This window comes from Pyrus communis, chromosome 12 (assembly GCF_041283825.1).
Source record: "Pyrus communis isolate YQ-2024b chromosome 12, ASM4128382v1, whole genome shotgun sequence".
Taxonomy (NCBI): Eukaryota; Viridiplantae; Streptophyta; class Magnoliopsida; order Rosales; family Rosaceae; genus Pyrus; species Pyrus communis.
This window is the reverse complement of record NC_142576.1, coordinates 20,171,403-20,232,433: the sequence shown is the minus strand read 5'-3', so window position 1 is coordinate 20,232,433 and position 61,031 is coordinate 20,171,403. Positions and strand designations below refer to the sequence as shown.

Genomic DNA, 61,031 nt, shown 5'->3' with positions numbered 1-61,031 from the left:
TCTTTCACTCTAAGATGTCATTTAGAAAATCTTTTTGCCTAACCGTATGAGCTGAATTGGTTTTAAACGTTTGTGATATTATCGGAAACCATGAGTTTGTAGTTCATTGGTACTCAATGTATTGGTATTCATTTGGTCAGGAAGTAAGTTGCTCGTGGGATTTCTGGCTCAAAAGCAAGCCGAGACGTACATTTGTGTATAGTATTGATGTTCTCATGTGTATTTTTCTCATGTTTTATGGAGGAACTTATCTTATTTAGGATGAATTTAAGTTCGACTTTGGAGGTTTTGCAAAATTCTTGAAAACCTCAGAGATAGAAAAAATAGCATTCTAGAGCAAAAGCCTTCTGTAATACTAATGGTAGAAATACTCAGTTTAGGAGAATTCATACTGACTTATGTCTCAGATTTATAGAAAAATGTTTGTACACAACCACGAAAAGTTGGTTCCAAAATTTCAACCGTATGCTCATAGGCTTGCTATAGCCCTCTTCGTAGCCATTTTTTGGGGGTTCAGCTCTTCAGTGGTAATAATTGATTCAAATTCAACGACTAGATTTAAGAGCATCTAATGGTAATTTAATTAAATTATCGAGGGGTTATGTTTACCCTTTGAGATGGTATATGAATTATGGTCTGATACTATTCATTTAAAAATAATTTTTTCCTGGCTATAATTCTGGACGAGGTTATGTTTAGCCATTTCGGTTGAAGATGGCCCAAAGCTCCTACATGAGTACAAGAGGCAGTTTTGCTTCAAGACTATTATACTTTCTTGCCCTTTGTTCCATACTTTTCAATGGACTTATAATGAGTTTCTCCCGTTCAACAGTCTTCGTCAAGTAATCGAGAAGTTGGAAATTAACAGTGCAGCCCTCAAACCGTCTAATTTCCACTTCTCCGAGGTAATCATGGGAGCGTTTGGGGGGAGCATCTTTCTTATCGTTTCTTCTGCCCAATATTATTGGATAGAAACTCTAAGTGCACCGGAAAATCCAAAACAAACCAGCAATTCCATCAAGTCTTACAACCCCAAATGGTATTTTAGTTAGTTTGCAAAGGGTTTATATATAGTTGAGTTGGTTAAGAGCATTTACTTCCTGATCCTAAAGTTCCGAGGTCAATTTACTCCTCCCTTGGTGGCACTTGTAGATATATAAAGAATATTGTATTTTTTTTATTAAAAGAAATGAAAAAAGGCATTACTTAGATTCAACACAAATTTAAGCAAGTAAAGAGACGCTGTAATGAAAGAATTTAACTGAAAAAGATTGCAATAATCATCTAAACCAAGTGTCAATTCCAAATGCTTGAGATTTTCAAGCATAGGAAATATACAATTCTCCATGTTCATCTGAAAACCAAATAATAAGGCCTAACTAAACATAATCCCACTAAAACCAAGGAGAACCAAACATAAATGTACTAACCAGTATTCCATCCAGTTTGAGAGTCTCTAGCTGAGAAAACCAACATGGGAGTTGATTGAAGGCAGCCTCTACGAATCCATCATTGTCAACACAAATGGTTACGTCAATAAGTTGCGGTACGTTCCTAAGAAGAAGGTTTATCCGACCTCCGACGTAAAAGAAGGATACAGGATTTGAGTCACAAATATCAACACTCTTGATGTTGGAGCTTGTCGTATCTCTAAAATACTTCAGTATGCTCGACGGATTGACTACTCTTAGATTTAATAAATCATTGGAATAGTACACTGATAATCCTAAACTCTAAATCCTAAACCCTAAACCCTTATGGTTCGTGAACAGAAGAGAGGCGCGATATCCCTGCCCTAAAGCTGTAGACGTCTCCCCACGTGTAGGTTATGAAGGTGCCTACAGCTCCAAAATACAACCCAAAACCTTACAGGATATCTGATCCATTATGCATATCGACAGCAAACGAGATTGCCAAGTAGTGATCAATTGCCCAAGAATTACAAAACAGGGATTGTAAGAATATAAATTGAAGACGATAGAAATGCAAGAAGTGAAGGAGACTGAATAGTTTCAACGTGTTCTTTTTTTTTGGTGTGAGGTTTCTTATTTAAAGAACTCCTCAAAACCCTTCAAAAAGGATTATAACTCTTCAAATAAAACACAACTCTTAGATATTAAAAATAAATAAAATAATAAAATTTGAATTTTTAAAATAAAATAAAATAAAAATATTTAAAATAACCAACATATAATACCTTTGAATTTGGAAATTCGAATTAGAAATAGAAAATCTATTTTAATGAAAACAAAAGATATGACCGTGGAGCCAAAAATAATCAAGAAAATTATGGAAGCGACACGTGAACTTTTGGGTGAAAAGGACAAAACTACCCTTGAGGCCAACCGGGATTCACACGCGCATGCAACAGACAGTAACGGCTCAATCAAGGAAGAGTCAAAGATGATCAAAATGGTATTCGTTCGAATCCCTATCATCACTCCTCATCAAACCTTTATTCAAAAGGTAACTCCCAATTTTCCTATTTAATTTAGGATTAATTGCCGTGTTAATTGCAAGATATTATTTCACATAATATTTTGCAATTATTCACACAATTTCACCATATATGGCCGGCCACTCCCCTATAAATGGCCTTATTGTCCCACCAAAAAGCTAAGTCATTTGCTACCCAAAAACTCCTAAACACATTCTTTTCAGAATTCTAACTTTGGCATTGAAGATTCTTCGGCCAAAGCCCCCCCCCCCCCCCCCCCCCAATTCATCGTGGGCGCGTGAGGCTTTTGGCTTTAATCTTGGTGTTATTATTTTGCAGGTGTATTTTCGTCAAAGGAGAAGACAACAGAAATTTGCATCCACAAATTGGTGCTTTCATTGAGAATCTTGATTCACACGCTCGAAGAAGACTCTTGCATTCAAAGTTTCCTATTTCTCGTTTGTTCGTAAATTTTTCTCTTTTTTATTCCTAGAATTTTTAATTCTTTGAATAGAGGTAAGGGAAAAATACAATGACGAAAAATTCGGAAACCACGATGATGATCCATGTAGCCCCACCATGATGATCCACGATGCTTAATGCGACGGCAAGAGGATGAACTTTGCCACCAAGGAGCACCACCACCATGGTAGTCACAAGGACCACCATGGCACTGGGGAGTGGGCCAGTTTCATGGCCGCAAGCCCACGGTGAGTAGGGAGTAGCTGCACTAGAAGCCCAGGAGGCGACCCAAGCAACCCAAGTCGTAAGGCAGTTAAGCCAGGCCCATCACGAGCTGGCCTAAGCTGCCGCCTCAACAACACAGGCCCAAGGCGCATCGCAGGCTTGAGCTACGCCGACAATCCTCTTGGCTCAGATCCAACGCGCTCCTAGTGTCGCACCATGTCCAAGCGCCCCACATGTGGCCCAGCCCACTTCCGCTGCCCAACTCACTCCCGTGGCCCACCAAACCATCCCAACCAGTCTAAGACCAGTTCAACCATCCCGACTTCAGATTTCTAGACCAACGATTGAATCGGGGGTATTTTAACCCCATTTCTCTGCAGATTTGACATATCCCAACTCAAATCTCACGCCTGGAGTCCATTACACTTCCACTACTCAATGAGACATATACCATCCAAACTCTTCCACCCCAAATGGCGAACAACACTTGTCCTAACAAGTCATAGAGTTAACAAGCTCTCTTGCACAACAGACGACCTTGGTGAATCATCTCTTGTAGGGCACTGAGATGCAGCATGCCCCAAACATGGTATCCCGAAATAGGACAAGGGTAAACGACGAACCTCTTCAGCAGCATCTTGGAAAACAGCACCTCGACCAGCCACAAACCGAGCATTCGGGCAATGTACACTATCGACTGGGCCCCCGAGATAGCCTATACTCTTGTCTTAGCACGTGGATGAGTGTGCACTATTGGTTAGACTCATGAACAAGCATACACTTATGGTTGGGGCCATACTCCGATAAGCGACATAAGCAATCTTTTAGGCGAAGTGTTTATTCGTGGCTTGGCTTGCAATAAGCATACTTCACCTTATATTGGAGTAGGCAGCATGATGGACAAAGAGAAGCAGTCACTCTATATGACTCATGTTTAACTGGCAGCCTACGAGTAATTCGCTTGCTTGTTAGGAATGTACCACATGCACTGCAGCCATGACATAGACGAGCCGAGCACATGGAAGAGTAGCCTAGACCAGCAGGTCACGACCGGAGGTAGCTGAGAGCTTTGCTACCCCAACAAAGGCAAATTCAGGAAGAACTAGAGAGGCTCCTGATAGAGCAATTGACCGATTTCCAACGCAACGAGGTCACTGATGAGGCACTATGATAAAACATGATCAACATAAGCAGGTCGCCCTTCATGGATGAGATCGAGCAGGCATAGCCTTCATGTAAATTCAGTATGCCATATTTCACATCCTTCAAAGGAGACAGGGACCCGAAAAAACACCTAAAGCACTACCAAAGTGCAATGATCCTCTGTCGGAACAACGACGCTCTCATGTGCAAGATATTTGCCACCACTCTACAAGGTGAGGTGTAAGATTGGTTCCATACCTTGCCGCCACAATCCATCCGGAGTTTCAATAAGCTGTCTTTGGTTTTCACCAAGGAGTATTCATCTTATCTAACACGCCTCGATCCTGATGCTTGGGGGACATCGGGATGGTCACGTGCTGGCTGACACCCGATGGTGACGTAAACCATTTCATGAATGCATATGCTAAGAACATGTAAATCATGCATATAAATTTCGTGCGTAACTACTCAAAGTAATATTCAAATATAAGTCTTACAAAATACCATAATAATATTCAACTGCCAACAATGAATATAGTGATAATGCATGACATGTTCAGAGCATACAACTAATCCAGAGTACAAGCGGAGGTAAAGTAGAGAGGTGCTATTACAATAGATGTCAAAGTAGAGATGATGATATGATATCAATGGTAGGGGAATGGTTCATAGTTTGGATCATAAGCCTCATTCCTATGTCCTTAGGGGGCACAAAACAAACATGAGTGGACTAAGTTATATATATATATATATATATATATATATATATATATATATATATATATATATATATATAATACTGAAACAGTTATCAGCATACTAACCCCCAAAGTTTTATGAAAACTAATAGCATAATAGTTGATAGATTTGCTGAAAACCCTAACATGCCATAAAACTTTTCATAAAACATATCTCGTATATAATGTGCTAACTAGTGGTATCAGTGTCGCCGAATGCATATAGAACTCTTCATTCGCTCGAAGGCCTTCCTTCAGAAATACTTCAAATATCAATCGCCTGTAGGCACCTACAACACTCACCCAAAGGTATATAAGTATCAATTGCCCGTAGTCTCCTACAACACCCACCTGAAGGCATATATGTGACCACTAGATACACACAAAACCATTGAATATAATCTTTCCAAACATAGGTACATATATCTCAAAATCATCTTCATAGCATATAGTCATCCATCATATATACTACAAAGAACATAAGTTCGATAAAGTATGGTATTCCAAAATATTCTCAGTAAAGCATGGTATTCCAAAATATTCTCAGTAAAGCATGATAATCATATAATGTAAATCTAATTTACTTATAAAACGTTGCATAAAACGTAACCATTGAATCATGCTTTTCATGTATACATTTCTACTATTAAAACATGCATTTTAGAAGGGGGCCACTCACGGATACTTCGTCGTTGAAGAGCCGTACGAAATAGATGGGACAGAAACGCTGCTAATAATTGCACCTAATCACATAAATGGTCCAATTAATAAAACTATACTCAAACGATTGAATTTGGGAAAGTGGACTTAAAAAACGGATCCATGACATCAAAATTAGCCTATGAGGGGTCCTGGACAAAACCTGAAAAAGTCAACAAAAAGTCAACGATTAGCTTTTATCGAGTCAATGGTCAGATTGGGTCAACGGGTTCGAGTCGGGGTTAACCGGGTCACAGGTTGCTAGGTCAACCGACCTGGGGTTTGGGCTGAGGGGTTTAGGGTTTGGGCTTTGTAGCTCGGCCCAAAAGATGTTGGGTTTAGGGTTCCTGGGCTTGGGGTTTTAATGGGTTTGGGTCTTAGGGTTAAATAGGTTGAAGGCCCAAGTTCTCCTTGGCCCCAAGGCCATTTTTTTTGGGTTAGGGTTTCAAAGGAATTGGGTTTTGGAGTTAACTGCGCTAAGGCCCTGGTTCTAAATGGTCCAAAGGCCTGGGTGACAAAGGGTTTGGGGTTTAGACTAAAAGGGTTGGGCCAACCTAACTCTACTCATGGGTCGCCAGACCCAATGACAGAGAAAGCCAGAATCCGACCGAAAAATTCCCCCGATTCCGATTAGGGGTCGAAACTCATCCAAAATTCATCATTCTAAATCTAAATTGAAGATAAAATAGTAGAGATCTGAGTTGTACCAAAATGAGGTCATGTCGAGGTCGTGATTGGCTAGAAAATGGCTTGCAACTTACGGTCTTTCACCGGAAAATATGAAGAGAGCGTTTATGAGGTGTTCCTGCATTCAAACCCTACCAATAAGTTTCAATCACTACCCAAATACTTAACCAAGACCCGATCTAGTAGCTTTTAGAGCAAAACTCGACTTACTTCACCGAAGAGCTATGTGCACAATGGCGATGCACAATGTCGAGAGAGATCAGGGATGTGAGGTAGGGAAGGTAGGTCCAGGTGATTTTGGTGGTGTGATTAGTGTATAGGTATATACATATGTGTGTGAGTTCACCGAGAGAATATGAGAGAGTTAAGACGAGAGAAAGAGAGATATGCGAGAGAGAGTATGAGAGTTGACTCCCGGGGAAGAAGAAAGAAAAATGAGAGAAAAAAATAGGAGTTAGGGGTGGTGCCAGGTGGCAGTAAGAGAGATGAGGGAAATTGAGAGCAAATCTAGAAAAAAGATTCGGATAGGGTAACAATTCAAGGGTACTTATGTAATTTCATAAATGTTAAATATAAATGTGAAATTACACTTAGTTTTGGGGGGTAAGGTTTAAAACTATCGCTCGATCAAGAAAAAGTCCGACCACTTGTTCAACTTGAAGAAGAACCCAAAGGAGTCGCTTCGAGATTATGTAAAGAGGTTCAAAGCAGAGAAGACAAAGTTAATCGGATGTAACGACTCGATAGCTAGTGCAGCCTTCCAAAAAGGACTGCCAGCAAACCATCCGCTGTTCGGAGAATTGATCATGAAAGAAGATCTAACTCTTGCAAATTCTTTAGCCATGGAAGAGAAACATGCACTTTGGGACAACACTCTGCGAGCAGATAAGGCACCCGAGCAACCTTGAAAAGAATCGACAGTAGCTCAAAAGAAGGAGGACGGGAATCAGTACAATAATAAAAGCAGGTAGGAGGCTAAACACATGGATTGATCCTCAACTAAAGGAGGCCCGATGCCAAAGAACTACTATAAGTTCTCGATCCCAATCCACCAAATCCTCATCGACATTAAGAGCGAACCATGGCTCAAGCTACCGAAGCAATCAAAGGGAGATACCTTCAAGTTGGACCACACAAAGTACTACACATTCCATCGAGGTCCTAGTCACACAACCGACGACTGCTACACTTTGAGGAATTACCTATAGAAGCTAGTGAAAAAAGGCAAGGTCAACAAATACTTGGACAAACTAGCTGCGAAACCTAGAAGGAATGCAGACACCGACAATGAGCTGCCAACCAAGACAATTTGGATCAATGGCATTTTTGCCGAGTTCGAGCACTTGGGGGCCACCAACAACTCCAAGAAAAGGAAGATCCAGCAGGCTCTATTAATCTCACAAGTTCAGGCAGTTAACACCCAACATAGACTCATCGTTGGCTTCATCGAGCAGGATGTCAAAGAAATCGACTTCCCACACGACGACACATTAGTGGTATCTGTCCAACTAGCGCACGCTATAGTCAACATAATGATGGTTGACAACGAAAGTGTGGTCAACCTACTTCAATTCTCAGTAATTCAGAAGATGGGCCTGGAAAACACAATCATATGCTGAGTGGAGGTACTTACCGGATTCAATAGACACACCTTGACTGCCATGAGCAACATTACACTTGACGTGAGAACACCACTAGTTGTCTCAAAGTAGATGTTCACGATAGTAAGTAACCTGTCTCCCTACAATGGGATTCTAAGTCGACCTTGGTTGATAAATCTGGATGTCGTAACCTCCGTTAAGTATAAAAAAATCTGACTACGCATCCCGAGAGGTAGAATTTGAGAAATCAAGTCTAACCAGGTCACATCTCGACGATGCACTGTGCAAGTACTGAAGGAGTCGAAGAAAAAGACCTTTACCCCGTAGAGGTTACTGAGGTCCAAAGGGATGACGAAGCTACCAAATAACAATCATAGCAAATGAATCAAGAAGATGGTGTCCAAATCAGCACGCCGACAGACGAGACGAGATGGAAACCCGAAGAGGACGCTGAGCACTTCATTCTTGATCCCCCTTCAACAGGAGAAGATTGCTAGAATCGATGGTTAAAAATAGTTGGGTCATGAAAGAGGTTTTTTCCCTTCAAAATTGTGCTTTAAGGGGTTTTAAGTATGTAAAAGAGTTTTGAAGGGCTTATTTGTGAATAATGCATGATTATAATGTGAAATATATTGCAGAAATATACCAACTATTTATATAATCAAATATAACACATTAAATGTATAATCACTATCAGACTTATGAAAATTAAATGAGGAAAAAGGAATAAAAGTATCTGGCCTGTGAAGTGAAGAGAGTTGCGATATTTCTGCTCTAATGCCGTAGATGTCTCCCCATGTGCAGGTTATGACGGTGCCTACAACTCCAAAATACAACCCAATGCCTCACAAGATGTCTGATCCATTATGCACGCCAACAGTAGATGGAATTGCCAAGTAGTGATCAATTACCCAAGAATTATAAAATAGGGATTGTAGGAATGTAAATTGATGACGATATAATTGTGAGAAGTGGAGGAGACATAATAGTTTTAACGTATTCTGTTTTCGGTAGGTTTCTCATTTAAAGAACTCCTTATACCCCATCAAAAAGGATTATAACTCTTCAAATAAAACACAATTTGTTTTTTTTTTGAATAAGCGATATAATCTACACCAAAGGGGAGGGAGTGAGCTTAGCCTCACAATGGGCTAGCAATAATATGGTTCAAAATTCGCTTTTGGCGAGAATCGAACCTAAGACCTCTCACTTACAAGTGAATAGGCATATAACTGAACCGTGGTATTAAGTGGCATTAATAGTCAACATATAATACCTTTGAACGTGGAAATTCGAATTAGGAATAGAAAATCTATTTTAATGAAAAAAAAAAAAAAAGAGGTATGACAGTTGGAGTATTCATTCTTATTTGATGCATTGCAGTTAGTAACATTGGTGAATTAGGCGATCGAGGAACTAGATTGACCTAAATAGCTTTTACCATTTTAAGTTTTTTTTTAGAGGGGTAATTAGGCTATATGATAAAGTTTATGCGTCCCGACTAGATCTACAAGAGTAGTACTATATTTATTATCTATTTACTATCATTTGTACTATCTTTTTAGTATGCAAAGACATGTTTCATCAAGAGATCATCGATTGGAATCGTGAAATAATTAAGAAATTATTGCGTGTTCTTTAATTTTGACTAATTGAGAATTTAGTTCTTGTTAATTATATATATATATATATATATATATATGTAATTTCCAATTGTAACACTTTACCTACGCGCATGTGTTGTCGGGTTGCACCTTCTTTTGTGACTCCGGAAAGACATAAGCATATGCATATTGATCATGTCAAAGTAATGCATGACAGGAGACCATGTTGCATCAATGCTTGTACTGTTTCAGAGTATGCATATGGTCGAAAACTATAGGGTTAGAATTGGGAGTACACACTTTTTGACAGGCACTTCATACAACCCTCTTCGTGAAGTTTTTCAATGATCAAACCATTTATCTTCTAGGTATTCTTGGGGCATTTGTTTGCCCTCACTAAAGTGTACTGGACTGGACAGGACTAAGGGTTAGTCCAGTCCTATGTTTGTTCCCAACAAGGACTAGGTTTAATGAGACTAAGTCTCACTCGCCTAGACTAAATCAGGGACTAGCTGGTCTTAGTGAGACCCCTCGAAAACCATGAGACTAGCTAAGATTGTCCCCTCTCTCCCCTTCTCTCTTCCTCGCCCTGCTTCTCGACCACTCACCCTCGAAAACCATTGGACTATCACAACCAATTTTCATATAAAATACCAAATTGAAGATGAGAGTGAGGGGATTACAATTCTACCTGAATCGAGGCCAAAAGGTGGTCGGAGGTGGCCGAAAAATGGCTTGGAAGTCTCGACCAATTTGGGTTTTTTCGAATCCATGACAAATTCGAGCATGCAAAGCTCAAATTTGGGACCAGAGATGGGGAAGAGTTTGTTAGTGGTGCAAACCTCATTTAATCTGACAAGGTTTAGTTGGAAAACTCGTTGAGAAACTTGCAACTCATTGAAAAAAAATGGAGCCGTGAGGGTTCCATTCGACTAGCGCAGAGCTAGAGAGAGAGAGAGAGAAAGAAAGGGAAGAGAGAGATACAGACTGAAATCGAGAAGGAGGGAGGAGAGAGAGGCTGGAATTGAGAGGTTTAATCTAGGGAGGAAAAGACTGGAATGGAAAAGGGAGAAAAAGAGGGAGAAAAAGAGGGACAGAATGGGACGGTAAGGGAGGAATAAAAGGATAAAAAAAATAGGATAAAAATAAAATATTAATAATTATGGATTAAATAATATAATATAAGAGTTTGTTAATTATCCTACTTGTTAGTCCGACACTGCACCAAACGCTTCACTAAGTTAGTCCAGCTTAGTCTAGTCTAAGCCAGTCCAATTTAGTCCCTAAAGCTAGTCCAGTCTGAGATAGTCTAATCTAATCCGAGATAATCCGGTGCAACAAACGTACCCTAAGGTGTGTTTATTTGATCTCATTGTCTTTCATTGAACTAGATAGACTAATTATTAGTGTAGTCTTGTGTTTGTTTCAAGCTGGGACTATTTTTAATGGGATTAAATGGGACTCGCCTATACTAACACTAACTCTTTCACAAAAAGTTCTTAGCAGGCCCCCCAAAAACCACGGTATTGCTAGGACCTTCCCTTCCTCTCCTTCGTATCGCCCTTTATCTGCTCTTTACTCTCACGAACACTGAGAGTCACCATCGGTTATACTCACCAACTTCAACAAGATCACCACTAGACTACCACTGCTCTCTCCTCGCCCCGAACCTCAATCCGAGAACCCAATCTCTTGTCATCGTCTCATTCGAACGAGACCCCAGAATCATCACCACTATCTCGCCATCGTCTGAATCACCTTCGATCCGCCTGGGCCCTCGCCGGTATACAAAGGTGGACAGCTTGACAGGCAACGGCCATGGCGAATGGAGTTTTCTGAGATTGAGGGATTTTTATTTTGGGATTTTGGGTTCTGATGTGAGGTTTTTGAGATTTTGGGTTCTGATTGAAGGGTCTGATTTATGGAAAAATTCGTACATAGTTTTGTGAGACATTTGGGAGGTTTAGGTAGAGGAAATGGCGGAGTTAAGGATAATAGCTTTAGATAGAGGAAGTGGAAGATGATTCTAGAAAACAGAAAATGATATACCAATAATAAATATTAGTAGATTATATTAAATAATAATAAAATATTATAGTTGTAGATTAAATAATGGAGAAATTAGGTTCTCATCCTTCCTTTTACTACTTCATTGATTAAAATCATATTCCTTTTCAAATTTTTATCAAGGTCCTTGGGTATTAATAACATCATTAATTATTTCAATAATAAATTTTTTTTTATTTCTAAATATATTCATTTAATGTTAAAAATGTTACAATTAGTATATTTATATTTATGACTAAATTTTTTATCATATATTTTTAGTTTTAGTTTGTACCTATTTTTAATTTTTAATTTGTAATTCTTTTTTAACTTGTACCAATTTTCTTTTAAGTTTTAATTTGTACCCATATATTAATTTCTTTTTGTGCCCATGTTTTTTTAAAGTTTATTTGTATTTGTACCCATATATGTTTTTTTTATTTGTATTTTTTATTTTGCTAAATGTACCCATGCTAATTGTGACATCCCACATCGCCCAGGGGAGTGATCCTTAAATGTATATTCCCATTCCTACCTAGCGGGAGGCCTTTTAGGAGCTCACTGGCTTCGGGTTCCGTAGGAACTCCGAAGTTAAGCGAGAAGGGGGCTTGAGCAATCTCATGATGGATGACCCACTGGGAAGTTGCTTGTGAGTTCCCAAAAACAAAACCGTGAGGGAATGATAAGCCCAAAGCGGACAATATCGTGCTACGGTGGTGGAGCGGGCCCGGGAAGTGGTCCGCCCCAGGCCGGGATGTGACACTAATTATATGTACCAATTCATGTAAAACTTTTTAATCTTAAAATGTACTCGTTCTTAAATATACCAATTTGTTATATGTAAAATGTACCCTTTTTTTTAATATATAAAATCTATTCAATTTTTTTCTAATTCATTTTTAAACTTATATGAGTACATTCTTTTTTCTTTGATTTTAAATTGTATCCATGTCAAGTTTAATCGAAGAAATTTACTAATGTTATTAAGCCTAATATCTTTTTTATTTTTTTATTTTTTATTTTTATTTTTGTGATTTTGAAGAATGTACCCATGTTTTGATACAATAAATTTTTTTGTTAATTTTGATGAATGTACCCATGTTTATATACACACACACACACACACACACTAGTATATTTATATTTTAATATTTTTAATCCCACAAATTATGGTTTTTTTATTTAAAATCTCATTTATATAAACAACTAAAATTTCTAATTTTTAATTTAAAAAATGTAGTAACGTACATAGAAATAAATTATCACATTAATTTCAGAGACCTCGATCAAAAATTAAAAACTAACAAGGTTTCAATCAAAGAATATTCATAACTAAGGATCGTATCCAAAGTCTCCCTTAAATAATATAATATTAGAATCTTGCTTTTTTGTTCAACACTGCACCAAACACTTCACTAAATCAGTCCAGCTTAGTATATTCTAAGCCAGTCTAGCTTAGACCCTGAAGTTAGTCCAGTCTGAGATAATCCGGTGCAACAAACACACCCTTAAAAATTATGTATACCAAAAATTACCCCAATTTGAAACTATATGAATGTTGGGTTAAACAAAAATGATACTCTTGCCACATATTTGTATAATTATTTGTATTATTTCTCTAATAGAGATGAGGCCCACATTTGTTGGTGGATCATATCTCTATTAGAGAGATGATACAAATGGTGTACAAATATGTGGTATGGGTAGCATTACTTTGGATTATTTTCGTTTTAGTGTTTTTTTTACTGAATCGTATATATCTAGAAACGAATGTCTTTGTGGTATTAGATTTGGCTAATTTTTTTGCAATGGTGATCTATGAATGATAAACTAAAATACATATGGTTCAAATCTTTGAAAAAAGTTACGAAATGGGCCCTCCAGAGTGTGTGTCAAAATAGGTATAAAAAATAACACGTACACATCACTTGTCACATAAAATAGTACACTAATAAGGTACAAAAGTCTATTCTCCGTATGTATCGGATATTTTCATCACTACTATAAGTTATTAATAAAGTTGAAACTAATACACATCATTTTGGAATGCAAAACCTTCCATATCCATTGTTGTATATATAATTTTTAGACAAACGATAGTATCTACACCAAGGGGGAGGGGATGAGCTTAATCTCATAATAGGTTAGCAATAATGTGGTTTAAATTCACATTTGGCAAAACCGAACCTAAGGTCTCTTACTTACAAGTGAAGAGAAATTTGTTTGGTCTACAAGTGATTTATAGCTTAAATGATTAAGATCATCTACCTACACTAGAGGTCCTAGGTTCAAATTTCCCTCTCTCCATCGCTTGTGTCACCAAAAAAAAGAGTAGGGTCTATCTTGAATTCTTTCTTAAATTAATTAGGAAATTGAAACTAAGTAAGCTTCCGTTAATCACATTTTCTACAAGAGCGAGATTTCTTGGGTGACTCACTTTAAAGCCTTTGGTTTATACAATTTCTTCTTATTTTTTGACAGAGCAAGTGATGTATATGTGGAAAGCCTAAAAATGTCATCACATAAAAGAATACTGACACACCAAATTGGTCCTATATATGTGTGTGTACATACCCTTTATCTAAAGGGATTTCATTTTTTATTTAAAAATGGAGATTGATTGTGGGGCTCACTCACATCGAACTTCAACGATCTGAATTGTCTATTTTGTAAGTCTCGATTCATACAACATTCTTGAAAAAAATTTAATTCAATCTGAAACTATTTGCCTATTTAATTATCATAATGAAATTACAATGTTTCTTAGAAAACTAAGTGTTCGTCAATTTCTTTTAACTCAATTAGATACCGCAAATATCTTTGATTTAGTTAATATTTTGTAAGAATGATCTATGAGATGCAACTTGAAAAAGAAACGATTTCGATCATTAAAGTTTGATGTGGTGTAGGTCCTACAACTAATCCCTATTTTTATAAAAAAAAAAAAAAGCAAAAAAAGAAAGGGATTTCCTTTAGATAATAGGCCTGTATATTCTAATGAACTTCAGATTTAACTCCGTGATCGGATTAATTAGTGTGGATGTGTAGGAACGGATTTGATTTGATCCATTATTTAATAAATTTGGAAAATCATCCTGTGCAAGATTTCATCTGGGAAGAAGGATTCTTTACCTTCCTAATCTCTCTACCCTTTCATGCCTTCCTATTTGAACGGTCACGGTTAAATCACGTCAACATCTTATATTGATTTTTTTTTTTATAGTCATAATAAGACAAAAATTAATATGTGCGAGGAGGGGATAGAAGGGGATATGAATAGGAGGGTAGAGAATTCTCCTTCTTCGTTTGGAATCAGCGCATGCAAGTTTAATGATGATGTCACGATGTTTGTCTAGTGGTGCTTTTTTTCGAAAAAATTACTATATTGGAGACCCTGATTCGAAACACCCATTTCTAACCTAAAAACTTTAATGACATTTTCAAATAATATAAACTTAGGTTGCGATGACTTGAACCAAGTAATTATAACAAAAAAAAAAAAAAAAACAACAAAGACAAGCTTCAAATGACATAGTATAAAGCAATAATGCTGATGGGATTTAAGGATTAGTTGGGGCTTCTTCGCAATTCCACCCAATAATTGAGAGAAGTAAGCATGTTGATATAAATACTAATCTCACCACACTGATTATTTAGGGAAAGAAACAGATTTTGTAGGACCTAAAAAATTATATATGTATGCACCCAAATTGGACTAGACCCCAACTCAACCACTGCTTAATAAGGTGACAATATATATATATATATATATATATATATATATATATATATTTATATATATTATATTTCTATGAAACCCTTCCTTTTGTTTTGTGTAGATGTGGATGTGGAGAGATTTTTCAAGTGTGTTCAGAATACAAGACGAACACGTGTCATTCTGCAATTGAAGGAACACTTGAAAAAAAAAAAAAACACATTTTTCTCTAATTGCATAATGATATATAGTGTTCTATCTCGTATTTTGGTCATACTAAAAAATCTTTCGTCAATGTTGTCCGGTCCATGGACCGAAAAGTAGTGCTACCATTCTTCTAAGCTGGGAAAGGAACGGTTCCTTTCTTCTTTTTTTTTTTTCTTTTTTTTTTTGTGTAGAATTTATGTGAGAAGGTGATAAGAAAATGGTGCTTTTTAGCACCAAATATGTGTTTTTTGCAAGAACACCACATGTCATTATGCAATTGAAGGAACACTTTAAAAAAAAAAAACACTTTTCTCCAATTGCATAAGGATTTTTATCACACATGGTCCGTGATATTGATCAAACTCATTATTTTGGTCCCTCACTTTCACAATCAATCAATGTCGTCCCTGACATTCACTACCCCACATCAATTTGGTCATTCCGTTAAGATTTTGTTAGTTTGTATATGGGACTCACAAATCCAATGAAATGGTGACACTTGGATTACGCAAAATAAGTATTTTTATCGCAAATGGTCCCTAACATTGATCCAACTCCTCATTTTGATCCTTGAGTTTCAAAAATCGATAAATTTGGTCCTTAACTTTCACTATCGCACATCAATTTAGTCCTTCGGTTAAAATTTCATCAATATTTTTTCGTTTGTGTGTTTATGTGGTCCCATTAATCCAATCATATGGCTCCATATGGATAAACTATAAGAAACTTTTTTTTTTTAAGAGTGAACTAACGGACGAGTATTCTGTGCTGACATTTTTCTCACATCTCACAACCCCAATTGGAAAAAAAAATCAATCTAAATTGGATAAAATCGAAAGTTTCTTTTTTTAAGAGTGAACTAACGGATGAGTATTCTGTGCTGACATTTTTCTCACATCTCACAACCCCAATTGGAAAAAAAAAATCAATCTAAATTGGATAAAATCGAATCCAAATTCAATTCAAACTTGATAGGATTATAACCAACTAGAGAGAATGAGGAGTAGTTTAGGAGGCCAAACAATTTCATGGTGTCATGGTGCCTTCCTTTTCTTTTTGAGCATACCCTGATGAAGATGACGATGACTTTTTTTTTCTTTTAGTTTTGGTTTTTAGTTTCTTATTTTACTTTTAGTTTTAAATCTTAAAAAAATAGTTTATTTATAGTTAATCCGCATGACACCATATGATTGGATTAGTGAGGCAAAAAATATTGACAAAACTTTAACGGAATGATTAAATTAATGTGCGGTATTGAAAGTCAAGGACCAAATTTATTGATTTTTGAAACTCAAGGACCAAAATGAGGAGTTGGATTAATGTTAAAGACCATTTGTGATAAAAGCCCTTATTTTGTGTAATCCACGTGTCACCATTTCATTGGATTTGTGGGTCCCACATACAAACTAACGGAATAGTTGACGGAATTGATTGATTTTGAAAATGAGGGACCAAAATGATGAATTTGATCAATCTTAAAGATCATTTGTGATAAAAACTCATTGCATAATGATATATATAGTGTTCTATCCCGTAGTTTGGCCACATTAAAAAATCTCTCGTCGATGTGGTCCAGTCTATGGACAGAAAGTAGTCTTACCATTCTTCTAAGCTGGGAAAGGAATGGTTCCTTTTTTTTTTTTTTTTTTTTTTTTTTGTGTGTGTGTGTGCAGAATTTATGTGAGAAGGTGATAAAAAAAATGGTGTTTTTTTTTTTGAAAGAAACACTAAATAAGTGTTTTTTTTTTTGGGTAGGAAGTATTTAATTTTTTTTTTTTTAAGATTCACTTGAATTTTTACTAAGAATTGATTTCAAAAATATTTTCATTAAAAACGTTTTCAATCATTTTAAAAATAATTTTGAACGAGCCATTTATATTAGTGGTTTGAGTGACCCAAAATATCTCTATAGCAATAAACTTGTCAACTCAAAACCTCTTCGATTTTGCATTCGTCTCGTCTAGTTTAATTTATAATTTCTTGGTATTATTTTATAATGTAATTTACTCATTTAATATGTTTGAAAACATACTTGCAAATGTTGAAGACAGTCAGTGTGGTGGAGATATGAATGGTAAAATACTTAGTTTAATAATTTAGTGTCATTCTTTTCATTTATAAGTGAAAAATCTTAAGTTTGAATTTCATGTACAACGAGTTTGATGTCAATTTATTTTCCACTTGTAATGTAAATATATCATTGTTTATAAAAAATACCATTCTATCTTATTTTGTCAACCTATTCCCTACTTATGGGGATTAATTAGGGAAGCACTTTTAAATGATTAAAAACGCTTTTCTTAAAGAAAATATTTTTGAAACCAATTCTGAGTAAAAATGCAAATTAATCTTAAAAAAACACTTGAAGTGATTCTTACAAAAAGCACATTCAAACCCGAAAACATTCTATCTAAAAACACTTTTAATCGTTTTAAAATACGTTTTCAAATGAACCCTAAATACTTCTTTTCCAAATTAAGAAACAAGACTTTCAACATCACATTAGACTAGAAGTTTGAGGTTTCAAGTAATTTATAGCCTCCTAATATCACATCAGATTTACTATTGAATCGAAATCGATCCGCACTCACTCCTCATGTTCTAACAAATAAAAGAGGACATATCACATCCAATCACATACAATCATCAGTCATGGCTCATTCAAATAAGAATTTTTTTAGTGTATTAAGAATACGGTATAGTGGACCAAAGACTCGTTTACTAATTCGTATTTAAAATAAAAGAAATTGAATTGAGGAGAAGCTGAAATATGGTATAATCAAAATCAGATTCCTATTAAAACTATTCACTAAAATTTTAAGAATCAAAGTAGTAATAGTACTGAATCATATAAATTTTAGTTTTACTTTTGTAAAACTTTTGTGAGCGTGTAATGAGAAGGAAAAATTCATTCTCATCCCTCAATAAATTGAAATGCAATTAACATCTAATTGTAGGGAATTCAATTCCATCAAAATTTGGAGTTGGATTCCAAAATTGTGTGGGTCCCAATAAATTTTTTATTTCCAAATATTTGGTAAACACCGGGATTCCGTAATCGGAATTCAATTTCGTTTGCTTTTTTATTCCAATTACCCTTACGTAAATGTATCACAAATGTCATAATACAAGTAGTTGAAACATTGTTTTTAAAGTGTCCAACAACTTATATTATAAATTAGTATACCAAATCGTGTCTTGAACACATTAAAATTTTTTTCCATTCAAACCCCAGCTCCCTCTCCCCTCTACCGGTGATTAAAAATATTTTTTTCGTTCCAAATCCCACTACCACTTCACGATCGGGTAAATGTAATTCAACAAAAACAACGATGGCAGTTAGGCATTATCATACTTAGGGTTTGTTGGTTAAATGCTTTTAAATGATTGAAACCTCTTTTATAAAAAATATTTTCGATTTTCAAAAGCACTTAAAGTGCTTTTTCGCAATAAGCACGTAATTTGTGATTTTTGCAAGAAGTACTTTAAGTGTTTTTTTATAATTAACTTACATTTTTATTAAGGATTATTTTCAAACATTTTCTTTAAATACACTTTCAATCATTTAAAAACATTTTCCAAACGAGTCCTTACACTTCACAATGCGCAACCCCTTAACCGGTACTACCTGGTCACCCAACGCCCACCGACAACCTCTCTCCCGGTCACCCACTACCCCATGTCCGTACCCTTGACACAGTCACACCCTTCCATTTTAAACACCACCTTCCCTCCCCTAAAACATTCCACACAAAATTAAACACCCCATTAACTCTCCGCTCTTAATTGGCGTGAAATTATTGATAATCCCGGAGCGCCCAGAGCAGAAAAAAGCTTCGGTACGTACAACTTTTTACTGTCAGTTACTCTTTTTAGTGCTCATTGCTGGCCTTTTCCGGCGGATGGAGACGGCACGACCCCCAAAACGCGTCGTTTAGATTGTTCCGAATCTTCTGATCTGAATTCTAAAGCTTTTACCGAGCTCTTGTCGTTTTCTTTTAAGGTTATAGATTCTAACGTCGTTTTGGTTCTGGAATTCGAGTTCTTCAATTCTGGCATTTCCTCACTCTTTCGTGTCGTTTTTCTATTTTTGCGTTTGGTGCAGTCCCGGCTGGCGGAGAGACTTCCGCGGGTGTTTGGTTGGTTCAGTTCGGCGTCGTTTTGCGCTCGGATTGCGACATTGCGTTGGATCTTCTCCTTTCATGTTTCTGGTAAGTGGCTGTCCGTTTCTTTTTACTCTACCGAAACTTCATGCTATTTTACATTCTACGATCAGGATCTGGCCACGTCATCAGGTGGGCATATATAGGCAATTATTGTGAGTTATGCTTTGGGAATGAATAGATATATTTTTTTTTCTTTTTGGGTGAGTAAACAAAATTTGATTTTGATACGAGAGATATTTAGGACAGGGGAACCGAATCTAGTATAGAGGAATCATTTGTTGTGTGTTTCTTAATTACTTGAGCTACGAGTCGCTTGCAACGAGTAAACAAACTTTGTTTGGCCCTTGTGCTTGATTTTTTGTCTATCCCTTTGGAGTTGAGAAATGAACGTAAGGCTGTGTGACTGCAGCGAGCTTTGAAAAGAGTAGTCATAAGCTTGCTCTTCTTTGCATTTTGTGTGATGCACCCAGTGCGCTCAGTGTAGCGCCGTTTTGATTTTGTTGCGTGGAAAATGCGTAAAAGTCTCCGTTTGATGACCAATATCGATGTCTTTTTTGCAGGCTGACTGAAAATAATTTGGAAAGTCCAGTGCAACGTTTCTGGTTAATGAAATCTTAAAGAATTCACTGCATAAGAGGTAATTGTAATCCCCTTGCTTGCTTTATGCATGTATTGCTGGTTTTCCGTTTTCCAGCCGTCACACAGAGAGTAATTAGAAGAAGGGCTTTGGTATGTTGTTGATTATTGTGTTTTCTTCCATGTAACAGTCTTTTCATTTGATTGCTGTGGCTGGAGGAACTAAACCTTGTTAACCATGAAAGAGATTGACAAAAGGAAAACCCCAAATACTAAAAACACCAAGCGGACTGGAAGAACAGAAATGAGAGACAACAAGCCGAATCAAGGGAATACCGCTACGACATTGAATGTAAAAGATAGAGAATCTAAAGTCTCTTATGCTAGACCAGCCCCAGTACGCTAGTAAGTGATTCAAACACGGGCACAGAGCTCTCTGAAGTTAACGAAAACTTGGTTATCATTATGTGGATGATGTCAACAGGTTTAAGGAGGTGCCTCAAGATCTGAAAGCCAATCCAATGACTTCCAAAGAGAATATTGACGACGAGGTGTCAGATTGCGAGACAATAAAGGATTCCGTGTCATCTCAAGGGGATTCACCTACCCTTGAGGATGAGAAAGTAGAAAGAGTATCAAGGGTACCCAAAATTGTTTTAAAAAAGAATTCCTCAGAGAGCTCTCCTGGATCCAGGGACAGGGAGGGGTCTCGTAGTGAATCTATTAAGTCAAGATCAAAAGGATTGCATCATACTGCCAACAAAGTCACTAATTCAAATAATGGACCTTCAGGAGTTAAAACCAGAAAAGGTTCTAGTGATAGCGAAGTTCCCATTAAACCTTCCTCAGAACCATTTGAGGAGGTTGACGATAAGCCTATTAAAGAGGTAAGAGGAACTGATATCCTTGATGGGGTCTCAAATGGTGCTCAGATTGTGGAAAGTGACCATGAAATAGTAGACGCTGAAGAAAATGGCGAACAAGAGATTGAAACAGCCTTGGAACGAAAGATTGAAGAAATGGAAATGAGAATTGAGAAACTTGAGGAAGAGCTGCGAGAAGTTGCTGTTCTTGAAATTTCCCTCTACTCTGTTGTACCAGAGCATGGGAGCTCTGCGCATAAAGTTCACACACCGGCTCGGCGCATTTCTAGACTTTATATCCATGCTTGCAATCATTGGACTCAGGGCAAGCGAGCCACAATTGCTAAGAACACTGTATCAGGGCTTGTTTTGATAGCAAAGTCCTGTGGCAATGATGTCCCCAGGTAAAACTTATCACGTTATAGTTCATAGTGTTACAAATGCTCTTAATTACTGGGAACTGATGTTCATTTTTTCCATTTGTATGTTAAGGTTGACATTCTGGTTATCAAACACTGTCGTGCTAAGGGAGATCATATCTCAAGCATTTGACATTTCAAGCAAGTCAAGTCCTTCGGTTAAGTTTGTGGAGTCAAATGGGACTAGCAACAGAAATGAAGTGAAGTCTGCGACACTGAAATGGAGGGGTAGTTCCAGTAATAAACAAACGAACGGTTTTATGCAGTTTGCTGATGACTGGCAAGAGACAGGAACCTTCACTGCTGCATTGGAAAAAGTTGAATTCTGGATTTTCTCTCGGGTCATTGAGTCAGTATGGTGGCAGGTACACCTACACAGACAAAGAACCTCTCATTCTTTCTTTTAACATGTTAAAGGTGGCTTGGGTCCCTACATCACGACAATCATTTTGGTTGATGGACAAGTTGCATGTCTAAGGCCATTTTTTGCCTGAGGTCTACAAATGAACTTATTTAGACTGAATGATAATTGTTAGTTTTGATTGAAAACTAAATTCTTACCAAACATGTGAATTTGGAGTAGCTTTGATGTGATTTTATGGTTTGCTGACCAGAGTCTTATCTTTTTAGGCTTTGACTCCAAATATGCAATCTCCAGCTGAAAATTCATCCACAAATAAGATGTCTGTAAGGTTGTCAGGACCTGCAGTGGGTGATCAGAAGCAAGGTAGCTTTTCTGTCAACCTATGGAAAAACGCTTTTCAGGATGCTTCTCAACGACTCTGTCCTATTCGAGCAGGGGGGCATAAATGTGGCTGCTTGCCTGTTTTGGCAAGAATGGTATGGAATCCTTGAATATCTATCTAAAGATCCCTCTGCAGTTTAAAGTTTCTTCATCACAGGCATTGGAATTTAATTTCAGCCACCAAAGTTTCTCATCTTCATTTATTCTTCACAGAACAACTGTATGAGCTTTCCTTATGCTATGGAGGTTTAATTCGATGTGGTTTTCCGGTTAGGTTATGCAACACTGTGTTGCAAGGCTAGATGTGGCAATGTTCAATGCTATCCTGCGTGAATCTGCCCATGAGATCCCTACTGATCCAGTATCAGATCCTATTCTTGATTCCAGGGTTTTACCTATTCCTGCTGGCGACTTGAGTTTTGGGTCTGGTGCACAACTCAAAAATTCCGTATGTATCTCATTTTTTCTTGTTCTTTTACTTTTGTTTATACCGGAAAGAAGTATTTACTTTTCAAAGGTTCACATAGTTTGTGAAAGTATCTTCCAAAGGATTCTTAACCCCTAATGCCGTAACCACTAGTTGGGGTTTAGATAGCTAACTAGTTACTCGTAAAACCGTACATGTGAACGTCGTCTTGATCATTTGCTTGAATTACCTTCCTCATAATACGTTTACTTCCTTGGGTGTTATTTGAAAAACAAAATGTGATTGCAAGATTTAAATAACGAGGAGGCTGCATGTCGTGCAGGTTGGAAATTGGTCTAGATGGCTACGTGATTTGTTTGACATGGATGCTGATAATTCCCAGCAAGAAGACCACCTTGGTGGTGAGGATGATGACAGGCAGATTGGCGATGGTGAATCTAAATCCTTCCTTCTTCTGAATGCCTTGAGTGATCTTTTGATGCTTCCGAAAGACTTGCTTATTGATACGAGAATCAGAAAGGAGGTTAGTTTTTGTAATTTCAGTGCCTTCATATATGGAAAGGAAATGGCTTTGGTTTTAGTCCGACTGTCCTAACTTGTCTGAATTTTCTGTCGTCATTGTTTTCGCCTCTCCTTTTGGGGCTGATTAAATTTGTTTCCTTTCATGTTTACTAGGTCTGCCCATCAATTAGTCTTCCATTAGTTAAGCGGATACTTTGTAACTTCACTCCAGATGAGTTCTGTCCGGATGCTGTGCCAGGAGCTGTATTGGAGGCACTGAATGCCGAGGTATACTTGCTTTTATTCATTTTTGATGTTCCATGGCCTAGATGTGTTCGTGCAACTACAACTGTAAGGATTTTAAACATTTAACAACCGTTTTATCGTGAACTTTTTTTGAAGGATCTTCTGTTTAACATGAAATGTGAAACCAAATGAACCAAAATCTGTAGGTTCTAATCTGCAAAAAACAAAATTAGTAATGTTAAAGTTTTGACGTATCCTTTCATCATTTCCTCAGAGCATTGTGGAGCGCAGATTGTTAGGTGAATCGGCAAGAAGCTTCCCTTACACAGCAGCACCAGTTGTGTACACCCCACCTTCGTCGGCTGATATGGCAGAAAAAGTTTCAGAAGCAGGAGGAAGTTCTCAACTGGAAAGGGACGTCTCAGCTGTACAGAGAAAGGGATATACCAGCGATGAAGAGCTAGAGGAGTTGGATTCACCTCTTTCATCCATCATCGACAAATTACCGTTAACTCCGACTATCATAGCAAATGGAAATGGAAGCGGAAAACATGAGCATGCAGGTCATGCCTGCACGAATGCGAGGTATGAACTCCTTCGTGAGGTGTGGTCTGCTTAAGCGTCAAACGAGTGGACTCGAGATGTGTATATACCTATTGGTTTTCTGCGTCATGAAAGTATTGAGAAAACTTAAAACAGAGCTGTGAATAACGAGAGGCAAATATCAAGACAATTTCAAGTCTTTAAGCAAAATTGGCTAAAGCCATTAGCTTTTTCGTATATTATACTGAGTTAATTTTGTTATCATATAGCATATAACCGAAATTACTTCATACTTACTGAACTCGATCTGGAATACATCCCAAGTGGAGAGATCATGAATCTTCAGTTTCGTTCAATGGATTAAAGATTATGTTTTGTAAGAGCTATTGTGACTCGAAAAGTGAAAACTAAAACGAAAAAGTTATCAAGCAGGGCCTTCATTTCTTCCTTCACTGTAGCTTGAATATAGTTGGTGATCCATTCCTGGACACTAAACGAGGATACAACGGATGAAATTGTTCAGTTTCTAGTCCATAGTGTTTGTCTTTCTTTTCAGAATTTGTTGCCCATGGCCCGTTGTTGTACTTTTATGCGCAAGCAGAAACAAATTTTAACAAAAAATGCCAAATATCAACATCATTAGTGAAAGCGAAAAAAACAAACAATCTCAAAATAAGAACATACGAGATTAACGTGGTTCAACGTAAAGTCTGTCCACAAGCGAAGCACATCAAATAATTTCACTAAACAAATGGAGATAACAAAAGAGCGTGTAACTCTAACAACCTAAATGTCACAAATTACAATCCCTAAACCAAATGAGTAGAGAACCCAAAACAAACGGAGAAGATTCTCCCAAATTGTTCTCTAACTCATAAATTGATTCTCACAAATTGACAAAAGAATGAGCCATGAGTTTGCCACGCATTCATGACTCCAAACGGCGACCTCCACCCTGAAACCGAATTAGAGAAAAGTCTCTAAACCATGTGACGGCACTATCCATAAGGTCCTATTTATAGTGTATAAGACTTAGGTTACAATAAGAATCCTAATCCTATTTAGAAGTAAATTCAAATCTTAATCAAATAGGTAATTAACAAAATCTCTCAACCAAGCAAGAAATCCAACCAATAAGTCAAATCCAAACCCAAATAATACACAAAATGAAATAAGTAATACAAATCTAATTTCTGCATTATCCTAATCGTAAATCCCAACACCCATTGAGTATACAAATAAAGTGCATTTATATTATCTTACACAATCCGATAATTTAAATTTTCAAGGGAAACTCTTGTTAAATTAATTCTAGTACATCATGTATCTAAGCTCTATATGTCATCACTCTTGGGTTGCTTGACCATTGGGATTCAAATTTCCATGCGCTGTAGAATGCGTTTCTTGCATTTCTAAAACGCTGTGTGATGGTTCAGCATGTATCGAATCGCTGGATGGCCTCGGGGAGCAATCCGTCACGATGTTTGGTAAGGATTCAACTGCACCAATACCGTGATCACTTCCATTTTGCACGCCAGTATTCAGGGTCGGTCCTGAGAATTTGAGGCCCTAGGCGAGCCTTTGAAGTGGGGTTCTAAAATTCTCTGATTTCTGGTTCTTTGTATATTGATTTGTATAAAAAGATTTCGCTAAATACATAAAAAGTTTTATTTTCACATCAAATATCATTAAAAATTAATATCAAAAGAAGATAAATATACAAACATTATTTAAACATTACACGATTCACGTTTTTGGACACAAATGTACTAAATGTTTGCAGTCAAGAGTCTAAGATTGAGAGTGAAGAACAATAAACTTGATAATCAAGAGAGTAAATAACAATAAAACTTGATTGGCGAGTATAATAAATTCTACGCTAATTGTTTCTCTTGTGTTGTTTTTTTCTTCTAAAATTAATATCACACTAACGAATTGAATATTAAAATAATCCATTGAATAAAAAGTTATTGAAAAGAAAAATATAAATTGAAAGTTTTGATTACCTTAAGTACAATCTTTAAGACCATATGATAGTTGGTTTAAACATTCAATAGAAATGGAGAGAATGAAAAGTTGGTTTAAACATTCGATATAAATTGAGAGAATGAGAAGTTGAAAGAAAAAAGATTGTAAAGAGACTTGAGTTTTATAACTTTATATGCATTTGGACAAATGGATTGACAATAAATTTGAAAAACAAGAAAAATCAAGAAAAATCTAGTTACTGAAAGGCGGCTTCGTGTTTCGAACTCAACACCCCAAAGAAAAATGAAGCCAACATTTCCACTATACTAACAAATGAAATATGATATTTCTTACTTTATTTTTTATTTTTTATATTTATATGTTAATTACAGGATATAAATTTTTTTTGGGGACTCTTCCAAAGTGGGAGCCCTAGTCAAGCACCTACTTGGGCTACCCTCAGGGCCGGCCATGCCAGTATTCCTGATAGTATGCAGATTGAGGCCTTTCTGGTCGAACGCTTTCAATATCTCGCTAATTTTTGTTCGAAATGAGGCGTTTGGATCGGAGCGCATCAAGATGTGTCAATGCTCATAGAATAACATAGCTGCATATACGAGGAAAGCTAAGGATGAAGAAACCCAAGCAATGAGGAGGAGGCCCCCAAAGCTGTCAATGCTAAGAGTAAGATTGTTCGAAGAGCTTGTGTTACTGTCGGGATCAACACAACTTGATTTGTTAAAAAAACCACTTGTCTTGTATACGTTTAATTTTGTCTTGCGATGCAATGATCGCGTTTGAAACATCACTCGTGAGAGGTGAATTCTTTGGGAAGGCCTGTAAGTCACGAAATCAAGAGGAACAGAGAAAGTAAAAGTTATGTCATTAGCAAGTAAAAGGTTCCAAGTTCGAGTTATTGGCAAATGAGTCTGCAATGATATAGGAGAAGATATCCCCAAGTAACCCACCTATTACTACTAGTAAGTGTTGAGTCTTATCACAAAAAGTTTCGGTACATTAACAGTGAACCTCCCACATATAAACTAAATACTATTTTGTTATATCTCCAATGTTAAGACTCTATTCTCCAACAAAATATGGCGAGATTTGTTTTATGTAAAATAATAACAAAGGTATGGGAGAGAGAAGCAAGTAAACTTGCGAACGCAAAACTGCCTGGTGAAAATATCTTTTGGCCAACCGAAGTATATTTTGAGCAATAAGTTGAAAGAAAAAGCTCGACGAAAGGCTTTTGATCGAAAGTAGCAGGAACAATCCCTTGCTCAAAAAGTTGTACCTTCTTGGTAGCCAACCCCTTTCGTCAGGTCTAGTTGGAGCGGTTGGAGCTGTTGAACTGTTAGCAGTGATTGTAAACTGGCAGTGTAAATTTGAATTAGTACGAGGACAACAAAGCCCCATACGGTCACCACAAACCTAGCTAAGTTGCTCACTACTCTCTCCTGTTACAAAAATCCAGAAGAAAAAAAGGAATGGATTTATAGTCATGAAATACGTGATAGAGCTAGAGCATATACTTTCCAACTTATTAAACTTACGGTGTGCAAAAACCATGGTTGAGAAGGAAAACTAAAAGGCAAAATAGCCAAAATTGTCACTGAAATTTGCATAACTCATCACTTTGGTCCCTGAGATTGAAAATCAATAGAAATGGTTCCTGAGATTGTCCACCATCCATCATTTTGGTCATTCTGTTAAAAACTCCTTGGGTAGTTTTCAAAGCTTTGTAACTCAATCATTTCTTAACCAAATTCGACCTATAATATATCAAAATGAAGATAGGAAAGTGTAAAACAAGATTATTCCATTTGGAAGCCCAATGGTTGCTGGATATGGCTGGAAAATAGCCTCAAAGGTGACTGGTCCGTGAGAAAACTGGAAAACTCGTTGGAAACGGGGTAAACTTTAAACGTTCATAACTTCTTCAATACTCAACGAAATCGAGTGATTAAAAAACAAAATTCATACTTCACAATGAGATGAAGATAATGACCTTTCTTGGTTGCTAATTCATCATGGTTTGGTCGGAAAACAGCTCGAAAGTGGCTAAGCATTTTCAAGTTAGCCAATTTCGAGCCGTTTTCCGGCCAAATCACGGCGAGCTAGCCATCAAGAAAGATACCATTATCTTTTTATCATCTAGAAGTATGATTTTAGTTGTTTAATCACTTGATTTCGTTGAGTATTGAAGAAGTTGTGAGTGTTTAAAGTTTACTCAGTTTCAGGCGAGTTTTCCAATTTTCTCGCGGACTAGTCGGTTTTGAGGCTATTTTCCGGCCATCTCCAGCAACCATTGGGCTTCTAAATATATATAATCTTATTCTACACTTTCCTATCTTCATTTTGATATATTATGGGTTGAATTTGGTTAAGAAACGATTGAGTTACGAAGCTTTGAAAATTGCCCAAAGAGTTTTTAACCGAAGGACCAAAATAATGGATGGTGGACAATCTCAGGGACCATTTCTATTGATTTTCAATCTCAAGAACCAAAGTGATGAGTTATGCAAATCTTAGGGACCATTTTGGCTATTTAGCCAAACCAAAAGCTTGTGCCAGTTTGGTGATGTGGAGGCTTGCAAAATTCTTCGTTTACCTGATGTTCTAGAACCCAAATCACGAACCCAATGAATATGAAAAAACAAGCGCTTGTTGACAACAGTGTATCAAACTTAACAAGTTGTGGTCCTATGGGTGTAATTATGACAAGTGTAAGCATCTTGTAATCCTTGTAATAACTTAAGGAGTAAGCAACCTTGTTAGGTATATATATACCTTTGATAACTGCCAATGTAATCTGTTAAGAAAAACAGTTAATGAAAAACTTCCTTCTCTCTCTCTCTCTCTCTCTCTCTCTTTATTCAAACACTCTTTCTTCTTTTGCAAGAATACAATTCTTCACCATTGCTGCTACATTTACATGGTATCATTCGCCGAAAAAGCTTCGTGCTTGACAATTTGTTGATCTTGGTGCTTTTGTTTCCGCTCTGCGACTCAATTTCGAGTTCTAATTACCCTCTTTTTCTTTGTTTTGCGGTGCTCATAATCTTGTACCTAAGGTGTTTGATCTCATACCTCAAAGAATCTTTCTTCAAATACTTGATTGGTATTCGATCATGGTGACTATTACGCAATTAAAGATCCTTCAATCCCTTGTTACTTCTTTAATTTCATCAGTTTCATCTTCTGTCTCTATGAAACTTAACGAATCCAACTATCTCATATGGCATTTTTAGATGGAGCTCATTTTAGAAGGACATGGCATTATGGGTATTGTGGATGGTAGAAATCCTTGTCCTTCGAGATTTGATACTTAGCCTTAGAGTGATTCCACTGTATCTTTTAGTGATTCTACTTCGAGAGTCGACAGTGATGAGTATAAGATTTGGAAAATGCATGATCGATCTCTCTTGCAACTCATTACTACCACATTGTTCCTTTTTGTAATTTCTTTTGCTATAGGTAGCACCAGTGCTCAAGATTTATGGGTTCGTCTTATGGAGCAGTTCTCAATTGTCACTCGCGCTACAATATTTCAGATGAAATCTGAGTTGCAGAACATCAAGAAAGGTACATATTCCATTTCTTTATATCTTCAACACATTAAAGAAGCCAGCGGCTACTTAGCTACTGCTGGGGTCCTATTTGATGATGACGACATTATGATCTTGACTCTTAATGGTCTGTCTTCTGAATATAATACACTAAGAACGATTATTAGGGGTAGGGAAAATGTGATCTTTATGAAGGATCTTCAATCACAGTTGTTTGCTAAAGAAGCAATGCTAGCTAATGTTCCTATCACTCATTTTCTGTCTGCAATGGTTGCCATCAATCTTTTTGGTTCATCTAAGTCTTCTCACTTTGAAGATAATCAACATTATGACAGTTCCTTTAAAAATGGTAATTCCTCACAGTGATGTTTGAGGTCATTCTCCATGTAATTCTGTCGAGGGGTTTAAATACTATGTGACATTCATTGATGAATGCACTAGATATTGTTGGATTTTCCCTATAATCAATAAAAGTGATGTTTATTCAACTTTCATTGTCTTTTACAATTTTTTGTTCAATCATGCCAGTACCGAGATATTTTCTGAGTTTCAACCTAAGACCTTACAAGTTATTCTCTCTATACTACCTCTGAACACACATGCTATGCAAATAAGGTCCAAAAGTGGTATCTTTAAGCCCAAAGTATTTCTCTCAACAGTTGCAAATGAGAACTCAGTTGATTTAACTCAGGTAGAACCAGCAACATACAAGTCATCACTTGAATCCTCAGTGTGGTGTGCCACTATGGAAGAAGAACTCTCAGTCTTGCATTCTTAGGGCACTTGGTCTTTGGTTCATCTCCATGCAAATAAGAATTTGGTAGGGCGCAAGCGAGTCTTCAAAATTAAAAGAAATGTAGATGAGACTATATCAAGGTATAAAGCCAGACTTATTGCCAAGGGCTTCAATCAAGAAGAAAGGATTGACAATAGGGAGACTTTTAGTCCAGTTGTTAAACCTACTACTGTTAGGTTAATCTTGGATTTAGCTGCATAGTTTGGTTGGTCTTTAAGGCAACTTGATGTGAAGAATGCCTTTCTTTATGGTATTTTACAAGAAGATGTCTACATATCTCAACCCTGAGGGTTTATAAATTCTCAACAGCTTTCTCATGTATGCAAGTTGCATAAATCTCTATAAATAAGCCCCAAAGGCCTGTAATGAGAGGTTCACTAATTACTTACCTACTGTGGGATTTCTCACTACTTATTCTGATTCCTTCTTATTTGTGAAACATGTTGGGAGCTCTGTGGTGATTCTCTTGTTGTATGTAGATGATATAATCATCACAGGCAAAGACATTACAACAATTACAGAAGTCATTCAGTTTTTAGCTCAGAAATTTGATATTAAAGATTTAGGGTCCTTACATTATTTCTTAGGGATTCAAATCACTCACAGTGCCACTGATTTATTTCTCTTACAGTCCAAATATATCACAGATTTTCTAAACAATTGATATGGCTCTCTCTAAATCATGTCACACTCTTTGTCTACCTTAGAATAGGCTGCTTAAGGATGATGGCAAACTCTTTCATAATCCAGCACTTTATAGAAGTGTGGTTGGTGCTTTGCAATATCTTACTTTCACAAGACCCGATATTGCTTTCTCAGTACATCAAGTTTGTCAGTTTATGCATTGTCCCATGGAATCCCATTTTATAGCTGTGAAGAGAATTCTCAGATATTTGAAAGGTACAGTAGACTATGGTATTCAATTCAACAAAGGAGATTTAGATTTACATGCATTTAGTGATGCTGACTGGGCTGGGGATCCGAATGACAGAAGGTTTACAACATGTTTGGAGGTCTACTTGGGTTCTAATCCCATCTCTTGGTCCTCCAAGAAACAAAATACAGTCTCCAAATCTTTAACTGAAGCTGAATATCGAGCTTTATCGTTCACAACTGCAGAGATCGACTGGATCAAGCAACTTCCGCAATTTCTCAAGATTGATGTGCCATGTCCCATTACTCTATTATGTGATAATCTCTCAGCCAAATCATTGGTTTACAATCCAGTTATGCATCAAAAGACAAAGCACATTGAAGTTGATATTCACTTTGTCCGAGAGAGAGCTGCCAAGAAGTTACTCTAAGTTCATTTTGTTTCCTCGAATGAACAATTTGCTGATATCCTTACCAAGGGTTTGTCTAATCCTTTGTTTCAGACACACTATTCCAATCTCAGGTTGAGCAAACCTCATCCTACGATTGAGGGGGGATGATAACAGTGTATCAAGCTTAACAACTTGTGATCCTATGGGTGTAATTGTGACAAGTGTAAGCATCTTGTAATCCTTGTAATAGCTTAAGGAATAAGCAACCTTGTTAGGTATATATATACCTTTGATAACTGCCAATGTAATCTGTTAAGAAAAATAATTAACGAAAAACTTCCTTCTCTCTCTCTCTCTCTCTCTCTCTCTCTTTTCGAACACTCTTTCTTCTTCTGCAAGAATACAATTCTTCACCATTGCTGCTACATTTACACTTGTTACCCAAAGTTCCCAAGTCAATGGCTTTAAGAACACCCATGCATTTTTACTACATTTATTGTATTTGATAGGCATGATCATTGATATCCCAGATTCTATGTATGGTACTGTAAAGTCAACATACTCTGACCTGATTGCTTCACTGGATATATCTCCAACTACAGCATCACACGCCTGTCAAATAAAAAATGACCATGTACTTGAGTGAATTGTGAACAAATTGGATACTTTTGATAGAATACTTGTGAAACATCGAGGTCAAAAATAAGATGTAACGGATAGGAAATAATAAGCGTCTTACCCTAATATACAATTGAGAGGTCAAATCATGGTAGCTGTTAGCCGGCTCGATATGAGTCTGTGTAGAGGGATGAAACTCTAAAGAAACAGCATAGGGCAGATTTTCTATTATAGATTCAAAGACATCTATGCAATATCCAATAACCATGGTGGTGTTAGACCTGGTTTGGTACTGAGGTGATTCTGAAAAAAGTTGGTATCAAAAAAAGTTGGGAGCTGTTTTTGTGTTTGGTAAACATTCAGCTTCAGCTTTTTTTCACAATTTTGGGTGAAAAAAAGCCAAAAACAAGAAGCTGCAAAACCCAGCTTTGAAAAATCGGCTTTTTTTCACATCTGTTTTACATAAAAGTTTACCAAACACTATAATACTGTTTTTTTTTTCAAAAGCACTTTTACAAAAAAATTTACCAAACACTCTGCTACTTTATTTCACAGCCGCTTATTCTCACAACACAGCAGAATCAGCTTTTTTTCAAAGCACAACAATACCAAACCAGCCCTTAGTAAGAGAATTATATGTCACATTTACCAATTCTTTGAACCTAGCCTTCACTGGAACTCCGATTCTCAACTTATACCCATTTCTAACTTTTATCTGCCAACCTTTTGGAGTATAGATAGTGTCTTCGGGCCATATAATAGGTCGAAGACTATTGGCAGTATGAGTGTTTGTGGGAATTAAGTTCATAAGTCCATTTTAAGGTGTCCAATACCCAATTCCTCTTTCACCGTTGCCATTCATGTTTACTATCTGAAAATCTGATGAATGAAGTTGTCCATTAACAAGGCTAAAATTACTCGAGAGGCATCTGAATATTGTACTCGATAGTGCTTGAACAAGTTCAGGACCATTTTGAGAGACCTCTAACCTTTCTAGAATAGTATTATTGGAAGTGATGCCAGCAATATTATTTAACTTTTGGAAATTGAAGTTTGTAGTAGTCCCAACCTTCTCAATTGCCATGGCCAATGCCCAAACAACATCATAAGCCCACAATCCAAAAACATCCAATTTAATATTTAGGATAGTAGGATTGTCTTTTTGGAATTTCCTTTGCCAGCTGACTCTGACGTTTTCAAGCTCTTGGGTATTTTTAACATAAGTCTTTACACCTAACACCCCTTGCATGATATCGAGTATTGGAACATTTAAGAAACCAAAAGACTTGCTCAACCCATCTGTAATTATCCAAACATAACCTTCAGACATCATCCCCATCTCTTTTGCCTTGGCGAAAAGTCGAGAATCAAGAGAAGGCAACATATGTACTATGAACACGCTGGTATGCGTTGTCATTAGCTTGGAAAGCTCTGAAGCAATTTGGTCATCAGTGGCTGCTGGAGGGATGACACTCTAGTAGGGGGTATGAACGTTTACCTCTTGTAAAGCATTAGTCAAATAAGGTTTTACTCCCTCCCCAAACTCATTTTCTGACATAGATAGGCACTGCAGCACTCCAACCAAACTTTTGGATGATGGTACTTATAGCTTTCACTTGATAAGCATCATTCTGTGCAACTCGGAAAAAGTATGGACTTTAAATAGAAATTAGGGAAGGACTTGTTGAAAAGGAAAGTATGGGCACCTGAGCTTTATCTCCAAGATCAATTACAAAGTTAGCTTGCTTTGATGATTCTGGGGCTATGATCATTGCTTGCACTTCAACATTCTTTACCAAGTCTAGAGCTGTTTTAAAGAGGAAAAATTAGAAATCGTATATGGAAAATTCTCATGCGCCTTGTTCTAACAAAAAATGAAAAATTAATTCTTATGCTCATGCACTTATTAATTTGAAAAATAGGGTCTCAAAACAAAGGTACACTACCCCAATAGTCAGCTAAACCAACTAGGTATCGAGATGACCGTAATATTCTTAGTCACCCTCTTCAATAATCAAGTTAAACAATTACCACTAAACCAATGAATAGTTGGTTAGTAGTTATTTTTTTTTAGGAAAACTAATGAAAGGGGCTTGAAAAGTTTTGGTTTTAATAAAAAAATCATGTTATAAGTTTTGTTTAATGATTAGTACAAGGCCCATATTAAAGTAGTCCAACTAAAATAGCCCAACTATAATAAATTATGATTTGTTGATTTTACCCCTAACTTTTTTAGGTTGAGTTCCAGATTTTTGTTGTTAATGGAGTTCATCATTGTTTTGCAGACCTTCTTCTTTCTTTGAAACAAAAATATAGATCCTCATACTATATTTTGTATTATTTTGTTGAAATGTGATTGTTGTTATTATTCATAGTGTATTCGAGATACAGTTTTTCAATTTTTCTTCATCAGTGGAGTTCATTGTTTGTTTATCCATAAAATAAATTTGAGATCTGCATGCTATTCAATAATAACGACGAGTCATTGTTTCTGGACTGTAAAAATAAACTATCTCTGGATTTTAAGTAACACTATTTATGGAATCTAAGTCACTGTTTCTGGAACCTAAGTTACTTCTTGAATCTAAGTCACTGTTTCTTAAATGTAAGCTAGAAAAGAAATAGTGAAATTCACTGTATTTGGATTCAAAGCAAATTAAGCACCTTGTTTCTTAAATATAAGCAACTGATGCATGAAAGAAAAGAAATAGTCAAAAGCTAAAACATAGATTGTTTCTGAAATCTAAGTCATTGTTTCTGAAATTTAAGTCACTGTTTCTGGATTTTGGTTCTTTTCTTTCCAGATACAGTGTTTACTTGTGCCAGACAAAACAAAAATTGTATCTGATTAGTTATTCCATTGTTGAGCTTCAACTTGTTGAAATCTTGATCAAGTCCGTCACTCCAATACCCTGTGGTGCTCGAAGCATTAGACGTAAGGGAGTTGATGTCCAAACCAACATGGTTGTCATTAGGATCCTGGAACTCTTGGTTTTCGAAGACATCAAACTCGACACTGTAGGTGTTGTTGTTGGGGTCGCCGCTATTGGAGAAGTTGAAAAAACCCAAGTGCTGTGTGGAGCTTGCATTGCTTAAGCCAGAGAAGGGTGAGAAGATGATGGTTTTTTAATTAAAATTTGAGCCATTTTAGTTAAATAACATTTTGGGATGGTTTTTGGTTAAATATTTGTTGGCCCAAGCCCTTTTCATTAAAGCTCCCTTATTTTTTTTGGGCAACAATTTTTCCCCTCTAGAAAAGAAAATATTTGAACTATACTATGTCGAAGTAAGAGGTAGCCAGGGGTAAAGCCACATGGAGGCCACAATAGCCCATGGCTCATACTGGAATTTCATCCATTTAGGGTATTGTGTACTAATTTTTACAATAAAGAGCATAAAGGGTCCATTGGTGGAAACAGTTTAAATATTTCAGCAGTTCATAAGTTCGAGACTTGCTTATGCCAACAATCTTCTGATTTTGTTTACCATGTAACCCTTATATGAGTTATAACTTTGGCTTCTGTTTAACAGATAAACCTTGTGATGCCAAGTCAATCTATCTTCCAACCAAAAAACCAGGTTTCATTTGTGTTGGGGGTCAAGTTTTTGGTTTATGTTGCTGGTTCCTGTGGAGGTGGAGATAAACTTTTGATTTTTTTAAACCATTTCTGTTTTTTTATATTTAGTTTATATAAACTCAGATCTATACAATATAGAGGAAGATTCAATTGAAAATACAAAAAAAAAAAAAAAAAAAATCTTTAATTGTTCTTCAATTAATTATATTGCTATATTTTTTTTCTAATTTCTTTTATTTGGTTTAAAGATCCCTTCCTTGCATGAATTTCTGTCTCTGTCATTGCATGTAGTTGAACTAGTTAAAAGCATTTACTCCTACACATGTTATTAAAAGGAGGAGGAAGTTCTCCAAACCCTGAAAACGCTGAATGCTGATACTTGAGAAGAAGCGAAGGAAAACTAAACTGGAAGAGGAGGCCGTATTCCAACTCCAACCCAAACCTCTATGTAGACGCATTTTCCAAGGCTCAATCCGCAACATCAATGTAATTTGGCTTGTCATGGGTTTATATGTCAAACCCTAAAGATTATATGTGAACAACGCTTGCACATGAGTTGCTCGATTATATGTAAGTGGCAATCGAGTTTGTGGTGTGTTCCACTTCAACTCGTTTTGGTAAAATTGGTAAACCTTTTCAATTTCATTAAGTGTAAGCTCGGTTGATTCTGACAATAAATATTCTCCCTCAATAATATTATATTAAAAAAAAAAGTTTATGTGCACTAGTACAATTAAATAATATTAGATAGCCCAAATTTTCAAATCAAATTTACAAACCAAATGATGTGTTTTTAATATGAAATAAGAACGTTAATCAACACTTGAATAATAAATCAATCATCAACAACCATATTATTTGATTTAAACATTTGGTTTGCCTTAAGCATTGTCCAATACAATTTATGCATAGACAACACTAACCATATGATGAAAGACTGTGAAACCATCGTTGCGTTTTTGGTGACGATGTTTTCAGTGCGTGGAGGTCAAGATTCCATTACTATCGGTTAACAAACGACTATCACTTAAAACGATATTTTTTAACTCCGCAAGACGGCGCCTTTCCACATCGTCTAAGGCCTTGTTGTACTAGTCCTCTTTAAAATAATTTTATTTGAGAGACATCTTGTGATATTTATTATTTCATAACTTTTTTTTTCAACGATTCAAATCAAATATATTTCAAGGCAGTATTCATTGATCATCTTTGTAAAAAATTAGACAAGTCCAAAACCATTAGGGCGTCCAATTATAGTGAGGAAATAGATGAAGGCGGTTCTTCAAAGAAGCACTAAATGGCTACCTTCGAATTATGTGGTCCAATGATTTCCGAATTTTATAAATTTTTGCAAAAATGATCTATAAATTATATATATATATATATATATATATATATATATATTTAATTCTTGGATCTCGTTAACTCTTGGATCTTGGATCTTGTTACATCTAATGGTTATGACTAAAAGTTAGGATCATTGTTATTAAACTAGTAGGTGATGTGGCAATGACTTGGAATAAATAAACATAAATCTCTTTTAATGTTGTAAACTTCTAGTTTAAGTGTGATTGTGTAAATCCTAGATTAGATTTGTTTCTAGTTATCCTTTCCTATTATGACTTGTATTCATTGGGGATGAAGGATTTATTCTCTCCCTTATTACTATAAATAAAGGCACTACGTAGGAGGGATATCACACACATTCCCCTACATTCCTACAAACATATCTCTCTCTGCCGCCGGCCCCCTTCCCCTGTTAAATAAAATAGGCCACAACACGTTATTAGCATGCTCCTACCACTGGGCTTAGGAATTTGACAATGAGATTTTCTGCATCAAACCAGTTCATCCATATCATCACGCAATCAGGTTGTTCTAAAAACAACGGTTTTTATCTCAATATTTTTGCAACCTTGATAGCATGAACATTCACCATAATACATGACCCAACTTTACGTTTCTCGAATTTTAGATTCTACATAAATTATGTATGCATTATATTCATAATTGTTGAATTATGTGAATTTGATATTGCCATGAATTGCATCAAATATATGTTCATTCATTAAAATTCTATATGCTTTGAATTAATTGAAAAAAAAGAAAAAGAAAAAAGAAATCGAAAAAACTCGAGGGTTCTTTGAACTCGTGACTTGTGACATAACAAGGCTCACATGAGCCCCTTTGTACTGCGATGCACCGGAGCAGAACCCTTGCTCCATCTGAGACGATGTCGTTTTGGCATTGAACCCATAACCCAGCACAGCCCGCAGTTGACCACGACCTCACCGTCGTTTTTCCTGGGAAATCACGACCTACAATCATGTTTGGGACCTCACCATCGTTGGCGACAATGGGTTTTTCTTAGAAAACCGATGAACATCGAAGAATTCTTTGACGGATTCCTCGAATCCTCAATGTTCTCAAACCCTCCCCCGACCTGCAATCGTCGTGCCGTGACCCCCAAGGAAAGTTGCCTAAAACGATGTCGAAGTTTTTCCTGGTTCGAATCTGACACCCAGCGCAGCTGGGGTGTCTTGGGTATTCTCGACTCGAGCTCGTATTGGGCCTCAGACCCTCGGCCTGTATCGCACAGCACCCTTTGGGCTGCTGATTGCTGATTGCTGTCTCGGCCTAGATCCAACAAACCAATTAGTTTTCTATTGGACCTAGCCCGCATAATACCAGCCTAAGTCGGTTATTAGTGTTCCCCAATGTCGTGTCACACCTAATTAGTCCCCAGTTTGGGCCATCTATTTTGGACTCGACTCACTTGCAGCCCGTTTACTGCTACTGGGCCTGTAGCCCACCATGTATTTTGGGCTTAATCAACCCGAGCCTCCTTTAGCCCAATTTTGGGCCTGGGCCACATAACTCCAAATTTGCTTTGCCTACCCGTGGACTTTGGCCTTATTTTGGGCTCGAGCTTAATTGTTTATTATTTTTAGGCCCAATGGGTTTTATATTTTTTTCACCCACACTTTAAATTTGGCCTGAAGTCCAAATAATTAATTCAATTATAATTATAGACCTGAAGTTCTATTTGCATATTTTCTTGTTGCATATTTCTGTATATATATTTGCGTTTGTCTGCAATAACATATGAACCTGAACCTGAAGTTCATAATTACTTCGAAACCTGAAGTTTCTAGAAACATGCCTTATTTGAAAACTTGAAGTTTTCCTTAAAAACATCACCCATGAAAACTCGAAGTTTTTTCATGCAAATTTAAACCAATACATGTCTATTAGAACCTGAATGTTCTATTCCTATGTGAATATATTGATTTTTCTCCATTACACTAACCACATCTTGTCCATCTATTTTGTGATAGGAACATGTCGACTTTGAACAAACTCGACTTTACCGATTTGGAGGTCTCTGGAAGGAACTACCTTAAGTAGGTCCAAGATGTGAAGCTCCACCTCGCTGCAAAGAATTTGTATCCCACTATTGAAGATGAGACGGACAACCTGGTTGGTGAAGCTAAGAAAGCCACTACTATGATCTTTATTCGAAGACATATTCATGACGCACTGCAAACCAAGTACCTTGTTGAGGAGGATCCATGAGCATTATGGGTCGCTTTGGTTGATCGTTTTGATCACCAAAAGGAAATCTTTTTTACTGAAGCAAGACACGATTTGCAGCATTTGCGCTTCTAAGACTTTAAGTCTGTGAATGAATATAATTCTGAAGTTTGTCGAATCCGATCGCTTCTCAAGTTTTGTAATGAAACTTTGACCGAAAATGATCTCCTGGAGATACCCATTCGACATTTTATGCTACTAATATTGTCATGTAGCAAAAATAAAGAGATCAGAAGTTCACTAAGTTTTCGGATTTGATCTCTGTTTTACTTATCGCTGAAAAGCAGAATCATCTATTGATGAAGAATCATCAAGTTCGACCTACTGGGGCGACTGCTGTGCCTGAAGCATACTATAGCATAAACATACGCCCAAAATGCCAAAAGAGGTGTGCTAGGGGTAGCCATAAGCTACCCCGTCAAGGTCAACAGAGCCAAAGCCCACCAAATGAAGAAAACTGAGCCCAGAAGTACCCTAACCTCGCTCCCAAGGCCTCAAACTTCAAGAATAAGGGCAAAACATCTGAAACCATGGATGCAGATATGTGTTATCGCTATGGTTCACAAGACCATTGGTCCTGTGTTTGCTGAGCTCCCCATAAGGTTGTAGCTGAATATCATTCTCGTCGTAAGAAGTTTGAGGCCGAATTCCACAATAATGGCTGAACCCTCCCCCCCCCCCCCCAAAAAAAAATTGTTTTTTGTTTAAATTTTGAACAATTTTCCTTTATGTTTGGATTATTTGTTGGTGATTTGTTTTTTGGATATTAAGTTTTTAATTAATTACAAACCTTGAATACTTAAAATTATTTTGAATTGATATTTGTTTTTACAAACTTTTATGCATGTGACCGATTCAAATTAATTTTTCATTCTAGGTATGACTAGTAGGGAAGTTAGTTGTCAGGTAGATAATGCAACCACGCACACCATTTTACGTGAACGAATTTATGTCACTAACTTCATACCTAAGAATGCACATCTGATAACCCTCTTAGGCTTATCCAACCTGATTGAAAGATATGGTAATGCACGTATAATGTTGTCCAATGGTACAATTTTGACAATTGATGAGGCACTCTATTCTCCACGTTTTGGAAGAATGTCGATGAGTTTCAAGGACATTAGAGATAACAATTACCACGCTGAAACCCACGTAGAAACGGAGTTGAATTTTTATGCATAACTTCCTACGAATATAGCTAAAATCATATTCTAGAGAAGATGAAGCGTATCCCAAGTGGTCTGTATATTATGACCATACGCCCCATAGAGAGCCATTATGTGGCTGGTCCTACCTTTGGGACCGCACATGAAATTACACTTTGGCATGATCGTTCGGGACATCCTGGACAAACAGCGATACACTGTATCCTAAATCATCACACGGGCATCCACTAACCCAAAGTTTAAGTTCGATTCAAGGAATCACATGTCAAACCTGCTCCATGGGAAAACTTATTATTAAGCCTTCTTATGACAAGATTCGTTCGAATCCTTCTATTTTTCTACAAAGGATTTGGGGAAGCATTTGTGGACCGATTCACCCTCCATGCGAACCATTTAGATATTTTATGATTTTGGTTGACTCTTTCACACGTTGGTCACATGTGTGCTTGTTGTCCACAGGAACACTGCATTCTCCAAACTATTAGCTCAGGATATGAAGCTCAGGGTTCACCACCTTGATTATCTGATCAAATCTATTTGATTGGATAATGCTAGAGATTCACATTTAAAACTTTTGATGACTATTGTATGTCAGTTGGGGTTGAAGTTGAACATCTTGTACCCTATGTTCACACCCAGAAAGGCCTGGCAGATGCATTTATTAAGCGCTTACAAATGATTGCTTGATTATTGGTCATACGTACCAAGCTCCCGATTGCTACTTAGGGCCATGCAATATTGCACGTAGCCATATTGGTTTACTTGAGGCCTGTTGCAACCTAATCATATAGCGCATTTCAATTGGTTACTAGATACGAACCCGACATATCGCATCTGCACGTTTATGGTTGTGCGGTCTATGTGCCGATTTCGCCACCCTTACGTACAAAAATGGGGCCTCAAGGAATGATGAGAATCCATGTCGGATATGATTCTCCTTCGATTATTCATTACTTAGAACCTTTGACAGGTGATCTGTTTATTGCTCGTTTTGCGGATTATCACTTCTATAAGACAGTCTTCCCGTTGTTAAAGGGAGATAAGAACGTCAATGTTTCTGACGAATAATGCGAATTATCGTGGATGACTCCCACTTTGTCTCATTTAGATCCCCGTACTGCTCAGTTTGAAAATGAAGTGCAGCGCATATTAGATCTCCAGAGCATAGCTTAGAGCATGCCAGATGCTTTCACTGATTTAGTGCGAGTGACAAGATCACATATTCCAGCTACGAATGTGCCTGCAAAGATGGATGTACTAAATGTACAACAAACTTCCTTCTTGGTTCAAAGGATTCACATCCTCGGAAGAGGAAACCCACGACACAGGCACCTAAAGAGTCTACCGTGAATCCGACCGTCACTTACTCATTATATCCAACACATGAGAAAATTCTAGATTACTGAAGTGTCCTTGAAGAGACAAATCCACCTCCCGAGAATTGTGAGATTTTAGTCTATTATGTTAGCTTGGATGATGTGTGGTGTAGAAATGAGATAATCGTCGACGATGCATTAGATATGCAGTAGCTACTGAGATCATGTTGAGCGATGACATTAAACCCCGTTCCATTGATGAGTGTCAACGTAGAACCGATTGGTCAAACTAGAAACAAGCAATCTAAGTCGAACTCGATCCGCTTGCGAAATGTAAGGTGTTTAGACCTGTAGCTCCTACTTATCCACATGTGAAACCCGTTGGCTACATGTGGGTTTTCATTTAGAAGCGTAATGAGAAGAACGAAATTATGCGTTACAAACCTCGTCTTGTTGCATAAGGTTTTTCACAACGCCCTGGGATTAACTATGACGAAACTTATTCACCCGTTATGGATGTGATTACTTTTCGCTACCTTATCAGTGTGGTAGTTTCTGAAAAAACTGAGTATGCAGTTGATGGACGTAGTAACTGCATATCTGTATAGGAATCTTGATAAGGAAATTTATATGAATGTTCTCGAAGGACTTACATTGACTAGATCTAATATTTCTAAACCCTGGAACACGCTCTCAATTCGACTGAGGCGTTCACTTTATGGTTTAAAGCAATTCGGAAGAATGTGGTATAACCGTTTGAGTGAGTATTTGACTAGTCAGGGATATGTGAACAATGTACTATTTCCTTGTGTGTTCATTAAGAAGTCACATTCTGGTTTTGCGATAGTTGCAGTATATGTCGATAACATGAATCTCATCGGAACTCTTAAAGAGCTCGCAAGAACTACCGCACACCAGAAGTCGGAATTTGAGATGAAAAATCTAGGAAATACTTAATACTGTCTTGGTCTCGAGATAGAGCACTGTTCGGATGGAATCTTAGTACATCAATCAAACTACACCCATAAGGTGTTGCACCGTTTTAACGAGGATAAAATGAAGCCTTCAAGTACTCCTATGGTCGTTCGATCGCTAGATGCAAAACGATATCCCTTTTATCCAAAGGAAAATGATGAAGAGATTTTGGAGCCTAAAGTTCTTTATCTAAGTGCGATAGGAACTTTATTGTACTTAGCTCAATAAACTAGACCGGACATCTCCTTCACTGTTAATCTTTTGGCAAGATACAGTAATGCACCAATACGCGGACACTGGACTAGTGTTAAAGACATCTTCCGTTACCTTAAGGGTACTACGGATATGAACTTGTTCTATCCTTACAGATCCTTGAGTGATACCGCACCCCTCGCTTCTCAAGTCGATTCTCGCCTTGTTGGGTATGCTGATGCAGGATACTTATTTGATCCCCACAAGGCGCGTTCTTAAACGGGATAAGTCTTTACCATTGGAGGCGCTGCAATCTCTTGGAGGTTAACTAAATAGACCTTAGTTGCCACTTCGTCTAACCTGAAATTCTCGCTTTACATAAAGCAACTCATGAATGCTTTTGGTTGAGAGCAGTTGTGGGCCATATTTGAAGCTCCTGTGATCTTTACCCCGTTGTTAATGTCCCTACGACGAACTATGAAGACAATGCAACATGCATCGAACAACTCAAGAAGGGCATCAAAGGAAATAACACCAAGCACATTGTGCCGAAGTTCTTCTTCTTACATCAGAAGATTAAAGTCACGAAAATCCGTTCACAAGACAATTTGGCCGACCTCTTCACCAAATCACTGCTGAAGGCGATGTTTCAGAAGCTTGTTCAAGGAATTGGATGCGTAAACTTTTTGAGCTGTAACATTGCTAATTCTTTTTGGAATCAAACTCAAGGGGAGTATCCTGAAATATACTTGCTTGATCTTAATGTACTTTTTTTTCCTACGATTAGGAGCATTTTTCCGAGTGGGTTTTTGCTTCACGAGCACCTTGCTCCTTCATGCCATTTTGCATCAAATAAATATTCGCCGAGTCTAAAATAAACAAGGGTGAGGATAGAGATTTTCATTAGTTTTTTGTTTTATATTGTGAAACATGAACAAGCCATTGAAAAGCTTTCTTGTCAACCAAGGACATGCTTAAGTATTTAACGGAAATCAAATTTAGGGTTCTGAAACCTCATTCTTTTCTATGAAGATTCGATATTATTTCTCGGGTATCAAGATTTAGTTTCTGGGCTAAGAATCATAATCAGGGCATCTTCACTAATTGAACAAAAAAAAAAAAAATGAATTTTTTAATGGGGCAAGAGTTCTCTGAGCCTATCTCTAATCCTCTCTTTTTCTTTAGCCACTTTTATTGCTTCCCATGACTTGCAGAAGACCCATGAAAATACACTATTGATACTGAGGATGATTCAAGGAGGAGAGAGAAGTAAGAAAATAGATTGATATATCCATCATGGATGATAGAGTTCTTATCATCTTAATTGACAACGGCCTAGGGGCTTAAAGGAAGATGGAGGCTCAGAAGTGTTTACGTTTCCCTAACCTAATATTTTTTCTTAAAATGTTTTAATTGAATAAAGTCTATTTATTTTCATGGCATCGCCACATCATTCAGTAGTTTATCTTGAGTCATATTAGTTTTATTTTGGAACATTAGATGTAAAAAGATTCAAGAGCTAATACGGAGTGCAAAGATGTTTGTCAAAATAATTGTCCTTTGATCTTATTCCTATATTATATATATACACCTATCCCTACACACACACACACACACACAAACATACACACATTACGACATGAAATAACATGGAAAAAATAGGTTTTGGTCCGGACTTAATGAGCATGGTGTTTTAATTATTGGGTCAACTCGTCAACCCCTCGTTTAGTCCAACCTCTTGTAATGTAATATCCGTCCTTACATCAATGTGAGTTCATTCTCAATAGAAACATGTAAGACAGATGAAGCACCCACTGGCGAGTCACTTAGCCTCTCAAATGCTTTTCCAGCGGAAACAGGAGTTAGCAAGGTTCGAGAGAAGCCCAAACAATTGTAGGAAGTATTTAAGAGCTCGTCTAACCATTTTATTTTTAGTTTTGATTTTACATTGTGTTGAAGACAAAGAGAATTACATGGGAGAAATGCAAGTAATATAAAGAGTAAAGGGGGAAGGACGGCAGTGTTAACTCCAAGAGTGTTGAATATTTTGGTTAAATTTCAATTGTAATCCGAGTGAAAATCTGTTGCAGAATAGAATCATGCATGAGTCATATGATGAAATAATATATAATTAATATATGACAGTTTTCACGTCTAATATGACTAAGATCTTTTTGTGATAAAATCCAACATTTAGTAATATGTAATTAAATTGGAACAATATCAATGATATTGATGGTAGACTGTGTTGACCTAAAAAAAGTTTATCGTAGTATCAGAGTGCAGATTGTCAGGTGAATCAGTGAGAAGCTTTCCTTACACAGCAGCACCAGTTGTGTACATCCCACCTTCGTCGGCCGATGTGACAGAGAAAGTTTCAGAAGCAGGAGGAAGTTCTCAACTGGAAAGGAACCTCTCATCTATACAGAGAAAGGGATATACCAGTGATGAGGAGCCAGAGGAGTTGGATTCACCTCTTTCATCCATCATTTACAAACTACCGTCAAGTCCGACTGTCATAGCAAATGGAAATGGAAACGGACATGCCTGCACGAAAGCGAGGCATGAACTCCTTCGTGAGGTGTGGTCTGCATAAATGTAAAAAAGTGGACTCTAGATGTGTATACCTGTTGGTTTTCTGCATCATGAAAGTATGAAGAAAACTTAAACCGAGCTGTGAATAACGAGAGGCAAATATCAAGACGATTTCAAGTCTTTAGGCAAAATTGGCTAAATCCATTACCTTTTTCGTGTATTATATTGAGTTAATTTTTTGTTATCATATAGCATTAATCGAAATTACTTCATACTTACTGAACTCGATCTGGATACAGTCCAAGTGCAGCAGAGATATGCTTTTTTCTACATCTTTGAAACGTGAGATCATAAATTTTCAGTTTCGTTCAATGGATTAAAGATTATGTTTTGTAAGAGCTACTCTGACACGAAAAATGAAAACCAAAACGAAATAGTTATCAAACAGGGCTTTCATTTCTTCCTTCAACGTACCTTCGTGGACACTGAACGAGGATACAACAGATGAAAAATGTTCTGCTACTGATCCATAGCGTCTTTCTTTTCAGAATTTGTCGCCCATTGTATGTACAAATGAAGTGCATTTATATTAGCTTACAAAATCTGATATATATAAATTTTCAAGTGAAACTCTTGTCAAATTAATTATAGTGCATCAATCATGTATCTAAGCTCTATATTTCAGCATGTATCAAATCACTGGATGGCGTTGGGGAGCAATCCGTCATGATGTTTGGTGAGGATTCAACTGCACCAATACCGTGATCACTACTATCCTGCAGCCCAGTATTCCTGATGGTATGCAGACTGAGTTCTTTCTGGTTGTACGCTTTCAATAGCTCGCAAATTTTTGTCCAAAATGAGGCGTTTGGATCGGAGCACATCAAGATGTGTCTATGCTCATAGAGGAACATAGCTGCATACATGAGGAGAGCTAAGGATGAAGAAACCCAAGCAATCAGGAAGAGGCCCCCAAAGCTGTCAATGCTAAGAGTAAGATTGTTGGAAGAGGTTGCGTTGCTGTTGAGATCAATACAAGATCTAGTCAACCACTTGTCTTCTATACGTTTAATTTGGTCTTGCGATGCAGTGATCGCCTTTGAAACCTCACTCGCGAGAGGTGAACCCTTTTGGAAGGACTGTAAGTCACGAAATCAAGAGGAACAAAGAAAGTAAAATTTATATGTGGGTAAATGTCACATGTATGTCACTAGCAAGTAAAAGGTTCCAGGTTCGAGTTACTAGCAAATGAGTCTGATATGAATTAGAAAAGACATCCGCAACTAACCCACCTGTTACTACTATTAGGTGTTGAGTTGTATTACAAAAGCTTTTGGTGATATTATCAGTGAACCTCTCCCACATATAAACTAAAATACTATTTTGTTATATCTCCAATTTTAAGACTATTCTCCAACAAAATATTGCCAGACTGTTTTATGTAAAATAACAAAGGTAAGGGAGAGAGAAGCAAGTAAACTTACAAACGCAAAACCGCCTGGTGTAAGTAGCTTTTGGCCAACCGTAGTATATTTTGAGCAATCAGTTGAAAGAAAAATCTCAACGAAAGTTTTTTCATCGAAAGCAGCAGAAACAATCCCTTGCTCAGAACGTTGAGCCAATCCTTGTTCAGAATCATAGCTTATAAGCTTGTTAGATGGAATTCCATTTTGTATCAGAATCTGACGTACAAGTGAACCTTCTCGTAGCCAACGCCAGTTGTCAGGTCTGGTTGGAGCTGTTGAACTGTTAAAAGTGAAGATAAACTGGCAGTTTAACTTTGAATCAGTACGACTTTGAATCAGTACGAGAACAACAAAGCACCATACGATTACTACAAACCTAGCTAAGTTGCTCAGTACTCGCTCTCCTGTTGCAAAAATCCAGAAGAAAAAAGGAACGGATATTATAGTCATGAAATATGTGATAGAGCTAGAGCATATACATTCCAACACATTAAACTTACGGTGTGCAAAAACCATGGTTGAGAAGGAAAACCAAAAACTTGTGCCGATTTGGTGATGCGAAGGCCCACAGAATTCTTCATTTACCCAATGTTCAAGAACCCAAACCACGAAACCAATGAATATGAAAAAACAACCATTATACATCTATGACTCACCTATGCTAGCTCATCAGTCCACCTCATCATTCCAGCTCAGCAATAGTTAGTTAGATAGTTGAGAATGTGGCTGCGTTGTTATAGCTGTTGTCGAATTAGTTAGTTAAATAGTTTAGGCTGCAAGCTAGTCATGATGGCTACATAAACTGTATTCTCGTAGTTGTAAAGATTCATTCGCATCAATACAATCAATTGCTTATCTCTCTAGTTCTTTCTTTCTCTCTCTCTAAACAGTCATAGTGTTCTTAGTTGAATTTCTGCATTCTTGATACTATGTGAACATGGTATCATCGCCGAGTCGATTCTTGGTGACCTACTTCCGCTGATTTGTGATTGAAACAGAGGTGAAGATCTTCGTTCATATCCTTTCTAGTTCGGGTACAGATGCAAGGTTTGCAGAATTATCAGGTTCGTTCATATCTTGCACTCTATGTTTTTGATGGAATGTCGCAGTCAAATTTCTTTGCTTCAAATTGCATAATTGTTAGAGGCCGATGGCCATAAGTGTTGAAATCATGGAATTTGTAGATAAATGAGGTGTTTGTTGGGATAGAGAGGCTGATAGCCATTTCCCTTTTATGTTCCACTTCAGAAAGGCCAATAGCCAGAAGTGTGTGTAGAATTCTTGTTGTGACGTGTTTGTTAGGATAGAGAGGCCGATTTGTTAGGATAGAGAGGCCGATAACCATTTCCCTTTTATGTCCCATTTCAGAAAGGCCGATAGCTAGAAGTGTGTGTAGATTTCTTGCTGTGATTTGCTTACGAAAGTTGATAATTTATCGCTTCAAAAAGGCTGATAGCCAGAAGTGTTTGAAGGGTTCTTGCAAAGATTCAATTTGTTTGTAGCGATTAGTTTTTCATTTCTTGCTAGAGTTGATACAATGGCCGATTCAAGTGTCAAGATTGAAGGGTTGTTGGGAATGTTGACTGTAAAACTTCAGCATGATAATTTTGTTAAGTGGAGCTATCGATTCCAGTCAATTTGAAGGGGATATGATTTGTTTGATTTTTTTTCTTGGAGAAGCACCTTGTCCACCCAAGTTTGTGATTCATACAGAAACTGGTGTAACAAAGGAAATTACTATAGCTTATAAAGAACGGGTAAGGAAAGATATGGCATTGCTGAGTCTCCTTATTGCCACTTTATCTGATGAGGCTATGGAGCATGTCATTAGGTGCATGACATCTCATGAAGCCTGGACATGTTTACAAGAAAGGTTTGCATCGATCTCAGTTGTTCAGATTAATCAGTTAAAGATTGAATTACATACAACACAAAAATAAGGGGAATCTGTGGATAAGTTCTTAATAAGGCTGAAGAATATAAGGGATCAACTTGCTTATGCAGGAGAAAGAATTTCAGATAATGATTTGATGATTACTGTATTATCTGGTCTACCTGCAGAATTCGAAATGATTAGGACAATGATCTTGGCAAGGGATACAACTCTATTTTTAAAAGATTTCAGGGCACAACTTCTTGTTGCAGAAGGGAGCATTGAGTTCAAGATGCAATCTTTGTCAAGTTTTATGGTTGCAATGTGTGTCCAAGGTGAAGGATCTAACTCTCAGCGATATCAGGGCCATGAACATGGTGAAAGCTCAAATACACAAGGGATGCAAAGAGGATACAGTGGAGGAAATGGATATTCTGGCAATAGCTATGGAAATGAAGGTTCAGTTTAAATGGTTACTCTAAGTCGAATTAGGTTGGAAATACCAATTTGAAGTCTTATGTGTCACCAGAGTGATAGATATGCTCAAGAAAATGACATATTGCACCAAACTGTTATTACAGATCTGATAATGGGAGTGTACAGAGTTCTGGTCCTATAATGTGTCAAATTTGTGAGAAAAGAGGGCATACTGCTCTTGAATGCTATCATAGGAACAACTATGCCTACCAAGGTAATCCATCACCATCTTATCTTGCTATGACTGCTCAGTCAAACATTGAGTCAAACGCAGCTACTGGTTTAGTGTTTTCAAATGAAAATGGACATGGTTTTTTCTACTGAAGATAATTGGATCATTGACACAGGGGCTACTCATCATATGACTGCTAATCTAAACCAAGGGCCTGCATAGTCCTTCGTTTCTCAAGCATTGTTACAATCTAAAGCTTGGAAATCCAAGCTTAGATTGAGGGGGAATGTTGACTATACATCTATGACTCATCTATGCCAGCTCATCAGTCCAGCTCATCATTCCAGCTCAGCAATAGTTAGTTAGATAGTTGAGAATGTGGCTGCGTTGTTATAGTTGTTATCGAATTAGTTAGTTAAATAGCTTAGGCTACAAGCTAATCATGATGTCTATATAACAGGTCCAAGACTATTGGCAGTACCAGTGTTTGTGGTATTTAAGTTCCTCATAAGTCCATCTTGAGGCATGCAATACCCAATTCCTCTTTCACCGTTGCCATTCACGCTTACTATCTGAAAATCTGATGACTGAAGTTATCCATTAACAAGGCTAAAATTACCCGAGAGGCCTCTGAATATTGTACTCGATAACGCTTGAACAAGTTCAGGACCATTTTGAGAGAACCCTAATTTTTCTAGAATGGTATTATTGGAAGTGTTGCGAGCAATATTGTTTAACTTTTGGAAATTGAAGTTTGTAGTAGTCCCAACCTTCTCAATTCCCATGACCAGTGCCCAAACAACATCATAAGCCCACAATCCAAAAACATCCAATCTAATATTTAGGATAGTAGGATTGTCTTTTTGGAATTTCCTTTGCCATCTGACTCTGAAGTTTTCAAGATCTTGCGTTTTTTCAACATAAGTTTTTACACCCAACACCCCTTGAATCTTATCTAGGATTGAAACATTTAAGGAACCAAAATAGCTAGTCATCCCATTTGTAATTATCCAAACATAACCCTCAGCCATCATGCCCATCTCTTTTGCCTTGGCGAAAAGTCGAGACCCAATAGACGACAACATATGTTCTATGAACACGCTGGTTTGCATTGTCATTAGCTCATAAAGCTTTGAAGCAATTTGTTCTTCAGTGGCTGCTGGAGGAATTATGACACCCCAATACGGGATACGACTTAGAGTACAAATTTGCACTCTGGTGACACATAAGACTTAAAATTGAAAAAATGATAATAGGGTGCAAATTGAAAAAATTACAATAGAGTGCAAATTGACTTTTTTTGCCTTTCAAAGGCAGTCATGCGGATACCTACTTAACGGAAGAATAGATGAAAAATTAAAAAACATTAACAATCGGGTGCAAATTGACTAATTATGATAGTTGAGGGGGAAAATTGGCCAATAGTCACAAGTTCTGGCGGTAAATTGATGAATACCTCAACATAATATTTGCCACTGCTTACTATATCTAGAGGCATGTTAATTGATTGGTAAATCTCACCATACATGTTACTAGATGTTAAGTTTTGAAATCCCAAGCATGATTATTAAGAGATAGAGCAGTTTCACTGCAAAATATTCTAGGTCGTTTCCATTTGGACTTTTCATTCAAGATGTTATATATAGTTGTTCTTTAGTATCATGGTCTAGTGATATTCCTATTCACTTGTAAGTAAAACGTCTTAGGTTTGATTCCATCCAAAGGCGAATTCCAACCAAATTACTATGACTAACCCATTGTGAGACTTAGCCTATTCCCATAGCTCTTATGTAGATTCAGATGTATTAAAAAAAAAGATGTTACAAATACATGAAATCTATTTATTTCACACTTAAGCTCCTGTAATCGATGAACCTCAGCATACCCCTGGTTTGTGAAATCTATTCATTTCACACTTATTCATATCTTGATTTTTTTTATCTTGTGCATGTAGTTTGAATAAACAAAAATAAAATATTTTTTAACAATCCAATACTTAAATTGACGGAAAAGGTTACATTCCATGTTTAGAAAGTTAGGTTTAGGTTTGATATAATATTTATGCTAAAACGAGTTTCTAAAAAGGGTGCTCGTTTACTTATTTTATTATATTTCAATAATTTTACACTTATTAATAAATTTCATAATCATATTACTTTGTCATTATCATATAAAACTAAAAAAGTTTTGGCTTTTTTGTTGCCAAAGTTGCTCGATAGTGAAGTAATATTTTGGCACATGACAAGTAGTTTGTAATAGTTCTAATTTAAATAATTTATCTCCCATTCCGTTATTTTTAACGTACTGCGTAAATACCAAAATTTTGAAACTCTCTTATTTAATACCCCATAGCAGTTCAATATGTTGCTTGTTTAGTTTTAAAGGCAAATACGTTTTTTTATTTTTAGAATGACTTGTACTTTTACCTTATACCTTATAAGTATTGAGCCACATGCCTTAAACTTCAACTCCATTAAATACATTATTCTCTCAGAAAATTATAAGTTATTCTTTCTTCGAAGCATGGCCGGAATAAACATCTTTCCAATTGTGGTAGTTTTGTTTTTGGTGAGTAACACATTTCCGATGTTGGAGGCAATAGATGAGAAGGCATTAGCTGAGTGCAAAAAACATTTCTCCATAAAGTATGCACACGATGCATACAACTACATTTTTCACGGACAACCGATTAGTGACACAAGTTGTCGGGCTATTGTGGCGGTGGGAAAAAAATGTCATGATACATTTTTGGATTGGACTCTTGGGGGAAGCATTGGAACAAGAAGATCTAAGGCTTTGGCAAGGGGTAAACAACTTTGGAATCATTGTGTTCTAACTACTGTCGCACCTGCTTCTTCTTCCTATTAGAAGATGAACTATATTGCTCCCTAGCTAAATGTGGTGAATATTTCATGATCTTAAATAAAATTTCAAGCCATTTTCTTTTATGCATTAAATTGTCTTCACCTTATTACTTTAAGTTCTATGGCATTAATATTTTTGTTGGTAAAATGAACATTAGTAAATATTAAAACAACTTCCTCGCCGATTTTGAAAAATTCAAGTAATTTTACCCCAATAGATCAATTTATACTTTTTAACCCTTATCCAGGTTTTATATTCCATTATTGTAACAACAATCCCTACTGAGCGGTTAGGAAGATTGATAATGTCATCCAAACATCAATTTTAAATCCGAGAACAAAAGAAATTATTCACAAAGTAAACCAAAATGTATCAGGGGGTTCAGCCAATGTGGCCTTCCAAGTCAAATTTTGGTCTTCATAGTATTGGAGCAATTTCAAAAAATATGAAAATAATAAGACAAAATGATACTAATTAATTTGATTAGTTGGATTACAATTGAAATTTAGTGAAATAGATTAAATTAAATATATTGATGTTTGGACGTTTAAATGACTCCTAAAATAGCTTCGAATTAGTCAAGCTAATAGGGCAAGAACCTATCGGGTTTACTTTTAGAGGATAAAATTTATTTAACATAATATTTGCCATTGCTTACTATTAGAGGCACGTTAATTTATTAGTAAATCTTGCCATACATGTTGTTGGATGTTAATTTTTGAAATCCCAAGCATGAATATTAAGAGACAGAGCAATTTTACTGCAAAATATTCTAGGCCATTTCCAATTGGACTTTTGATTCAAGATGTTATATATAGTTGTCACTTAGTGCTACGGTCTAGTGATATTCTTAAGTAAAACACTTAGTGCTTTGGTCTAGTGATATTCCTACGTAAAACGTCTAAAGTTTGATTCTCTCCAAAGGCGAATTCCAACCAAATTACAACTTTTAACCCATTGTGAGGCTTAGCCTATTCCTAGATCTCTTGTGTAGATTGGGATGTATTAAAATAAAGATGTTATATATAGCTGTTGTAGACATGTAAATTTCGTTGCATACAAATGATGCATCACAATTGAACAAGTCATCAATGACATGTGGCACAAATCAAGCAAAGGGGAAGAAATCTCCTTAAAATCAGCAAGGGGCCCAAATTGCTCCCAAAATCGAAAAGAAAGTTAAAGCATCTTCACAAAATAAGCAAGAATTGAAGATTACCCGCAAAATAAGCAAGAAGACCCTATAATTCGGCCAAGCAAGGGAAAGTGGCTAAAATTAAGACACAAAACATGCCTAAATTCTCCCGTGGACAAATCAAGACACAAATCAAAGCCAAATCCACCCAAAGGCATGGCTTTGGAAGTCTATAAATACAAGGTCCCAAGATAAGGACAAGGTCGACAATTTCTACATTCAAGGCCAAAATTCTCACAAAAGGAGAACCTCTGCCAAATCTTTGAAGACTAATACACTACCAAAGCTCTTTTCAAAGAACATTCAACCAAAGCCGAAGCGTTCTTTCTATCGAAGTCGAAGCTTTCTTTCTACCAAAGTCGAAGCATTCCCTTGAATAATCAAGCACTTATGCCGATTCCTTCAAGACTTTGTTGCAAGCTCAAAACTTGTAATGACATTTGATTCAAGATCAAGTTGCCAAGACCCTTGAATCAACGAAATCCTACATAAACATCACCTTTGCCGCAGCCCTAAACCTAAGCTGAAAACCATCCACACATTGTTTCAAGCACAAAACTTGAAGCAATCGTTCAACCGTTCGTCCGAGATCAAGTCATCGCGACCCTTGGATTGACAACTTACGCATCTACATCAAATTTGAAGATTGAATCAGAGGAAAGTTGTAAACAGAGATTGTAACCCTACAAATTTATCAATACAAATCTACTTTGTACACGTGTTATTGTTTCATTTGATACAGAATTTTCGTGTTTACAAATTTGGCACGCTCAATGGGACCATCTCTGCCTCTCATCTTTGTCTTCAAATCCACAAGAAACACGCATGGCATCAAGAAAGGATCAAGCTATTCTTGTAACCAACGCGAAGAACAAAAACATCCCTGTCGCAAGTGGTGGCACTTTAGGTGTCATAACCCGAAGCAAGGCAAGAGCTCTATCTGTCATGCCTTCTACCCTTACATCAACTCTGTCGAATAAGCAAGAACACCTGAGGCACGAGCCCATGATCACCCTGGCCCCACTAAGGGCTCCAACGGAAGAAAGCCTGATAAGGTACTCCAAGTCGTTGACTTTCGATGCCGACTTAAGCAGCAGCTCGTATCCCGTAGCCATGCAAGTCATGACTACTGGTGCGACTTTAATCGAAGAGTAGCTGGCACAAATTAGCAAAGTAATCACAAGGCTAACAAGGACTATGTAGGAAAAAAAACTTGCAGATTGCTACACTCGTCAACTGTCTGGAGGCGTAGCACGACGAGAAAGCTGACCCGAAGCTTGATCCACCAAAGAAGGAAACTGACGAAAATAAGGAGCCTTTGATAGATAAAGCTAAGGAGAATGTGGAGGTGGACCAAGCTGTGACGTTCATAGGATCTCTCTCCATCCAACAGCTGCAAGATATGATCATAAGCACCATTAAAGCACAGTACGAAGGAAGCTCACATGACTCCGTGTTGTACTTAAAGCCTTCCTCCAAGAAGATTGATGCCTTAAGGATGCCAAAGGGTTATCAACCGACTAAATTCATGCAATTCGATGGAAAAGGCAATCCTAAGCAACATATTACCCATTCATTGAAACCTACAACAATGCTAGGACGGGGGAAGACTACCTCGTCAAGCAGTTCGTGCACTCGCTAAAAGGTAATGCCTTTTACTGGTACACCGACCTCGAGCCCGAGTCCATCAACAGCTGGGACTAGCTGGAAAGGGAATTCCTCAACCGCTTCTACAGCATTCACCGAATTGTAAGCATGCTGAAGTTGACAAGTACGAAATAATTGAAGGTTGAACCTGTCATCGAGTACATGAATAGATGGCATTCATTAAGTTTGGATTGCAAAGATCAGCTTTTTGAAACCTCCGCCATTGAGATGTGTGTTCAAGGCATGCACTGGGGTTACATTACATCCTCCAAGGCATAAAACTGAGAACATTTGAGGAGCCGGCAATTTGTTCCCACGACATAGAGTTGAGTATCGCCAATCATGGGAAGAATGAACCAATCACCGACTTTAAGAAAGATAAGGTGTTCGCCCCAAAGGTAGAAAATACTGGGAAAAAGCTTGCCAATGAAGTTTTTACAGTCAATACTGCCCCCACCAAGACTTCCTTTATACCCGTCAATATCTCCTCTAAAAACAAAGCGAAGGAGATGAAGAAAGGTGAGCCTTCTCACACCCAAGATAGGTACAAAAACACCTTGAGGGAACTGGAGCAGAAAATGTACCATTTTTCTTGACTCTGACGTGGTTGCAATGCTAGACGACTTGCTCAAGCTACACAACACCTTCTGCACAACCATCGCTAGTGGCAAGTGAGCACAATGCACCTACCAACGATGAAGAATGGTGGACACTGGTAACCTACAAAAAAACAAGGAAGCCAAGACCATAAGGCAGAAGGCCAAATATGGAACAAGGGAAAAAACACCGCTGCTGCAACAATAGAAAACCCAAAAAGAGTGTAAGAGCTGCTAAGCCAACATACGTAGGAGAACCTATGAAGCAAGAACCGTGTGCATTTCTGTCTCCTTGCACGAGTACGTCCCAAAGACTTCTTCCAACCGTGCACTACAGCTGCCTGTCACATGGTTGAAGTAGAGATAAAAGAGCCCTCGAAAGGCAAAGTTATCGCCATCAAGGAAGAGAAGACCCTCACGCCCAAAGAAAGTCTGTCGACACACTTTAGCATTGAGGAAGCACTACGATTGCCCAAGGAGATGCGAAAAGCACTAATAGCGATCTTGGCGAGTCCGACGGCCACGAGGTGCAAGCAAGCAAGGACGAAAGCTTGAAGCTTCAACATTATACTATAGTCAACAATGACCACGATCATAATCAAGGTGGATAAACTATCCCAAAGTCGCCTCCTAATCCAAGGTTTTAACCAAGGAGGACAAAGAGCGATGGGCATGATTCAAGTAGAGATGACCATTTACGAACTCAAATCAAGCACGTTATTCCACATGATTGATGTAAGAACTTCTTACAGCTTACTCTTAGGAATGCCTTGGATCCACGAGAATAGAGTGGTGTTGTCCACCCTTCACCAATGCTTAAAGTTTTATCGAGAATGAGTAAAGGTGATACAAGGCAACACCAAGCCATTCATCGAAGCCAAATCACACTTCGTAGATGCCAAGTTCTACATGGATGAAGACATGGTCCCAAAGCTTTTCCAAAAGAAATCAAATCCACAGGCAAAGCTACACCTAAGAAACAAAAGTGGCAATCCGTGCCCAAGAAACAAGAAAGTCGTGCCATCTTCAGGCAAAAGCAACAATGAGCCTTCTAAGACCACAACAATTAATGAGAGTGTGACGCCCTCAAAAAGACCAAGCATACCCATCTTCCGATACATCTCAATGTCGAGAAGAAAGAATGAGCAATCCCCATTTGAAACTGGAACAAACAAAGTCGACACACAGCTGCACAAAGACAATGTAAAGCTACTCAAGACAAATGCAGTTTTACCTATGACACAGCTAGGCAACGCTAAAGTTTCACCACCACAAGGTTTTGTAAAACCCCTGCCAAAGAGGGCAGAACCAAGCTCTCTTCCAACCAAGAGGACGAAGAAGGTTTCGACCCAAACGCCTACAAACTCATGTCAAAGGCTGGGTACGATTTTGCCTCCTCTTCAAATCTTGGAAATAATGTATCAAACATTGTCAACGACAAAGAAAGTGACCTCATCAAGACTCAAAAGAAGTTGAAGGAGCATGGTTATGGAGTTGACAACAACAAAACTGGATTTGGCTTCACACTATATGCACCCGTGAAGATTTCATGAAAAGCGAAAAACGCTAGCGCTCAACACATTAGCGTAAGTGTTGAACAAAATTAAGAGGAGACTAAACGTGCCCTTCAAACGTCAGTCTTCGATAGGCTGAATTGTTCAAAACCCAGAATCTCGGCACTTGAGTACATTGGTGGTTAAGACCGAACTTCTATCTTCAAACAGCTTAACACGCCAACACCTCAAAGCTCTATGTTCAAAAGGTTGTCAAAACCTAATACGCAAAATGACACGGCTAGCTTTCCTCCACGACGGTTTACCTTGGAAAGACTTGAAGAAACCAATAAGCCTTTTAGAAAATGGAAGACAACACCTAAGGAAGAAAAGCTCGACAGTCTGGCAAAAAAAGACGACGTTCAAAGCTCGATTCCTTCAAGGATGAAGCGCCAAGCAACCTTGGAAGTTGACACAAAAGGACAACTAAAGGTAAAAAAGTGCACCATCATCCACACTGGCTAAGAGGACGACACTAAGAAGAGGTCCAAGATGTCTTCCACATCATAATCCAAGAAAACAAAGAAAACAAAATCCTCAAGGAGGACGTCACTGCTGCATCACCACAACTTGAAGATGAGGAGCAAGCCACAGTTAATAATCTCAATGAGCTCAACTTAGGCACAAAAGAAGAGCTGAAGCCTATCATTATAAGTGCGCTGCTAAGTACGGACAAGATAGATGAGTACTACCAACTACTATTAGAGTACAAAGACATCTTTTCTTGGACCTACAAGGAAATGTCCGACCTTGACCCTACTATCATCGTGCATCGTCTTATAATCAAGCCTGGAACATGACTGATAAAGCAAACTCAATGACACTATCGATCTAAGCCCATCCCATAAATTGAGGTCGAGATTTACAAGCTAATCAAAGCAAGCTTCATTCAAGAGGTGCAATACGCTAAATGGATCTTCAACATCGTCATTGTCCTTTAAGAAATATGGACAAATACGTGCTTGCGTAGATTTCCGCGACCTCAACAATGTTTGCCCGAATGATGAATTTCCCTTTCCAATTATCAAAATCATGGTAGACGCAACCACGGGCCACGAGGCACTATCACTCATGGATAAACTCTGCAAGAAATACAAATTCAAGTAGCACAAGTCTTCCATGTATCATGATCTGCCAACGGTCTCGCGAATGCATTCAACAAAATGTTGTGCAACCTCCTGAAAAAGGTAATCGGCCAAACAAAGAGAGACTGGCACGAAAAAATAAGCGAAATGCTTTGGGCATATAGGATGACACATAGAACTCCTACCCAAGCTACGCCTTATTCTTTCGTATATGGCATGGAAGCTATTCTGTCACTCGAAAGTCAAATCCCTTCACTAAGGATGGCTATACAAGAAGGCTTGACTGAAAAGGAAAATGCAAAGCTACGACTTCAAGAGTTAGAAGCACTTGACGAAAGAAGGCTTGAAGCTCAACAACACTTAGAATGGTACCAAGCACGGCTATCTAAAGCATTCATCAAGAAGGTTCACCCAATGTTTTTCCAACTTGGAGATCTTGTCTTGGCATTACAAAGGTCTATCATTACAACTCACAAGACAAAAAGCAAGTTCACATCAAAATGGGATGGATCTTACGTAATACAAGAGGTCTACACCAACGGCGCCTACTTAATCATGGCGGAAGACGACTTAAAGATCGGCCCCATCAATGGTAGATTCTTGAAGCGTTACTACCCCTAAACCAAACACCCAATGCTCCTTACCTGCACGAGCTTAAACTGCACACAGCACAATGCTCCTCGTCTGCATGAGCCTAAACTGCACACGGTACAACGCTCCTTGTTCGCACGAACTTAAAAGGCGACACTCAACGGTCCTTGTTCGCACGAGCTTCAAAAGTGACACTCAATAATTCTCGCCTACATGAGCCTAAACTACACACGGCACAACACTCCTTGTTCGCACGAGCTTAAAATGCGGCACTCAACACTTCTTGTTCGCGGGAGCTTAAAAGGCAACACTCAATGCTCTTCGCCTGCATGAGCCTAAACTGCAAACGACACAAAGCTCCTCACCTGCATGAGCCTAAACTGCACATGGCACCAAGCTCATTACCTGCATAAGCCTAAATTGCACACTGCAAAATGCTCATCGCCCACAAGAGCCTAAATTACACACGGCATAAAGCTCATCCCCTACATTAGCCTAAACTGCACACAACACACTGCTCCTTATTTGCATGAGTTTAAAAGGTAGCAACAATGCTCCTTGTTCACATGAGCTTAAAAGGCAACACCCAATGCTCCTTGTTTGCATGAGCTTAAAAGGCAACACCCTAAACTTGATATACATCGAGTTATATTTCGCAAGAAGAGCAAGCGTTTTAGGGCCAATCAACGACACATAAAGCTTCAACGTCGTTCCCTTATCTTGCGAATCACCGTCCTTCACAAGAATGGTGATAAGAACTTGAAAAATACCATGGCTGCAATAAAACAAACAAGGCAACATAAGCATAAGAGTACGGAAAAAAAAATTGCTCACTAAAGCAAAAGACATGCGAGACAAACCTCGTGAGTGTTGAAAGATGACGATGACAAAGTCACAACGACGAAGAGAAATCAGCCACAAAGCTTGAGCAGCACGGCAAAGAGGGCAGCTACAAGACAGTCATTCAAAGAATGCTACAGTAGCAAAGAAAACCAAAATGCTACGCAATCGCACTACGTAACCCTGCAGCGATTACACAAGCAGTTTCTTGCACTGCACGGGTCACCACCGAAGGAAAACTATGACCAAAAGGCACTACACAGCAAAACCCCACTACAGTCTTTTGCACAGCACCACGCGGTAAAAAGTGATGCAATACAACAAGCTCTAAGCAAGCAGCCCACAGCAGCAATAGCAAGCAACCACCGCAAGGGTGTTTTGTGACAAAAACACACACCCAATTGTCCTATAAATAAGGGTTAATTGCTTTCTAATGTTATATGGGAGAGTACATGCCAAATAGAAAAAGGAAAATCAAAAGAAGAAAGTACATTCCAACCAAAAGAAGGAAGCAAATTCCAAGCGAAAAATGGCAAGTTTCAGCCAATCTACGCAAGCAGGACATTTTTTGTGATAATTCAACTTTCCAAAGGAGTTTTGATGCAAGGCCAATTGGAGAATGAAGCTAATCGTTTGTCCAAATTTCATAATTTTCCCTAAAGCTAAACATTCCAGTTTTCAAAGTTAATCCCGTAGAAGTTGTTTTCCTGTCAGAACTGCACAGCTGTGGGAAAATGACAAGTTGAAGGCTTTCCTGATTTTTCCTAGTGTGCATATATGCTTGAAAAGATAAGAGATAAAGCTACATTTCCCATATTTTTACAGAATTTTCCAAAAGAGAAATCGACCTCAAACTTTGCATGCAAGTCAAATGACGTGTTTCCCAAACCAAGGACAAGTCTTCAAGTTTCCCAAACCAAAAGGGAAAATACCCTCTTTGTTGTGGAAAAGAAAAAAGGAAAGGAAAAAAAAGTGCAAATTCTACTTACCCAAGGACAAGCATTAAATCTTTCCAAAACCTTGAAGGAAATCTTCAAAAATTTC

At 37.5% G+C, this 61,031-nt stretch overlaps 1 protein-coding gene and 2 pseudogenes across 7 annotated transcripts; 1 reads left to right on the top strand and 2 right to left on the bottom strand.

The window, feature by feature from the left end:
• The first annotated feature begins 19,277 nt into the window (after positions 1–19,277).
• Positions 19,278–24,501, top strand: LOC137745304 (uncharacterized). 7 transcript variants are annotated; one of them, XM_068485241.2, is made up of 11 exons: positions 19,278–19,402; positions 19,669–19,774; positions 20,290–20,366; positions 20,497–20,710; positions 20,790–21,572; positions 21,661–21,952; positions 22,218–22,427; positions 22,607–22,780; positions 23,082–23,282; positions 23,435–23,548; positions 23,781–24,501. In XM_068485241.2, exons 5-11 carry the CDS (start codon positions 20,827–20,829, stop codon positions 24,123–24,125), a joined length of 2,082 nt encoding a protein of 693 aa, XP_068341342.2. In that variant the 5' UTR covers positions 19,278–19,402; positions 19,669–19,774; positions 20,290–20,366; positions 20,497–20,710; positions 20,790–20,826; the 3' UTR covers positions 24,126–24,501. The 7 variants fall into 7 exon arrangements, with proteins under 7 accessions (XP_068341342.2, XP_088537691.1, XP_088537693.1 ...); XM_088681567.1 differs by having other exon boundaries at positions 19,302–19,566; XM_088681565.1 differs by having other exon boundaries at positions 20,497–21,572.
• Positions 24,502–26,822: 2,321 nt separating this feature from the next.
• LOC137744511 (glutamate receptor 2.8-like) lies at positions 26,823–35,602 on the bottom strand (annotated as a pseudogene).
• A 10,699-nt stretch (positions 35,603–46,301) lies between these two features.
• On the bottom strand, positions 46,302–50,936 carry LOC137744510 (glutamate receptor 2.8-like; annotated as a pseudogene).
• Positions 50,937–61,031: the final 10,095 nt, after the last annotated feature.

Excerpts from the sequence above, each read along its gene's own strand:
- LOC137745304 (XM_068485241.2), top strand. The coding sequence starts at position 20,827 with ATGACTTCCAAAGAGAATATTGACGACGAGGTGTCAGATTGCGAGACA. Across the intron at positions 23,283-23,434 it reads ATACGAGAATCAGAAAGGAG|GTCTGCCCATCAATTAGTCT; the intron begins GTTAGTTTTTGT and ends CATGTTTACTAG. Across the intron at positions 23,549-23,780 it reads TGGAGGCACTGAATGCCGAG|AGCATTGTGGAGCGCAGATT; the intron begins GTATACTTGCTT and ends TCATTTCCTCAG.